At 40.8% G+C, this 72,089-nt stretch overlaps 1 protein-coding gene across 2 annotated transcripts; it reads left to right on the top strand.

Annotated features, from left to right (window-relative positions):
- Positions 1 to 32,165: 32,165 nt before the first annotated feature.
- CBY2 (chibby family member 2) lies at positions 32,166 to 50,100 on the top strand. 2 transcript variants are annotated; one of them, XM_037041817.1, is made up of 3 exons: positions 32,166 to 32,240; positions 32,514 to 32,594; positions 48,886 to 50,100. In XM_037041817.1, exons 1-3 carry the CDS (start codon positions 32,166 to 32,168, stop codon positions 50,098 to 50,100), a joined length of 1,371 nt encoding a protein of 456 aa, XP_036897712.1. The 2 variants fall into 2 exon arrangements, with proteins under 2 accessions (XP_036897712.1, XP_036897722.1); XM_037041827.1 differs by lacking the exon at positions 32,514 to 32,594.
- Positions 50,101 to 72,089: the final 21,989 nt, after the last annotated feature.

Genomic DNA, 72,089 nt, shown 5'->3' with positions numbered 1-72,089 from the left:
TTTGAACAAATAATGAAGGAGAACTTCCCCAATCTGGCAAAGAAAATAAACTGCCAGGAAGTCCATGAAGCTCAGAGAGTCCCAAAGAAGGTGGACCCAAAGAGGAACACACCAAGGCACATCATGATTACATTATCCAAGAGTAAAATGAAGGAGAGAATCCTAGAAGCAGCAAGACACAAGGAGACAGTTACCTACAAAGGAGTTCCCATCAGACTGTCAGCTGATTTCTCAAAAGAGACCTTGCAGTCAAGAAGGGGCTGGAAAGAAGTATTCCAAGTCATGAAAGGCAAGGACCTACATCCAAGATTGCTCTATCCAGCAAAGCTTTCATTTAGAATGGAAGGGCAGATAAAGTGTTTCTCAGATAAGGTCAAGTTCAAGGAGTTCATCATCACCAAGCCCTTACTATATGAAATGTTAAAGGGACTTATCTAAGAAAAAAAACAAAAAATATGAACAGTGAAAGGACAGCAAACTCACAGTTATTAACAACCACACCTGAAAAAGAAAGCAACCTAAGAGGACAGTTAGATCAGGAATGGAACCATAGAAATGGAGATCACATGGAGGGTTAGCAACAGGGGAGTGGGAGGAGGAGAGTGGGGGAGAGGGTACAGAGAATAAGTAGCATAGATGGTGGGGAAAAATAGGGGGCAAGAGTAGTGTGGGAAGAGTAGTGTGGGAAATATAGAAGCTAAAGAGCTTATGACACATGGCACTTTACAGCAGTCAGAATGGCTATCATAAACAAAGAAACAAACAACAAGTGCGGAGAGGTTGTGGGGAAAAGGGGACCCTAGTTAACTTTTGGTGGGATGGCAGACTGGTACAACCACTATGGAAAGCAGTATGGAATTTTCTAAGAAAACTAAAAATGAATGTGCCTTTTGACCCAGCAATTCCACTACTAGGAGTATATCCTAAGAACCCTGAAACATCAATTCAAAAGAACCTATGCATCCTGATGTTCATAGCAGCACAATTTATGATAGCCAAGAGTTGGAAGCAACCTAGATGCCCATCGGTAAATGACTGGATCAAAAAGCTATGTACATTTACACAGTGGAATTCTATGCAGCAGAAAGGAAGAAGGAGCTCCTACCCTTTGCAACATCATGGATGGAACTGGAAAGCATTATGCTGAGTGAATAAGCCAGGTGGTGAAAGACAAATACCATATGATATCATCATTAACAGGAATCTAAATAACAAAACAAACAAGCAAGCAAAATATGACCAATGACACTCAAATATGGAACAGGCTGACAGGGTCCAGAGGGGAGAGGGGAGAGAATCATAGGGGAAAAGGGGATGGACTCACATGAACAAATATAAAGGACACATGGACAATAACTAAGGTGGGAGGTGGAAATGGGAGGGAGGTGGGGAGCACTGGGGGGGCAGGGCTGGGAATATAAGACAGAAAATTGTACTTGAACGAGAATTAAATAAAAATTAAAATAAAAAAACGAACTTATGACACATGGACATGAACTAAAGTGGGGGAAGATGGGTGGGAGGGGGTGTGGAAGGGAATGAAGGGGGGAAATGGGACAACTGTAATGGCATAATCGATAAAATATATTTAAAAATACACTATGAAACAGAGAACAAGTAAAACCAGTAGAGCAATGCAATTAAGCAAACAAGATGAAAAAAACTAAACAGAAAGAAGAGAAAAAATATTAATGAAATAAAAGAAGTAAAAATAATAATATGAATAAACAATAACTTGTGAGTTCTCTGGAATAACAAAGTGAAATTTCTTTCAGTTCCCCAGTTGTTGAGGTGATCCCTCTTTGGGTCTGACTCTGGTCCTTTCACAGCTTCGGGTCTAATCATCTTACTTGTGGAAAAAAGAAGAAAGAGACAAAGAGAAAAGGAAGGAAGGAAGGAAGGAAGGAAGGAAGGAAGGAAGGAAGGAAGGAAGGAAGGAAGGAGGAAGAACCCTCTTGCTGGCTTTATTATTATTATTTTTAATTATTTTATTGTTGTTCAGTTACAGTTGTCTGCATTTCCCCCTCACCACTCCTGCCACCACAGACAAACACACCTCCCTCCCTTGCTTCTACTCTCCCCCTTGATTTTGTCCATGTGTCCTTTATAGTAGTTCCTGAAAACCCTCCCTTCCACTGGCCCCTCCCCTCTCCCCTCTGACTATTGTCAGATTGTTGTTAATTTCCATGTTTCTGGTTGTATTTTGCTTGCTTTTTTCTAAGCATGTTGATTATGTTCCAGTTAAAGGTAAGATCATATGGTATTTGTCCCTCACCACCTGGCTTATTTCACTTAGCATAATGCTCTCCAGCTATTCCAATTAACATAATGCTGCTCCATTGTGCAAATGTACCATTGTGTTTTGATCCACTTATTTACTGATGGGCACTTAGGTTGCTTCCAGCACTTGCCTATTTAAATTGTGCTGCTATGAACATTGGAGTGCATAGGTTCAACATAGTACTGGAAGTTCTAACCACAGCCATCAAACAAGAAAAATAAATAAAAAGCATCCAAGTTGGAAAGGAGGAAGCAAAACTGTCATTGTTTGCAGGTGATATGATAGTGTACATAAAAAATCTTATAGACTCCATCAAAAAACTACTCAACCTAATAAGTGAATTTGGCAAAACAGAGGGATACAAAGTCAGTATTCCAAAATCCAAGGAATCTCTATACACCAACAATGAAATATCAGAAACAGAAATCAGGGAAAAATTTTATTTGATATAGCAACAAGAAAAATAAAGTATCTAGGAATAAATCTAACCAAGGAGTTAAAAGATCTGTACCCAGAAAAGTACACAACACTGAAGAAAGAAATTAAGGAAGACACAAACAAATGGAAGCATTTACTGTGTTGACGGATTGGAAGAATCAACATCATCGAAGTGTCCATACTACTCAAAGCAATTTATATATTCAATGCAGCACCTATTAAAGTACCAATGATATATTTCACAGATATAGAATAAAGATTTCAGAAATTTATATGGAACCATAAATGACCCGGAATTCTTGCTGGCTTTAAACTGGCTGAGTGACTGCTATTGGTTTTCCTGGCTGCAGCAGGCTTAGGGGGAGTTCGGTTTCACTTTTCTTTTCTCTGTGGTTTTGAGTTGGATGGGGGACAGGTCTGGGCTGCACTCTTTATAGTTGCACAGCCTCCAGCCCAGTTTCTCAGTTTGCTGCTGGACCCCCAATACCCTTCTGCACCAGGCCTATGCCCTCAGTCCATCAGTTGCGCTAGCACACCAACTCACACACCACCTTCTAGCTTCTTGCTCTCCTGGGTGCTAGGGACTCTAAAGTCCCCTCAGGGCAGTTTGGCTCCTCCACTGAGTCAAGTGTTTCTGGGCACTGCTGATTCCCGGAGACCCATTGCTCTCCTCTGCAGGGGAGTGCCTCCTCCTTTCTCTTAGTGAGCCAGTCTGGCCCAGCAGAGGAGGAGCACTGCCATGGCTGAGGTGGCAGTGGCAGGGCTGCAGCCACAGGGGCAGCAGGTGTAGGTAGGGGATGTGCTGCTGGGGCTGCAGGTGGGTGTCCTCTGTGGAAATGGCTGAGGGGAGAGTAGGGGCATGACAGTGGTTCTAGCAGCAGGGGCAGGCCTGCTCCAAGGCTGCACCGAGGTTGTGCTGAGTATGTGACAGCTGTGGGGTGAGGCTGGGGTAGGACTGAGGGCCAGGGGGCAGGGAGAGTGTGGCTACTGTGGGAGAATTCCCCAAGCAGCTACCAAGAGCTTTTTTAAAAAAAAAATTCCTCCTCCTTATGGCCAAGATGGAGGTGTAGGTGGAAACATTGTGCCTCCTCACACAACCAAGTTTAAAGACAACAAAGTTTTAGTAACAAAAAAGCAACCAAAACAAAGAAAATGGAACTGTACAGAAGTCCGACAACAACGAACCATTCAGCCAGACAGGTAAGAGGGGTGGAGTCAGTGGCTGGCGGAGCAGGGTCAAGCAGAAAAAAGTGGCCAGACCAACCCAGGCATGCGGGCAATGATTGGCAGATTCCAGGTGTGGGGTGACAACAGGCAGACCCAGTGTGGGTGTAAGGCAGCTGCAGACTGCGGTTACACATTCACACTCAGATAAACCTGGTGAAAAATGGATGGTGAGACAGACAGTTCAACACAGGGCCCCAGCACCGGGCATTAAAGCCTAAAAGCACCGATTAAAAAAACTTTCGAGGTCAAGGTGCCAGGAAAAGATCCCAGTCTCACAGAGAGTTTGTTGGAGAGACCCACAGGGTTCTGGAGGGTGCACAGGCCCATCCATCCAGGAGCTGGCACCAGGGGGTTCCGGTTTGCTGCAGAGGGTACCGAAATCCCAGAGAGCAGAACAAACGCTTTGCCTTTCTCTGACCACGCCTCCTCACACAGAGTCACAACCCAGCAACGTGAGTTGCTACGCCCTGGTGAACACCTAAGGCTTTGCCACCCATGCGTAACAGGCACAACCTGACCAAAAATGACTCAATCAGAAGAACAAATCAAAGCCCCTGAGCCAATACTTCTAAGCAACAAAGAGAAAGCCAACCTATCAGATGCACAGTTCAAAGCACTGGTGATCAGGATGCTCACAGAACTGGTTGATTTTGGTCACAAATTAGATGAACAAATGAAGGCTAAACTAAGGGAAATGAAGGGAAATACACAGGAAACCAATAGTGATGGGAAGGAAACAGGGACTCAAATCAATCCAGTGGACCAGAAGGAAGAAAGAAACATTCAACCAGAACAGAATGAAGAAACAAGAATTCAAACAAATGAGGAGAGGCTTAGGAACCTCCAGGACATCTTTAAACATTCCAACATTCGAATTATAGGGGTACCAGAAGGGGAAGAGGAAGAGTGACAAGTGGAAAAGTTATTTGAACAAATAATGAAGGAGAACTTCCCCTATCTGGCAAAGGAAATAGACTTCCAGGAAACCCAGAAAGCTCAGAGAGTCTCCAAAAGTTGGACCCAAGAAGGAACACACCAAGGCACATCATAATTACATTAGCCAAGGTTAAAATGAAGGAGAGAATCCTAGAAGCAGCAAGAGATAAGGGGACAGTCACCTATAAAGGAGTTCCCATCAGACTGTCAGCTGATTTCTCAAAAGAGACCTTGCAGTCAAGAAGGGGCTGGAAAGAAGTATTCCAAGTCATGAAAGGCAAGGACCTACATCCAAGATTGCTCTATCCAGCAAAGCTTTCATTTAGAATGGAAGGGCAGATAAAGTGCTTCTCAGATAAGGTCAAATTCAAGGAGTTCATCACCACCAAGCCCTTATTATATGAAATGTTAAAGGGACTTATCTGAGAAAAAGAAGATAAAAATATGAACAGTGAAAGGACAGCAAACTCACAGTTATTAACAACCACACCTGAAAAACAAAAGCAAACTAAGAGGACAGCTAGATCAGGAATGGAACCATAGAAATGGAGATCACATGGAGGGTTAGCAACAGGGGAGTGGGAGGAGGAGAAGGAGGGAAAAGGTACAGAGAATAAGTAGCATAGATGGTAGGTAGGAAATAGATGGGGGGAGGGCAAGAATAGTATGGGAAATATAGAATGTAAAGAACTTGTGACACATGGACATAAACTAAAGGGGGTGGGGAATGGTGGGGGAGGGAGTGTGCAGGGTGGAGGGGAATGAAGGGGGGGCGAAATGGGACAACTAATGGCATAATCAATAAAATATATTAAAAAGAAAAAAAACAAAAAAAATCTTTCTGTTCAAGCCTGCTGCTCTAAGTGAGCGCCCTACCTCTCTCGCTGCCCAACCTTCAAACCAGACTGGAGACTATCCAGGTCAGGGTCCATCATGGCCCACCTCTTCTCCCTCTTCTGGGGATCACTCAGCTCCTCAATTTCTCTGATAATGACCCAGCCATCACCTACAGTCTCAGTGGGTGTACACCACCCCTGTGTGCTGCTACTTACTCTTTATTCCCCTCAGTGATTTCAGGCATCCAGGTCCATTGTGGTGCTGGTCAAACCTCTCTGTTTGACAGGGGAGGGAGCCATTGACCTGGCTCTCTTCCCAGAATACTGTGGCAGATCCAGCAGGTGCCAGGCCTGGGGCTGCAGCTGCCCTGGCTCCCATGCTTGTTCCAAGGACCTTATCATCTCAAAGCAGTCTCCTTACCATCTCATTTTTCAATGTCTTTTACAGTGTTGGTCTCCAACCTTCATATATGCTGGTATACTTTTGGCTGTTCACTCTGTTTCTAAGCACATTGGCTAGGTGTTCTACCTGTGTGTAGGGGGAAGGGGACTCTGCTTCTACTTGTCTTGCCACCATCTTAGTAGGAAACCAATTTATTTATTTTAAAAAATTATATATTTACCAAAAATCCCTGTAGATTAACTTATTGCAAAAGTTATATCCAAGTAAGGATGAAAGAACAAAGGCCAAATAACATGTGATGGGCATGAGGTGACAAGCAGTGTGGGGCAGAGGTGAGGTAATGGTGGTGGGAAATATATGCTAAAGCTAGTTACTGCAATTGAACATAGCATTTAACTTTGGGGTACATGACAGCTAAGGTGAAAGGGGAAGCAGGATAATTTAGAAAGGTCTCTATCTAATGAAATAAAATATGCTATGAGGCAAGAGGATTTTAGGTGTGTGAGCTCAAGTAGACAAGTTAGCTTAGGAATAAAAGTTTAATTTTACATCTTTTGAAGGAGAATTCTAAGGCTAAATCACAAAGAGTGGCTGCATGAATGCATGCACACACACATGCACACACCCTTATACCCACATTCCTGTATTTAAAAGTTTAAGGTAAAATGTGGTTGAAATTCATATCAGGGACAGACTTCAAAGGGTCAATGGAAAAGAAAGCTTTAAGTGGCCACTTGGTGACTAACAGGTGTAAGGCAGTGGAGAAAAGCTTGCTTTTTTTTTTTTTTTTTTTTTTGCCAGATATCAGCCTCAATCTCTCTGCAGTGTTACATGATGAACTTTAGATTCCTCTGACATCAGCTATTTCAGTCTCCTTCTCCCTCATTTACAGCATTGCTTAGATGTCTAGCATCTTCAACTGTGGATGACCCTTGAGGTCAGTTATCTTAACATGTACCCCATAAGCTCTATTCTTGAAATGAATACAAAACCCTAGAAAAGGTTCTTTGCTCACTATTGCTGCAAAATTACCAGGTCTCTAAGCTCCCTGTACATTGGGTGCTCTTTAAACCATGTTTGAACAAGAGGCAGTTGAGCATATATGTCATGCTTTTTACAAATTTATTTATTTGTATTTAGAAAGAAGGGGAGGGAAGGAGGAAGAGAGGGACAGACAATTGGTTGCCTCTCGAACATGCCCCAAGAGGGGACCAAACCTGCAACCTAGGCATGTGCCTTGATGGAAATTGAACCTATGACCTTCCACTATATGGGATGATACCCAAGAAACTGAGTTACATTGGTCAGGGCTATGTCTGTTGTTCTTGCTTATGCTCTTTACTGTGAATTGTTGGAGAATAGTCCTTGTGAGGTTATGTTTTTAGAGACTTAGCTTTTTCAGTTCCAGAAAGTAGACGAGGATGTTACCAAGTGCCCTAAATGTAAACATTGCCTGAAAAAAAATGTTGTATTTCAAAAAATATTCAGAAATCTTGAACGTTCTCTCAAACACTATTTTCATGAGCAATGCCCACTTCAGCTAAATACTGCTTAACTATATTTTCCTCCATGATGTGTGTGTAAGAAATTTCAACAGCTAAAAATAGGCTGAAAAGGAGAAGATTAGCAAATGTTGCTCTAGATTAGTATGCTTCTCAACACATGTGCTGCCTTCTTTTTTTTAAGATTTTATTTATTTATCTTTAGAGGGGAAGGGAAGGAGAGAGGGAGAGAAACGTCAATGTATGGTTGCTTCTCGTGCATCCCCTGCTGGGAACTGGCCTGCAACCCAGGCATGTGCCCTGACTGGGAATCGAACCGCCATCCTTTGGTTTGCAGGCCCACTCTCAATCCACTGAGCTATGCTAGCCAGGGCCATGTGCTGCCTTTTTAACCAGTGGTAAAATAACTTAATTTCAGCATTATTGATATTATTTCTGGCTCTTGAAGACCTGGGACATTGTTGCAGAAAACCAGGAGCCTGAGGGACTCAGCAAGGCAGAGAGTAACAAAAGGAGCTTTTTACACCTGCGGGCCCAGAGGAGTAGTCTCCCAAAGTCTTGGGGGCAAACTTCTATTTCATTTCCTTTTTATACAGCAGGACAGGTGGGGGTGAGCACCGAGTGGGGTAACAGTTTTCAGCTCACTCAGCAGCCCTTTTTGCAGAGTTTCCTGCCTAAGGCTGCTGGAGCAGGTGGATGTCTGCAGTTTTGGCGTGCCAAGCAGGCTTACAGAAGTGAAAGTAGAGGTTATTGCTTCAGCTTTAAGAAAATGGCATTTGGCTTTTCCCCTTACATGAAAACTAAGCTTTAGAAGCATTACAGTTAATTGCTGCTGAGTTAGGTATTTTTAAAACACATTTCTGCTGACACAAAATTTAGAGTATCAGTCAGGGAGATGAGGAATAAAAATATGGGTCTAAATGCTCCTGGCTAATTACAAAAGGCTATAGTAAACTGTCAATGGCAGAGTGCCAGAGACAAGGACTGCCAGAAAACTATATGTCACCTAGCAGTGGTCAGAACAGAGGAAGGGAACAGGGGACAAGGAAATGTGCTGTCTACTCTGACAAAGGTATTTCCAATCAGTCAGTCAGTCCTGGTATAATATTTTCTTTAAAGACTGAGCCTGCCAAAATAACATATTATTTAGCTTCCATATCTTCATATGGTTTTCAGTGTTCTTTTCAAGATTCATTTCTAATTTCACAGCATTGTGGTCAGAGAAGATGCTTGATGATTTCAATACTTTTGTATTTATTGAGACTTGTTTTGTGTCCTGATGTGGTCTATCCTAGAAAATGTTCCATGCTATTAAACAATAAATAGGTAAAAAATGAGGTCAAGGGAAAAATCTAAAGAAACCTTGGAACAGGCTTTCTCAATAAAATGAGAACACAACAATCCAAAATCTGTGGGACACAGGGAAAGTAATGCTAAGAGGAAAATTCATAGCATTACTGGCCTATATCAAAAAATAAGAAAAAGCTCAAATAAACCCTCCCACTTTACACTTAAAAGAGCTTGAAAAATAATAACAAACAAAGCCCAAAGTGAATAGAAGGAAGGAAATAATAAAGATTAGAGCAGAAATAAATGAAATAGACTCTTAAAAGAGATACAAAAGATCAATGTACCCAACAGCTGGCTCTTTGAAAATATAAACAAAATTGACAAAGCTTTAACCAGACTCAAAAGAGAGAGAGAGAGAACTCATATAAATAAAATAGAAATGAAAGAGGAGAAATAATAACTGAGACAAATGAAAGCCATTGCAAGAAAATATTATAAACAACTCTATGCCAACAAACTGGACAACCTGGATGAAATGGACAAATTCCTAGGAATATATAATCCAAAAATAAATCAGGAAGAATTAGAAAATCTTAATAGACAGATTACACCTGGTGAAATTGAAGCAGCAATAAAAAAACTCCCAACAAACAAAAGCCCTGGACTGGATGGCTTCCCAGGTGAAGTTTACCAAACATTCTGAGAAGAACTAACACCTCTCCTCATACTATTTCAAAAAATTCAAGAGGAGGGTGGGCTCCCAAACTCACTTTACAAGTCCAGCATTATCCTAATTACAAAACCAGATGCAGACACTAAAAAAAATAAAATTAGAGGCCAATATTCCTGATGAACATAGACACTAAAGTCCTCAACGAAATATTAGCAAATGTAATACAGCAATGCATCAGAAAGATCATACACCATGATCAAGTGGGATTTATTCTGGGAATGCAAGATTGGCACAAATTTGCAAATCAATAAATGTGATTCACCACATAAACAAAATCAAGGATGAAAACCACATGATCGCCCTGGCTGGTGTAGCTCAGTGGATTGAGTGCAGGCCTGCGAACCATACAATCGTGGTTTGATTCCCAGTCAGGGCACATGCCTGGGCTGCAGGCCAGTTCCCAGCAGGGGACAAACCAGGGGCAAACATACATTGACATTTCTCTCCCTCTCTCCTTCCCTTCCCCTCTAAAGATAAGTAAATAAAATCTTTAATAAAAAATGTCTTTCTAAAAAAAAACACCACATGATCATGTCAACAGATGCAGAAAAAACATTTAATAATGTCCAGCACACATTTATGATAAAACCTCAGCAAAGTGGGATTAAATGGAACATACATAAATATAATAAAGGCCATATATGACAAACCCATTGCCAACATCATACTCAGCAGGCAAAAACTACAAGCATTTCCTTTATGATCAGGAAAAAGACAGGAATATTCACATTCACCTCTCTTATTCAACACAGTACTTGAATTCCTAGCCACAGCAATAAGACAAGAAGAAGTAATAAAAGGCATCCAGACTGGAAAGGAAAAAGTAATGCTGTCTTTATAAGCAGATGAAATGATACTGTAAAAGATTCCATCATGAAACTATTAGAACTGATAAATGAATTCAGCAAAATACAGGATACAAAATTAATATACAGAAATCAGGTGCACTTTTATATGCCAATAACAAACAGTCCCATTCACTATTGCTTCAAGAAGAATAAAATACCTAAGAATAAACCTAACCAAGGATGCAAAAGACCTTTTTATTTTTTATATGAAGCTAAAAAATTTTTGCACAGCCAAGGTAAACATCAACAAAATAAAAAGACAACCCACTGAATGAGAAAACATATTCACTGATACATCTGATAAGGGGTTAACATCCAAAATTTATAAAGAACTTACAAAACTCAACACCAAAAAAAAAATCAAACAATCCAATTGAAAAATGGGCAAATGACCTGAATTGACACTTCTCCAAAGAGGACAGGCAGATGGCCAATATACATATGTAAAGATGCTCAAGATCACTTGATCATCAGAGAATGCAAATTAAAACCAAAATAAGATATCACCTCAGACATGTCAAAATGGCTATCATCAATAAATCAACAAGCAACAAGTGCTGGTGAGGACATCGAGAAAGGGGGACTCTTTAGCACTGTTGGTGGGAATGCAGACTAGGGCAGCCACTGTGGAAAGTAGTATGGGGATATCTTAAAAAATTAACATCGGATCTGCCTTTTAACCCAGTGATCCCATTATGGGAATATATACCCTAAACATTAATTCTAAAGAACATAAGCATCCTTATTTTATTTATTTATTTATGAATTTATTTATTTTAAACATGATTTAAAAGAAGATTTTATTTATTTAATTTTAGACAGAGGGGAAGTCATGTGCCCTGACTGAGAATCAAACAAGCAACACTTTGGTTCGCAAGCCAGTGCTCAACCACTGAGTCACACCAGCCAGGGCAGCACCCCTATTTTGATTGCAGCGTTATTTATAATTGCCAAGATATGACAACAGCCATAGTGTTCATCAGTGGATGAGTAAATAAAACAACTATGGGATGTTTTCATAATGGAATATCACTGTGCAGGGGCAACTTTGCCTGCAAAGTCCACCACGGATGAAAGTAAACACTACCAAGACATGATCTGCTTGGGGAGGAAAGGTGGCCAATCCCTCAAAGGGGAAGGGCCAAGAGCCCCCTACTCAAGGGGCTTTTATTGGGTTTATTTGCACAAGAATACAGGTGAGGATCAAACCATGGATATCTTTCAAAGAACTACAAGGGCTTATTCTCAGTCAGGGTCAGATAGCTAACTAGCCATAAAAGTTTGAGGAACAAACTTCTTGCTTGGATCCTTATCATTTAAATGAGAGCATTCTAAACAAAGCAGGTTTCACAGGATTTTTACATATTCTTTCTTATGCCTGATTTACCCCGATACCTACCCTTTCCAGCACAGGGCTGCACCACCTTCCCCATCATAGGTTTTTAGGCTTAAGTGGATTAGAGCTAGGCAGTGCTTCTCCCAGATGGAAATGGGGACTCGGGCTATGTCACAATAGCTGGGGAATGAGGGTCCATTGCTCCCTCTTTGTCGCAGCCCCCCGGGGTCCTTCCATGATGGCCTCCCAAGTGATCGTGTCTGGCCTAGGTTGCCCCTCTCTGAGGGGTTGTACCTGCCATGTACATCAACCATGCTTTGGGGGCAGGGAAAGAAGCAGAAGCAGCACTTGCTGCCAGAGACAAGCTTTGTCTCCTGTGGCCTGCATTCTGGAGGTTGCTCAGCTAGCCATGGCAGGCTGTTACAATTCTTGAAACCAGACAGGGTGGTTCCCAACACCACTGGGCTGTGAAAAGAAAGAAGGTGTTACCCTTTGCGACAGTATGGATGGACCTGGAGAACATTATGCTAAGTGAAATAAACCAATCGGAGAAATACAAATACCATATGATTTCACTCATATGTAGAATCTAATGAACAAACTGAACTAACAAGTGAAAGAATCATCGATAGAGAGCAGGATGACAGCAAAGTATGGGAGGGAGAATAGGGGGTAGAGAGATTGAGCAAAAAGGAAAAAAAGACTCATGGACATGAGTAACAGTGTAGTGATTTGGGAAGAAGGGGTTTACAACGGGACTAAATGGTAACAGAAAAATTACAACAAAAACTTGAAAATAATGTATAACTTATAAAATAATTAAAATCTTTAAAAAAGAAAAAAACTATAATACAGGATATAGTAATCAATACAGCATGGTACTAGCATAAAATGGACACATAGACCAATGGAACAGAACATAAAATCCAGAAATAAAGCCATACCTGTAGGGTTAATTAATCTATGACAAAGGGGCAAGGATATACAATGGGGTAAATAAAGTCTATTTAATAAATGGTATTGGAAAAACTGGACAGACACATGCGAAAAGCTGAATTAGACCACCTTCTTACACCATATCTGAGAATAAACTCAGAATGGATTAAAAACTCAAATATAAGTTTCAAAATCATAAAAGTCATAGAAGAAAACATAAGCAGTAAACTCTCTGGCATTGCTCTTAGTAATATTTTGTCTGATATATCTCATTGGACAAGGGAAATGAAAGAAATGGCAAACAAATGGTACTACATCAAAGGAATAAGTTTTTACACAGCAAAGGAGACCACCAACAAAACAGAAACACAACCTACTGAATAGGAGAAGATATTAATTAATGATACATTCTATAAGGGATTGATATCCTAAATTTATAAAGAATTCATTCAACTTAACACCAAAAAACAAACAATCTAGTTAAAAATGTGAAGAGGACCTGAATGGGTATTTCTCCAAATAGGGCATACAGATAGTCAATAGATATATGAAAAGATGTTCAACATCACTAATCATAAGAGAAGTGCAAATTAAGACCACAATGAGATATCACCTCACTCCTGTCAGAATGGCTATCATAAATAAATGAACAAACAACAAGTGTTGGCAAGGATGTGGAGAAAAGGGAAACCTTGTACACTGTTGTTGATGGGATTGCAAATTGGTACAGCCACTATGGAAAAATTAAATATAGAGCTATATGATGATCCAGTAATTCCACTTCTGTGTATTTATCAGAAAAGAATCTAAAACACTAATTCAAAAAGCTATGTGTATCCCCATGCTCATTAAAGTGTTATTTAAAGTAGCCAAGATACAGATGTAATCTGTGTCCATGGATAGATGCTTGGATAAAAATTATGTGGTATGTATATACAATAAAATATTACTCAGCCTTAAAAAATGAATTCTTACTATTTGTGATTACATGGGTAGATGTAGAGGGCATTATGCTAAGTGAAATAAGTCAGACAGAAAAAGGCAAGTACCATATGACTGTACTTGCATGTTGGATCTAAAGAATAAAGTAAATAAACAAACAAAACAGAAACAGAAACTCATAAATACAGAGAACAGCTGATGGTTGCTAGATGGAGTGGGCTTGTGGGACTGGGTAAAAAAGGTGAAAGAATTATGAAGTACAAATTATTACAAAATTGTCAAGGGGATGTAAAGTACAGCATGAATATTACAGGCAATAATATTGTAATAACTATGTATGGTGCTAGGTGGGTACTAGGCTTATGGGAGGATCACTTTGTAAATTATATAAACTTCTAACCACTATGCTGTATACCTAAAACTAATATAAAATGAAATTGGCTATCAACTGTAACTAAAATATAAAAATAAATAATGAATTAAAATAAGATAAATACTGAAAACATATAAATTTTTCAGAACCGCTCCCCACCAAAAAAAAAAAAAAGCCAAAACAAAACAAACACCCCTCCCCACCCCTGCAAACCCACAGAGTATATATTGGGGGTGGAACCCAAATAAGATTTTCTTTTTAAAATAAAAAAAAAATGATTAGAATGTACAGCCAAGTTTGGAATTCCTGACTTTATAAGACACAAAAATGACCTTGAAGATTTCAAAGCAGGTCACACATCCCTTCTCATCCAAGCCCACCCCCACCAAGTTACTTTAAGAATCTCTATACAGGGACTGTGTTTTATATTATTACAGTGTCCTGTCTAGGGTAGCACTTAACAGTCAAAAAATATTATGCAATTTTTATCCTCACTAGTAATCCCTAGTGTAGCAGAGCTTAAGGGTAAGTTTTGTACACTTGAACATTATTGTGCTTTTACCCACTGAGTGGAAAATATAAGTAATAGTTCTAAAAGAACGATCTGATTCTTTGGAAACTCTTCTATGAATCCAGACTCTCAACTTTAAATGGTAGCAGGCTTGAGTGTCTAAAGGGATTTTATTTCCACAAGGATGATCCATTGGCAAGGCACATTATTCAGAAGGTTCACTTAGAGATGATTTGTTTCCATTAAAATAACTTAAGTGAAGCTAAAAGGGGGAAAAAATGACAGTCTGAACTCTAGAATGTTGGTTTCAGAAATGCCTACTGGTTCCATACAATGAAACTTACAAATTTCCTGTAATCCTCAAAGTGCTCTTAAAACTGAAATTGATTTTGTGAAACTGCTTTCACCCACATCATTCAGAAAAACGCCACTTTAACTCAACTCTCAATAGGGAGGGCATGAAGTATTATGCCCAGGAATACAGAATGTTGGGAACAGCAGGAGTGGAAGAGAAACAGAAGGTGTACCCCCAATTCAGACCTAGCATTTGCCTGCTACTGTAGGTTCTGGGTCTAGCAACTGCTTATTTTCCTAGTGAATTTAATGAAGGAAATAGATACTTCATAATATCCAATCACACAACACAGTTAAATAGCAAGTTGTTTTCCACAAAAGTAGTTTTACAGTAAATGAAACAATAAAAGAACCTTGGACCTGTTCTAGGGGAAGGGGAAGACATTTATTTTCTTACATGGCCAGAATAACAAAAAGACTTCATTTAACTGATGAAATTGGAGATGCAAAGTGTAGTTGGGTTCATCCATATAGTAAAATGGGTCCCAAGGGCCATGGTTGGGATTGCTAGACTCCTGGATCCTATTCCCTGACAGTCTGCCATGCAACCTTGAGCCAAATCTCTGAAAAGTCTTCTATCAATTTCCCAACATAAGAAATGAAATAAAAATAAGCCTACCTTATAAATCCTATCAGGGTCAAAATTCATTTTTCTACAGGTATGTCTTAATATACCCAATAGTTATGTTCCAAACTGCAATGAAATTCTTACAATAAATGAGAAATGAAATGGTTTTCAAGTGGTTTTTAATTACTCTCCGAGAACTGACTTTAAAAGAACTTATTTATGAGAGTGGCTAAAAGGCCATGCAAGGGACAAACAGCTCTGTTTGCCTACTATAGCAAGAACACATTTCTGGTAGATTACCAACGTTTCTTCTTTCCCTCTAATTCCTGTTATTCCACAACCCTTCTCCACATGTCAGGACCTTCAACATTTACTACTTGTGCCAATGACAGCTAATCAATCACCTGTTGAAGCATCGAAAATAAAATGTGCTTCCCGCCCTCCATGGAGCGAAGATGTCACTGGGAAGTGATTGCTCAGCCCTGGACTGTATTTCCTAGCCCTCTTGAGCTTATTTAAGGCCATGTGACTGAGTTCTGCTTAAAAGAATGTAGGTAGAAATAACACACGCTACTTCAGGAACATCTCTGCCTGGTTTCTAGAAAGACGAGGAACAGAATAGGTTGCCCATTCAGTGGGGAGCTTCCTTAAGTTCGTTCAAGAAAACAGATGTACACTGCTTCTCTGTGAGTGATTCAGTGTCACATACTTCCCTGAGAATCAGTGCAGCTGACTCCTTAGCCCAGACCTGCCACATGCTTCTTTAAAAAATCAGACCAAGCACCTATTGAATTCTATGATATGCCAAAAATTTTCACATACAATCATAAAATCTCATTTTCAGAGAAGATGCTTGATATAATTTTAAACTTCTGAAATTTATTTAGACTTGTTTTCTGCCCTGACATGTGGAAGGTTTGTATCTTAGAAAATATTCCATGGACACTTAAAAATATGTATATTCTGCTGTTTGGGGGTGAAATGCTCTGAAGATGTCAATTAAATCTGTTTGATTTAGTGTGTTAAGTCCACTGTCTCTGTTGATTTTCTGCCTGGGAAATATATTCACTGAAGTCAGTGGGGTGTTGAAATCCCCGACTATGAATTCATTAACAGTTCTAATAGTTTTCATTTCGCATCTTTAGGGTTCTTCAAATAATGACAGTTTTATTTATTCCTTTTTAATTTGGATGCCTTTTCTTTTTCTTGTCTGATTGCCGTAACTGGCACTTTCAATACTATATTGAATAAATATGGTGAAAGTGGACATTCTTGTTAGATTTTAGATTTTAGATTTTCCTCATTGCTTTTAGGTTTTCCTCATTGAGTATGATATCAACTTTGGGTTTCTTGTATATTACCTTTATTGTACTGAAGTGTGTTCCCTTTATTCCCACTTTGCTGAGAGTTTTTATCATAAATGGATGCTGGATTTTGCCAGGTGCTTTTTCTGCATCTATTGATATGATCATATAATCTTTAATCCTTCATTTTGTTTATGTGGAATGTCATGTTAATTGACTTGAGAATATTGAATCAACCTTCTATCCCAGTAATAAATCTCACTTGAATGTGGTGTGTGGTCTTTTTAATGTATTGCTGAAAATTATTTGCTAAAACTGTTGAGAATTTTTGCAACTATGAGAAGGGATCCCCCCCAAACCAGAATTATCTTCTGAGGGTAGGTCCCTTGTAGTATCAGCTTCCCCACTAGGTGAGTGTTCTAGGAACCCATCTGGGTGGTGGTGTGAGAAGCTGTGTTCAGTTTCAGTGAATTTTTTTTGAAGACTCTACACGTTTGCTCATTTTTTGATGGGTGATTTACAAGCACACCTGCCCACACTGTGCAGAGTATTCAGCAGTCTTTGAACAAAAATAGCTGAACAACATGCCTTATACTATTTACCTGATCTTGCCCTGAGTGACTTTTCTTTGTTTCCCTTGTGTGAAAAAAGTCCTTAAATGGAAATGTTTTGCTGATGTGGAAGAGGTGAAATAAAAAACAGCAGAAGCACTAAAGGCGTAAAAATTAATGAGTTCAAAACTGTTTTGAGCAGTGAAAAAAGAGCCTTATTAGGTGTATTGCATCACAAGGAGAGTACTTTGAAGGTGACTGAAGCTTAAACATGTAAGAATAGATACACAATTTTTTATACATAAGTCCCATTTTTTTGAATCCCCCCTCATATGTTCACCAATGATATTGTCTTCAAATATTCTTTTTTTCTAATGTCTTTGTCTGGTTTTGGAATCAGGAGTGGTAGACTTATAAAATAATCTTGAGAACCTTCCTCCTCTTCAGTTTTGTGGAATAGTTTGAGAGGAATAGGTACTAATTCTTTGAACATTTGGTAAAATTCACCTGTGAAGTCATTTGGTCCAGAATTTTGTATGTTGGGAGTTGACTACTGATTTGATTTTATTGGTAGTAATCTGTCCAGTCACATTTTCTGTTTCTTCTTGATTTGGTTTTGGAAGATTGTTTCTCAAAATTTATTTCTTCCAGGTTGCTTAATTATTTGGCATATAATTGTTCATAGTATTTTCTTATAATCCTTTATATTTCTGTGGTGTCAGTTTTCACTTCTCCCCTTTTATTTCTAATTTTACTTATTTTGGTCCTCTTTCTTTTTTTAAAATTTTTTGTTTCATTCTCTCTCTCTCCCCTCTTCTCTCCCCCCCCCTCTCTCTCTCTCTCTCTCNTCTCTATATATATATATATATATATATATATATATATTATTGATTACATTATTACAGTTGTCCCATTTCCCCCCTTCATTCCCCTCCACCCTGCACACCCTCTCCCTCCCACATTCCCCCCTTTAGCTCATGTCCATGTGTCTTAAGTTCTTTAGCTTTTACATTTCCCATACTATTCTTGTTCTTCCCCTGTCTATTTTCTGCCTGTCATCTATGCTACTTATTCTCTGTACCTCCCACTCCCCTGTTAATAACCCTCCACATTATCTCCATTTCTATTGTTCTGTAACTGTTCTAGTTGTTTCCTTAGTTTGTTTTTATTCTAGGTGTGGTTGTTAGTAATTGTGAGTTTTCTGTCATTTTAGTACACGTTTTCTATCTTCTTTTTCTTAGATAAGTCCCTTTAACATTTCATATAGTAAGGGCTTGGTGATGATGAACTCCTTCAACTTGACCTTGACAAGCACTTTATCTGTCCTTCCATTCTAAATGAAAGCTTTGCTGGATAGAGCAATCTCGGATGTAGGTCCTTGCCTTTCATGACTTGGAATACTTCTTTCCAGCCCCTTCTTGACTGCAAGGTCTCTTTTGAGAAATCAGCTGACAGTCTGATGGGAACTCCTTTGTAGGTAACTGTCTCCTTATCTCTTGCTGCTTCTAGAATTCTCTCCTTCATTTTAATTTTGGCTAATGTAATTATGATGTGCCTTGGTGTGTTCCTCTTTGGGTCCAACTTTTTGGGACTCTCTGAGCTTTCTGGATTTCCTGGAAGTCTATTTCCTTTGCCAGATAGGGGAAGTTCTCCTTCATTATTTGTTCAAATAACTTTTCCGCTTGTTGCTCTTCATCTTCCCTTTCTGGTACCCCTATAATTCGAATGTTGGAACATTTAAAGATGTCCTGGAGGTTCCTAAGCCTCTCCTCATTTGTTTGAATTCTTGTTTCTTCATTCTGTTCTGGTTGAATGTTTCTTTCTTCCTTCTGGTCCACTGGATTGATTTGAGTCCCTGTTTCCTTCCCATCACTATTGGTTCCCTGTGCATTTCCCTTCATTTCCCTTAGTTTAGCCTTCATTTGTTCATCTAATTTGTGACCAAAATCAACCAGTTCTGTGAGCATCCTGATCACCAGTGCTTTGAACTGTGCATCTGATAGGTTGGCTTTCTCTTTGTTGCTTAGAATTATTGGCTCTGGGGCTTTGAGCTGTTTTTCTGCTTGAGCCATATTTTGGTCTGTTCACACCTGTTACATGTGAGGGGTGGAGCCGTAGGTGTTCACCAGGGTTGGGCAACCTAAGTCACTGGGTTGTAATGCTATATATGGGGGTGGGGTCTGAGAGGGAAAAAAATGGCGCTTTGCTCCAATCTCTGTTGTACCTCAGTCCCTTCCACCACTTCCCAAAAGCAAACTGGACCTTTCTGGTGCTGATTCCTATGTGGGTGGGCTTGTGTGAGTTCTAGGACTCTGTGGGTTTCTCCAATGAATTTTCCTGTGAGGGTGGGAGTCTCTCCCTGCACTTCACCACCCCCCCAACAAGTGCTTTCAGTCAGTGTTTTGAGGCTTTATGTCCCAGCACTAGGACCCTGGGTTGCTCGATCTCACTCCCCAGTTAGCAGCATGTGAATGTGGGACCAGTGCGCAGCCACCTTGCACATGATGCCCCGTTTCTCAATCACTGCCTCGCTGGGTCTCCCAGTTGCTACCTCATGCCCGGGGTCTGCCAGTCACCGCCTGGGTGCCCATGGTCTGTCCAGTGCCACCTTGTGCACCCGGGATGCCTTGCATGCCCGGTGTCACCGCTTCCTGTGCTGTGACCCCTCTCTGCTTGGCAGTCCAACTCCACCCTGCCTACCGGTCTGGATGAATGTGTCTATTTTAACTCCTTGGTTGTCAGACTGCCATACAGTTCAATTTTATTTCAGTTTTGGTTGTTACTTTGTTTCTGAATTGTTGTCCTTATTTTGTTGTCCTAATTGTTCCAGGAGGCACAGTGTGTCTACCTACACCTCCATCTTGGCCAGAAGTTTGTTTCTTGATGTGTCTGGTTAAAGGCTTTTTTCCCCTCAAATTTTATTTATTTTTTTAAAAAACTGGCTTTTAGTTTTATTGACCTTTTGTAATTTTTTAAACTCTATTTTGTATGTTTCCACTCTAATCTTTATTATTTCCTTCCTTCTGTCCACTTTGGGCTTTGATTTTCTTTTCTAATTTCTTTGAGTGTAAGGTTAGGTTGTTTGAGATTTTTCTTGTTTTTTGAGCTGGCCCTGTCTTGCTATGAATTTCCATTTTGGTTACTTTTGCTGTGTCCTTTAAGTTTTTGGGCCATTGTATCTTTATTTTGATTTCTCAATATTATTTATTTATTTAAGTATTTTTATTGATTATGCTATTACAGTTTTCCTAAATTTTCCCTTTTTGTCCCTGCTCTGCCCTGCTCCCCCAACCCTTCTGCATCACCCTCACCCCCAGTTCATGTCCATGGGTTGTACTTATAAGTTCTTTGAGTTCTGTTTTCTATACCATTTTTATCTCTCCCTGTCTATTTTATACCTACTAATTATGTTTCTTCTTCCCTGTACTTTTTTCCCTGGCTATTCCTCCCTTCCCCCTCCCCACTGAAATCCCTCCATTTGATGTCCATTTCTCTGATTCTATTCCTGCTCTGGTCATTTGCTTAGTTTTTCTTTTTTTTTAAGTTCATTTGTTGATAGTTGTGAGTTTGTTGTCATTTTACTGCTCATATTTTTTATCTTCTTTTTCTTAGATACATCCCTTTAACATTTCATATAATAAGGGCTTGGTGATGATGAACTCCTTTAACTTGACTTTATCTAGGAAACACTTTATCTGTCCTTTCATTCTAAATGAAAGCTTTGCTGGATAAAGCAATCTTGGATGTAGGTCCTTGCCTTTCATGACTTCTTTCCAGCCCCTTCTTGACTGCAAGGTCTCTTTTGAGAAATCAGCTGACAGTTTTATGGGCACTCCTCTGTAGACAACTCTCTCCTTTCCTCTCGCTTCTTTTAGGATCCTCTGTTTATATTTAATCTTGGGTAATGTAATTATGATGTGCCTCGGTGTGTTCCTCTTTGGGTTCAATTTCTTTGGGACTCTCTGGGCTTTCTGCACTTCCTAAAAGTCTATTTCCTTCATCAGATTGGGAAAGTTTTCCTTCATTATTTGTTCAAATAAATTTTCAATTTCTTGCTCTTCTTCAAGCATCCCCATGATTTGGATGTTGGAAGGTTTAAAGTTGTCCCAGAGGTTCCTAAGCTTCTTAGTTTTTTGAATTCTTGTCACCTCATTCTGTTTTGGTTGAGTGTTTATTTCTTCCTTCTGGTCCAAATAGTTGATTTGAGTCCCAGTTTTCTTCCCTTCATTGTTGATTCCCTGTATATTTTCTTTTATTTCACTTTTTATAACCTTCATTTCTTCATTTTGTGACTGAGCTCAATCAATTCTGAGAGCATCCTGATTACCAGTGTTTCCAATTCTGCACTAGATTGGTTGTCTATCTCCTCGTCATTTAGCTCTTTTTCTAGAGTTTTGATCTGATTCTGCATTTGGGCCATATTTCTTTGTCTCAGTGCACCTGCTACATTTGTAAGGGGCAGAGCTTTTGGTGTTCATCAGGGCAGCACAACCTTCTTTGCTGCATTGTGGCACTGTCTGTGAAAGAGGGGTCACAGATCAAACAATGCTGTTCTCTCTCTCAGCTCTTGCTGCAATGAACTTTCCAATGAACTGTCCTGTGAGACAGAGTTATTTCCACCTTTGGAACCCCCACAGGATTCCACATCCAGAGATTTTGAATGTTTAGTTTTCCAGTCCCGGCCTCAGCTTCATGGTCCACTGCCTTGCTGTGGGTCCTCTTTGTCCAGCTGCCCATCTCTACCCCTCCTATAGTTCCTGATGAATGTTTCTTTAATTCCCTGGTTGCTGGAGTTCCACAAAGTTTGATATTCTGGCAGTTCTGATTGTTTGTTGTTTTTAAATTGGTTGTTATCCTTTTTTTGGTTGTATGAAGAAGTGAAGTGTTTTCACCTATGCCTCCATCTTGGCCAGAATTCTTGTATATTAGATTTTTGTAAGGTGATACTTGCTTGTAACTTGGGTGTAGGAGACTTCATTGGGCAGTGAGGTATTCCTGAATCGGCTGTTGCTGGCCTACCACTCCCTTCCTCCAAATATGGCATAACAATGTGGAATTGGAGGTCTCTGCCTTGAAAGAGGCTGAAGGTACACAAGAGGGCTCCCACTGACAACCTTTAGAGGTAAACAATTAGACAGAATTGAGGCAACAAGGCAGCCCTTTCATGAAGCCCAGCTGTTGGCATTGTGGTCTTCATGCAGTTTCTACGTATGGTATTGTTACCAAACCTAGCCAGTGTGGGGAGGGTGGGGTCCTACCATTAGCCACACACTAGGCAAATGTCCAAGATGGAGTTTGGTGGAAAAGAAAGGAATCTTTTATTTAACAGCAAGTTTCTGTTTAAAATATCTGGGTCACAAAAGTAAGGGGAAAGGAAGAGTCAGTATGACACCAAAATAGTTATTTAAATATTTGTTATTAAAATTACTACATAGGTTCAAGAACTGAAAATAGCACAAGAACAAAAATCTTTTTACAGTGTCACTATTATCACCAAGGCCTTTAGAAATAATGGCAAGTTTCTGCCTCAAAGCTTGTTCCCTCTAAGACACCCAAGGAAAAATCACCTTGTCACCCTCTGTTAGCTCAGTTCAAGGTTGTGCCAGGAACCTCTTCTCCCACCCAAAAGTATCATGAATGTAGGTAGCTCACCTGGTCTCCAGTTGCGGTTCAGCTTCAGGCATCTTTTGGAGTCTGCGACTCCAGGCCTTTGCTTATGAGCCCACAATGGCCCCTTTTGGCATGTCTGCTGGTGACCATTGACACATCCCCACTGGGGGAGGGGAAAGAACCAACTTTTTTTTGCTTTCTGGTGCCCTCCATTTCATGTGCACTGAAAGCTAGTGGGAGTGTCAATCCTTCCAAACAATGAGGGTCAGTGTTGGCCATGTTTGCCATTGCCTCTCTTCCTACCACCATGTTTAGCAAGGGGGCAAAATCTCCAGCCACATGTTCGCAGCTCAAACCCCTCCCCCATTTCCAGGGAGGTGTCCCCCCTTACAGTATAGTAAAAATGTATATTTGGTCTTTATTCTCAGATCCTGGCACAAAGCTCCTAAAACCCTGAAATTTTCAGGGTGACAGATGTGTCTTTTATTATTTGTAAGAGGACGGTTTGGAGCACATGAGTTTATGCTAATCAGGTGGTTCTTGGTGGGGCCCCTAGATAGCTTTGGGATGGGGTCTGATTGCCAGATGAATCAACCATTTGGTTAGAGGGGACTTTCATCCCCCTCCCATTCCCTCCCTTCCACCTCTGGAAAAGAGGATGGTAGCAGCCTGGAAATTTTCGATTACCAAAGACCAACGATTTAATCAATTGTGCCCATGTATTAAAACCTCAGTAAAAACCCCTAAACAATAGGGGTTGGAGAGCTTCTGGTTTGGTGACCATATGGAGATTCTGTAGGGTGATGCACCACAGTAAGGCATGGGAGCTCTGCATCTCTCTCCCCACATATCTCACTCTAAATAACTCTTCCATTTGGCTGCTCCTGAATGTATCTTTTAAAATAAAGCAGTAAGTGTAAGTAAGTTTTCTTAGCCCTGTGAGCAATTTTATCAAACTATCAAATTTGAGGAGGGGTTTGTAGAAATTTCTGATAAAACCAACTAGAAAGATTGCCAACTCAGACTTACAACTGGTGTCTCAATCAGGAGCAGTCTTGTGGGAATGAACCCTTTGACTTTGGGCCCAATTCCAACTCCAGGCAGATTTATTTATTTATTTATTTATTTATTTATTTATTTATTTATATTGTTTAAAATTTATTTATTTAATTGTTGTTCAAGTATAGTTTTCTGTCTTTACTCCCATCCCAGCCTACCCCCGCAGTGCTCCCCACCTCCCTCCCATTTCCACCCCCCTTAGTTTTTGTCCATGTGTCTCTTATACTAGTTCCCAGAAAACCTTCCCCTTTTCCCCTGAAATTCCCTCCCCTCTCCCCTCTGGTCACTGTCAGCCTGTTCTCTATTTCAGTGTCTTTGGTTATATTTTGCTTGCTCCTTAGTTTTGTTGTTTAGCTTCCTGTTAAAGGTGAGATCATATGGTATTTGTCTTTCACTGCCTGGCTTATTTCACTCTGTGTAATGCTTTCCAGTTCCATCCATGCTGTTGCAAAGGGTAGGAGCTCCTTCTTTCTTTCTGCTGCATAGAATTCCATTGTGTAAATGTAGCACAGTTTTTGTATCCATTCATTACTGAAGGGCACCTAGGTTCCTTCCAGCACTTGGCTATTGTAAACTGTGCTGCTATGAACATGGGGGTGCACAGGTTCTTTTGGATTGGTGTTTCAGGGTTCTTAGGATATAATCTTAGCAGTGGAATTGCTGGGTCAAAAGGCAGGTCCATTTTTAGTTTTCTGAGAAAATTCCATACTGTTTTTCACAGTGGTTGTACCAGTCTGCAATCTCACCAACAATGGATTAGGGTCCCCTCTTTTCCACAACCTCTCCAATACTTGTTTGTTGCTTTGTTTCTTATGGCCATTCTGATCGGTGTAAAGAGGTATCTCATTGTGGTCTTAATTTGCATCTCTCTGATAGATAGCAATATTGAGCATCTTTTCATGTGTCTCTGGATCCTCTGTATGTCCTCCTTGGAGAAATGTCTGTTCAAGTCCTTTGCCCACTTTTTAATTGGGTTGCTCGTCTTCTTAGAGTGGAGTCATGTGAGTTCTTTGTATCTTTTGGAGATCAAACCTTTGTCTGAGGTATCATTGGCAAATATGTTTTTCCATACAGTTGGTTCTCTTTTTATTTTAATACTGTTTTCTTTAGCCCTGCAGAAGCTTTTTATTTTGATGAGATTCCCATTTGTTTATTCTTTCCTCTAAGGTCCCTTGCTTTAGGGGACATATCAGTAAAAATGTTGCTACGTGAATTATCTGAAAATTTTCTCCCAATGTTCTCCTCTAGGACATTAGTGGTGTCGTGGGTTATATTTACTCCCTTTATCCACCTTGAATTTATTTTGGTGTATGGTGTAAGTTGGTGCTTGAGGTTCATTTTTTTGCATGTAGCTGTCCAGTTCTCCCAACACCATTTGTTGAAGAGGCGATTTTTACTCTATTTTATGTTGCTGCCTCCTTTGCTGAATATTAATTGACCATAGAGACTTGGGTTCATTTCTGGGCTCTCTGTTCTGTTCCATTGGTCTATGTGCCTGTTTTTATGCCAGTACCAGGGTGTCTTGATTACAGTGGCCCTGTAATACAGTTTGGTATCAGGTATTGTGATCCCTCCGACTTTGTTCTTCTTTCTCAAAATTGCTATTTGGGGTCTTTTATGGTTCCATATAAATTTTTAAAGTGTTCATTCTATGTATGTGAAATATGCCATTGGTACTTTAATAGATACTGCATTGAATCTGTAAATTGCTCTGGGTAGTACGGACATTTTGATGATGTTAATTCTTTAGATTCATCAACAAGCTATATATTTCCATTTGTTTATGTCTTCCTTGATTTCTTTCTTCAGTGTTGTGTAATTTTCTGCATACAGGTCATTTACCTCCTTGGTTAGTTTTATTCCTAGGTATTTTATTTTTCTTTTTGCTATATCAAATGGGATTTTTTTCTTGATTGCTGCTTCTGCTGTTTCATTGTTGCTATACAAAAATGCCTTTGATTTCTGGATATTGACTTTGTATCCTGCTGTTTTGCCGAATTCATTTCTTAGGTCAAGCAGTTGTTGGTTAGAGTCTATAGCATTTTCCATGCACACTATCATGTCATCTGCAAACAGTGACTGTTTACTTTTCTCCTTTTCTATTTGAATGCCTTTTATTTCTTTTTCTTGTCTGATCACTGTGGCTAGAACTTCCAATACTCTATTGAATAGAAGTGGTGAAAGTGGACAACTTTTTCTTCTTCCTGGTCTTAGTGAAAAAGATTTTAGAGTTGTCCTATTGAGTAAGATGTTGGCTGTAGATCTCTCATATATGGCCTTTATTATATTGAGAAATTCTCCCTCTATTCCCACTTTGCTGAGTGCCTTTATCATAAATGGGTGTTGTACCTTATCAAAAACCATTTCTGCACCTATTGATATGATCATGTAATTTTTGTCTTTGCTTTTGTTTATGTGACGTATTACCTTGACTGATTTGGGAATATTGAACCATCCTTGCATCTCTGGAATGAATCCCACTTGGTCAAGGTGTATGATCTTTTAATGCATTGTTGGATGTAGTTTGCCAATATTTTGTTGAGGATTTTAGCATCTATGTTCATCAGTGATATTGGCCAGAAGTTTTTTTCTTTGTTGTGTCTTTATCTGATTTTGGGATTAGGATGATGTTGGCTTCATAAAAGAATTTGGGAGTCTTCCATCATTTTGGATTTTTTGGAATAGTCTGTGAAGAATAGGGGTTAGCTCATCCTTACATGCTTTGTAGAATTCTCCTGTGAAACCAATGCATTAAAAAGGCTTTTATTAGTTGGGAGCTTTTTAATTACTGCTTCAATTTCATATGCTGCTATTGGTCTGTTCAGGCTTTCTGCTTCTTCACTGAGTTTTGGAAGATTATATTTTTGTAGAAATTTGTCAATTTCACCTAGGTTTTTAAATTTCTTTGCATATAGTTTTTTACAGTGATTTTTTTACAATCCTTTGTATTTCTTGGTGTCAGTTGTAATCTCTCCTCTTTTCTGATTGTGTTTATTTTGGTACTTGCTCTTTTCTTCTTGATGAGCCTGCTTATCAATTTTGTCTGTCTTTTCAGTGAACCAGCTCCTGGATTCATTGATCCTTAGAATTGTGCTTTTCATCTCCATGTGATTTAGTTCGCTCTGATGTTGGTTATTTCTTTCCTTCTACTAGCTCTTGTTGTTCCTCAAGTTCTTATAGGTGTAGCGTTAGGCTGTTTGAAATGTTTCTATCTTTTTTAGGTAGGTCTGTATTGCTATGAACTTCCCTCTCAGGACTGCCTTCACTGTGTCCCATAAGTGTTGGGTTGTCATGAGTTCATTTTCATTTGTTTTCTGAAACTTTTTTATTTCTTCCCTAATTTCATCCTTGACCCATTCCTTGTTTAATAGCATACTATTCAATCTCCATCATTTTGAGTGTTTTAGGTTTTTTCCTTTGGGGTTGGTTTCCAGTTTCAGTTCCTTGGGGTTGGAGAAAATGCATAGTATGATTTTAATTTTCATGAATTTGTTGAGGCTTGTTTTGTGTCCTATCATGTAGTCTATCTTTGAAAGTGTTCCATGTGCATTTGAAAAGAATGTTTAGCTTCTTTGGGACGAAGGGATCTCTATATATTTGTAAAGTCCATTTCATCTAGGGCATTGTTCAATGTCACAGTCTCTTTGTTGATATTTTGTTTGGAAGATCTGTCCATTTTTGACAGTGGGATGTTAAAATCTCCTGGTATAATTGCATTGCTGTCAATATCTTTCTTGAAGTCCTCTAAGATTTTCTTTATATATTTTGGTGCTCCTATGTTGGGTGCATATATATTTACAATGTTTATATCTTCTTGGTAGATTCTTCCCTTGAGTATTATGAAGTGACCTTCTGGACCTCTCTTTATGGCCCCTTTCTTGAAGTCCATTTTGTCTGATGTGAATATTGCAAGCCTGGCTTCTTTTTCCTGTCTGTTTGCTTGGAAAATTGGTTTCCAGACCTTTACTTTTAGTCTGTGTAGAACTTTTGTCCTGAGGTGGGTCTCTTGTAGGCAGCATATGTGTGGGTCATTCTTTCTTATCCATTCAGCTATTCTATGTCTTTTGATTGGAGCATTTAATTCATGTACGTTTAAGGTTATTATTGATAGGTACTTATTGATTACAATTTTTGTACCTGTGTCTGTCTCTTCCCCCTCCCCCCATTCCTTAGAGCAGTCCCTTTAGCATCTCTTGCAGAGCTGGTTTGATGGAGGTGTATTCTTTTTTTAAATATATTTTTATTTATTTATCTTTAGAGGGGAAGGGAAGGAGAGAGGGAGAGAAATATCAATGTATGGTTGCCTCTCCTGTGTATCCTGCTGGGAACTGGCCTACAACCCAGGCATGTGCCCTGACTGGGAATCAAACCGTGATTGTGTGGTTCGCAGGCCCCACACTCAATCCACTGAGCTACACCAGCCAGGGTTTTAGACTTCTTTTGTCTTGGAGACTCTTTATTTGGCCTTCTATCTTGATTGAGAGCTTTGCCAGGTAAAGTAGCCTTAGTTGCAGGCTTCTAGTTCTCATTACTTGGGATATTTTTTGCCATTCTCTTCTGGCTTGGAGCGTTTCCCTTGAGAAGTTAGCAGCTAACCTTTTTGGGGCTCCCTTGTATGTTACTTCCTTTTTCTCCCTTGCTGCCTTTAAGATTCTCTCTTTGTCTTGGAATTTTGCCATTTTAATGATGATATGTCTTGAAGTGCACCTCTTTGGGTTTTCTTGATTGGGACTCTTTGTATTTCCTGGATTTGTGTGACTTTTTCTGTCATCAAATTAGGGAAGTTTTCATCATGACTTTTTCATACAGATTTTCTATCCCTTGCTGTTCTTCTTGTCCTTTGGTATCCCTATTATTCGGATATTATTACATTTCATATTGTTTTGCAGGTCTCTTAATCCTTCTTCATTCTTTCTGAGCCTCTTTTTCTTTTCTTCCTCTATCTGGGTGATCTTTTCTTCTTTGTCCTTTAACTCGCTGATCCAGTCTTCTGCTTCATCGATCCTGCTTTTGATTCCTTCCACTGTGTTCTTCAGTTAAAAAGTTGTATTCTTCATTTTCTCTTGGTCCTTGCTGATAGCTTCTGTTTCCTATTTCATGTTGATATAGTTTACTGTGAGTTCATTGTAGTTCTCCTATAGTTTCTGGTAGCTCATTGCTAGCTTTTGAACTTCCTGATAACCAGTGCTTCAAATTCAATATCTGATAGGTGACTTGCCTCCATTTCATCTAGCATTCCTTCTGAGACTTGCTCCTTTTCTTTCCTTTGGTGATCGTTTCTTTGTCTTCCCATTGCTTGTGAGACCCTTCTTGTTAGCTTCAAGTTCTTAAATTGATTTGTTCTGGCTTCCTGGGTTTATGGCATGAACTTCTGTGGTATAATACCTGTGAGATTCAGTGGTGTAGTCTCCTTGATCTCCCAAGCTGACTTGTCTTAGGCTGTTCTTTAAGTTGGATCTGTGTTTGTTTTGGGGTTTTGATTGTTTTTGTGTCTTTCTTTTGTGGGTCCTTCCCATCAGTTGGTTAACTGAGGGTTCCTCGGTCCACCACCTCTTGTAATTTGTTGTGCTGGTGAAGGCAGGTTGTGTCGAAGCTAGTTCTTCCATGTGTATAAGGTTTTGAGGATTGTCTTTTGCTCTTGTTCAGTTGTTTGTACTGGGTAGTTTCTTCACTATTTAGTTGCATTTCCAAGTAGGTCTTGGATTGAGGTTGGTGTGGTTTCCACTCCCTCCGTCACCTTCTTCTGTTGTTATCTTTTGGTGGTTCCTTTGTTGTTGGGTTTCCTCTTCCAGTGGGTATCCTGGTGTTTACTGCTTCCACCTAGTCTTTTATTATTTGTGATCAGTGGAGGGGAAGGCAAACTGGTTTATGACAGCTGTAGAGTATTCTGTGATATTTACAGTAGCAATCAGTAAGGAAGAAATAGGAGATCTTTTCTTTATGTGTAGTGTTAACCGTGATCTTCCACCCAATTAGCCACTTTTAAGAAAGGATAGACAGAAGATAAGACTCTTGTTGGGGAGGGAAGGCTTGTGAGTTTGAGGTAGAAAGCAGTGAGATTGTAGGAGGTTAGATTCTGAGGTAAGGATAGGATAGTAAAGGATAGTAAAGGATAGTAAATAGGTGTAGTGCGTGAAAGAATAGAGTTAACCATTAGAGTAATGGAGTTCAGGAAACTGTGAAGTGGGCTAAGGTCTGGAACGGGTGTTATGAAGTATTCATAATTGTATGGACCAGCTATCATTTACAATAATATTAGAGCAACAATATGACAAAATCTATGTGATATAGATAACATGAATAGGGGATATAGAACTTTGAGTAGTGTGCTAAAGGGACACAGGTGACATGAAGGATGGTAAATTATCAATGCACTGTGGAAGAGAGAACAGGGGAAACCTGTCAAATGATATAATATAACCAATCAAGCAAAGAAGACTTTACAGAAAGAAGAGGAATATAAAGATACCATTAAAATAAAAGATGTAAAAATAATTTAAAAAACAAATATGCAGTAACTTGTAGTTTCTCTGCTATAGCAAAGTGAAATTTGTCTCTCTGTCTCTACTGTTGGTATGCCCCCTCTCTGGGTCCAACTCTGGTCCTTTCATAGTTCCATTTTTTTGGTCTCATTTGTTGGTAAAAAAAAATGCAGGAGAAGCAAGAAAGAAGATATAAGTTTGGAAAGAAAGAAGGAATGAAACAAAAAAGAAGGAAAGAGAAGAAAAAGGTATTGAAAGATAAAACAATAATAAAGTTAAAAAATAAAAGGTTACTGAAAAAAAAACCACACCTCATGTGGATTTAAACTGGCCAAACCTGTGTTTTCTGGTCTCGTAGGCTGCAGCAGGCTAAGAGGTGATTGTTGTGGCCTTTTTCCCTTCTAGTCTTCGAAGCACTCTTCCAAGAGCTAGTCTGGTGCCTCTCCCCAGTGTCCCATACAGGGGATCCAGTTCTTCTTCAGAGCACTCTTTCCCCAGGGGTCATCGCTATGGGCTGGGGTGCAGTAGCATGCACCTGGCCAGGCTGCCTGGGTCCTGCAGGTTTGGGCAGGAACCCTTCCCAGTACTGTAGGGGAACTCAGGGCCTTTCGTCAGGCTGGATGGGGAGTAGGGTGAGAGGCTGTCACAGGAGAATACCCCAGACAGTTTTACTTTTTGAGAAATTCCTCCTGCCACTCAGTACAGCCCAATTCTCCAACCAGTGACTATCGGGGTTAGAGCCTGACACTGCGGCTCTCGATTCTCCCAGGCTGGCAACCACAGACTCTGGGGGTGACCACAGCCCTTGTGTGTTTACCTCTTTGTCCTTATTGCCCTCTCTGCAACTTCAAGCAACCAAGTCTCTCCTGGTGCTGCACAAACCCTGCTTGGCCGAGGAGGAAGAGAGCAGTTGACCTGGCTCTCTCCCAAGGACTCTGTGGTAGGCCCAGCACCAGGCAAGGGGCTGAGGCTGCTGCTGCCCTGTCTCTGTACTGTTCCCTGGGACCTTATTGTCCTGTAGCCATCTCCTTACCATCTGGTTTTTCAGTGTCTGCTACAATTTCTGCTTATTTTCATATATGCTGGGGTACTGTTGGCTGTTTGCTCTGTTCCTCCATAGATTGGCTTGATTTTTCTCTCATGTGTAGGGGGAAGTGGAGTCTGCTCCGTCCTACTCTGTTGCCATCCTCCTAATCCCATTCTTTTCCCCAGGTAGATTGTTTTAGATTTGAACTCAATTTCAGGATGTCCAGGTGATGTCAGAGAATTGGGAGAACTTGTTGGTGTCAGAAAACATCTCATACTTCATTTCTTCTCTTGATCTGAAAAGAGTTCAATTTGGGGTTTTTTCTTCTTGAGTGATCCGATCAGAAGATGCCACCTCTGGAGATAGGATAGGGATCTCAGCCTAGCCTAGCAGGAGAGATGTGAATCGCAGCCAGAATGACCAAACAGGGGGCTAGTGTTTGGACTATTGTGTGTCATATTGACAATGACCAGCTATGTGGACACACCAGGATGAGCTTTTCTTGACTGCCATGTGCCTCATTCCTGCCTGAGATGTTCAGAGAAAGACCATTAGCCCTGAAAAGCACTATGTTGTTTGAGAGACCATGAGCCCTGGAAAGCACTATATTGTTTTGTGATGTCACCTCTGGAATGTTCTGAGTGTTTTGCTGACCAAATTCTGCATAGGACATATACCTGGCACCTAACATTGGTATGACTTTTTACTTGAGATAAAAAATGCAATCTTAGAAAGGGCTTTTGGAAGGCTTTGACACCAACTACAATACCTATCTTAATTTTTGTTCAGGTGTTGATAAAGCCCCTTATCAGGTATCTTCTTCACATTTTTTTCAAACTCAGTTTTTCATAATGTACATAACTTCAAGAGGAGATAAGGGAATAGAAATTTCTCTGTTTTACAGGTGGGTAATTGAGATCCAGTGATGAACTGGGAAGCAGACATGTTATTTTCTCTTTTCCACAGCACTCAAGGCCACATTTTACAAGGAAAGGAGATGCCAGATCTGAAAGCCTAGAGATTCCAATCAATGTGGTTCTACCTCAGGTAGGGGTAATCACAGAAGGATGTAAATGATCAATTTTAGGCAGAAAAATTCTCCTCTTTCAAAACCGTAGCAAGATTTTATAGAATGGACAGAGTATTTAAGACCTCAATTTTAATTGCGGGTCAGCTTCCAACCAGCTGTGTGCATGGGTGAGGCCACTTAGTAACTATGGATGTTGGGCCCCTTATCCCTCAAATGAAGAGAATGGATTAGGTGATCTGTAAGACCTTCCATCCCTAACACATGATACTTTGAATTAAGCCAATCTTCTCAAAATTATGTCTTTTGGTACTTCTTACTGTTCAACCACTCTGAATTTCTGGAGAAAAATTAGAACTGGGGCTTGGGATCAAATGCACGTAACTGAATCCATGAGAAGAAAACCTAGTACATTATATCAAGGGGTACAGGGTCATTTGGAGATGTCAAGAGAATTAAGACCTGCTATATACCATTGACAAAGTATTGCTAGTATAAGGGGGTGGGCACAGGGATCAGAACAGAGAACAATGAAAGGAGAAAGTTTTGACAGGCTAGAGATTCTCAGGTCTCCTTCTGCTTAGCAGCCACTTTCTTGATGGGATTCTCCTGATTGGATTGTTTCTACTGCTGCTATGTCACAAAGGGGATGACCTTACTTCTCCAGAGTCACCTACAGCCCTGTTGGAAGACCATGGCAATGCCACCAGAGGGGCTGAAATGTAGGGTGGAGGAGTCCAATGCAGAGGTAACTATCTGAAGTTCTGTCCAGGGAAGTGTTAGGGACAGTATTGATCACTTCCCTGTGGGAAGTCAACTTTAATAAAGAGAGGGCTTTAGGAAAGCTCTCTTTACCTTAAGGATTTCTAGAAGAACACTATTAGAAAGAAAACCTTCAGCATTCTTTCTATAGGTGGAGGTAATTGTAACAATCTAGGTAAGTATGTTCAGCAGGAGGAAAAATTATAGGACAAAAACATATTCTGGCTATTTGTTTTCACATTTTCCTATAACTTTGTGGTGAGCAGCTACTTCTCTGTTTCAGCTCATGAAGCTTCTCTGTTTCAGCTCATGGAATACCAGCTCATTTACTCTGGATCATTAGACAAGATGGCTCCCCACAGGGTTCCTATAGCTGTAGGAACCTAGATTTAGGTCTGATTCTTTCTACCTGAAATACATGTGTCACTCTGTTGGTTACTACCCTCTTGATGGAGGGTGTTGTTCCTTTGATTTGTTCACAGCTAAGATAAATCAATGTTTGTTTTGCCAAGGGACAGGTGTAGGGTGCCAACCTAAGAATGAGGTTGGGGAAGGGGGCCCGGAATAGGATTTGAAATAGTGATTATGTGATAGAGTGATAGGGAAGTCTTCAACCTAGCATAACTCCCCCTGCCTACCTCCCAGAAACAACTCAGCATTAAGAAGGAGAGAAGGGGGAGAGTGGTTTAAAAAGGCTCAAGTGCCCTGGCTAGCGTGGTTCAGTTGGTTGTAGTGTTGTCCCATAAACTGAAAGGTTGTGGGTTTGGTCCCAGTTAGGGTGCATATAAGAGGCAACTAATAGATGCTTCTCTTGCATTGCTCTTTCTCTCCCTTTCTCTCCCTCCCTTCACTTGTCTCTAAAGTCAATAAGCATGTCCTCGGTGAGGATTGAAAATAAAAAAAATGCTCAAGCCATCCACTTCCTGTGCTGCATGATCCAATGCTGCTAAGGGGGTCTGGGAGGCCATGGAGTGCAAGGGTGAGGATACCTGCTGCCTGGGCATGTGTACCCCTTGTGGGCAGATGTGGCCTCATTGGTACATCTGCTATGCATAAGTCTTGCACCAGGTTTCAGATACCTGCCAGGATGCTCCAGGATGGTGCACTGGGAGAAGGGTGTGGGCATTTACAAGTTTAAATTATCTGAACTGTGCCACCACCAGGGCTGTGTGAGGGACCGAAGAACTCGTTGGACCTACTCCAATGAGAATGGTGGGTTGGGAGGATTGATGTGGTTCACAAGGGAAGAGAACAATAAACCAAGCATTGATTTAATCAGATATTGGTCACTGGGCCATGCAAGTGTGAGGCAGAGGTTGTATAGGTATGGGAACTGGGAACCCCGTGAGCCATACTAGTAATAAATAGTGGAGTCGGAGTTAGGGGCTTGAACCCAAGTAAAAACCCACTGTTTTTGCTACACTCGCTCTTTCTGCTGGGCATATACCACCTGGCTGAACCAGGTCATGTTTTAGCCCTCTGCTTCTTCTCTTGCTGTAGGAGATTCCACCTCTTCTCCCCACATCTTACTGTTTGCCAGAAGCTCCCTGTATTTATTTGCTCCATGCTGCTTCATTCTGGATCTGAGTCCATTCATTTTAAAAGGGAATTACATCAGCAGCTCTATGTCTCCAGAAAATGTCTCTGGCCTCCCAGATCCCAATCATGCTGGTTGTTTGGTCTTCTCAATTACATTCCTAATAGCTATGATTCACTATCTGTGGTCTTTTCAGGTCTTATTGATTTCCAGTTTTTCTTTCTCACATTAAATATTTGCATTTTCTGATCTATTTCCTTCTAGCACATTAACTTGCAAGCCATCAATGTCATTTCCTGCCCAAGCTAGCTGACCTTGTTCCTTTTGTACATAACATGCATAGTGATTCAGTTCTTACAGGCATTAACATTTCCTTAATTGAGCACTATCTGTGAGTTACATGAAGGTGTTGTTTACTGCTAGATCATTAATGAAGGATCTATACCAGATCAGAAAGCACCCACCAGGCCCCCTTCATTCTAATCCCCAGCCATTTGCCTTTTCTCAACCCATTTGTTTGAGCTTGTTTTCTGGAAGTTGTGGAGTCTGCTGACAATACCCATATCTCTGAATTGACTGTTAGAAGGAACATTTCATGAGATTCCATGCTAAACAATTAGCTGAAACTACCATACATGATGACATATTTATACTCTTTCCTGGTAATGTTATAATTCTTTCAAAACCAGTCATATTCACTTATAAATTATCCTCTTACCTGTTCACAGTTATTAAAGCCCACATTGACTTTATCAGGGTATAGGGAGCTGAGTTAATATAAAAATATGATAATGAACCTCAGCTTTGTCACCTCATCTGAAAATTACTAGCATATCTGTCTCTTCCTTCCAGTATTCTGGGTACCTCAGATTCCCTTGCCTGAAAAGAACCTCAGAGGGCCGAGTGTTCTTTGACTGTAACCCTCAGTACTGGGTTTAAAACCTTGGTCAACACTCTTGGAATCTACGAGGCTTTGGAAATCCCTTCTGGTCTGTGGTAGCCACACTTTTCTGGAGTGGAGAGACACTTTAGAGTATCAGTGAAGCCTGGCTAGTCACTATTCAGTCCTGTCCCCAAACCATTTGATGGGAGGCCATTAACACCAGGACCTCCATTCCAGAAGGCCCCAGTCAGAGTTCTGTTCCTTAGAAATTCTGTAGCATCAGTAGGAGGCTTTGGCCTTATCACCTCTCCTTTGCCCCTTGCCACCCCTCCCACCATTGGACAGTTCTCCTCCGTGTTCTCCACTCATTATGAAGCTGGTGATCTGACAAAGTCACCCAGTCACTGGTGATTTCAAGCATTTTTCTTTCAGGACCACTTGTGTTTAAGGAGATGATAGGGAGAGGGCCAAGCCTGGTACTAAGGAAAAACATCCACCCATAGATGACATTCAGGCATCTGCGATGGATATGTTTGTGCCCAGGAGGCTCTACCTGAATCCCTGGCATTAATACATCTTAGGTCACAACTGTGAGTATATTCACCTGAGGGCAGGGTCTCTTGGCCACTCCCTAAGAAAGTCCTGATGGAAAGGTATCATGAACCTTATAGCCAGTTGTATCTCTTGTATTCACCCTCATATCCCATTCTTGCATGAAGAAGCCAACATTTTCTTCTCTTTCCTACTAGATATGTCCACATATGAGAGCATTTCCTATAGACCAGGGAGGAGATAATCTTTTCTTCATGGGAAACTTGGGCTGTGTTTCTCTGGAGGCTTGCACTGTGCTGCCATAGGCTTTAACTCTGTTCTCAGGCTTAGCAGAACTTTCAGGGCTGTTCTAGGGGCTTTGTTGGCCCATCTCTCTCTTTAAAAAAAGAGAGAATGGAAAACGGAGGGAGAAAAAGAGGGAGAGAAATGTCAATTGAGAGGGAAACATTGATCAATTGCCTCTTGTACACTGCATGACCAGGGACCAAACCCACAACCCAAGCATCTGCCCTGATGAGAAATCGAACCAGCAACTTTTTGGTTTGTGGGACAACACCCAATCACCCGAGCCACATTTGTCAGGGCAGTGCATATCTCTTGTTAGGCCTTGAGGACATCAAGGACTGAATAGTTTCCCTCATGAAACCAAGCCAGTGAAAACACTGGTCAAGGTGACCTACTGAGCAGGCTTTGGCTTCAGTCCCGTAAGGTTGCTATGGAGGTTGCTATAGGCTAAGGAGGCTTGGGATTTTGTACCTCATGTACTTGCTTAGCTCAGATGCTCACTTTTGGGAAAGCCCTTTTGTAAAGAAATATATTCATCATTTGCTATAGGTCAGGAATATTTGTTTAAGCCATACCAGTAGAACTGGCCATCTGGTCTTTATGACAGCTTGCCTACCACTTCCTTGGCATCTCACCACCATCTCAGGAAGTAGTCAGGGCAGCTATATTTAGAGGTGACATTCCGAGAAGTGAAGTGATTTTTGAAGAGCACTCGCAGATATGGGACTTTTGAACCCCAAGTTGCTGAAAATTTGAGTCCTCTACACTCATTAGATTATAGGTTCAAAATGGTGATATGGACAATCAACACACATGAGGCATTTGTAGGCAGGGGCAGCTGCCTTTAAGGACTACACAGATGAACCTACAGTTTTTTGAAATTCACATGAGTAGACCCCCACTGTTGTAGCATTTATATCATGCAGCAATAGCTCTGCAGTTTAAAAACATAAACTGAAATGGCACAGCTTTATTAAGTACACTAAGTATATTAAAACAAACAAAATAATCACTTTTGTAGTCCAAAAATGGTACAATGTTAACAGTTTCACCTATTTCAACCTAATAGCTTCTCTTTACCTTTTAGTTTATTTTGGTTGAGTTGTTCATTAACAAGGAATTGTTACACCTTCTGTATATAAAATGTGCTGGTCTAATTTTTAGAACTAGGGATGTCAAAAATAAGGGACAAGTTACTGTCTTACAGAATTGCAATTTATTCATCTGGGGAGAAGGTGAGACAGAACATAAGAGAAGCACTGCAAAGTAATATTAACAGATGCAAAATAAAGCATCTGGGCATCGTGAAGAGCTAGGATGAGCTTGCAGTTTGGAGTCAGATATCCTGGGTATAAACTCTGGCTTTGACCTTAATGGCTAGGTGATCTGAGGTAGAACCATTGTGGCTCTTTTTGGAAAGACAATATATATGAATAAATCAATTAGCATATTATTATATAATAGTCATTCAGTGATGTTATTTTCTTTTTCTTGTTCTATAAGTTTTTCTCTTAGGAAATGCTAAGAAACTTCTGTTCCAAACCAAAGTACATCCTAGTATATCTGTAGCTCTTTATAAACAAAGAAAATATCACATTTTATTCTATTTTTATTTTTAACTCTACAACAAACTGTGAAATAGGGCAGATGTTAGTAAGGTTGCTATGAATGGTTGTACAGATTGTGCACTGCAACAACGGTTGTAAATATCACCCTCTAAAGTTTGTCATTGTACAACCTGCTCGAACATATGGGGTTGCTCTGAATCATGCTAGTATTCACATATTCTATATATGAAAACGTGATCACAGAAATTAAGTGATCTTAAAAGGTTATACACTCATACGGTGCAGACCCAGGACTCTCCAGATTTTATGATGTCCAGCCCCCAGATCCCCATACCTTACTGCCTACATAATGCTTGTGGTACTTTGATCTCTCTCATTGACACCAAGAAGAAATCACTACTAATAACTGAATATTCTTTCTTTTTTATTGTTCACATGTTCATTTACAAATAGAACACATATACACATACACAGGTATCACTGGGACATTTCAGGAGGCTTAGAGCTGAGAACAAACCTTCCTCTCCTGCCTGAGCATGGGCTCTCTAGAAAAGGGCTTCTGTCGCTGCCTTGCTGGAAAGCTTGTGGGTGTACTTCTTGGGCTCTCACTGCTGATCTCACATCCATGTCAGTTGTCCCAGTGGGTCATGGACAAGGGGCTGTGAGCCTTTGCTCAGTCACTCATGTCCAGGCCAAATTCTGGATACAACTCCGGTGGTAACACCTCAGATCACGGCCAGTTTGCCCTGCAGCATCTGGCTTATATCCTTGATGTCATCGTATTCATGGATCTGGGAGATGTGGTCCTCTAGTTCATCCATTCTGTAGTCTTCAGATATTAATTGGCAAATCTCCCTGTCCAGCATGTTTCTCTTCTTCTTCAGGTTCTAAATGTCAATATGCAGGGAATTCTTGCTGGCCCATCTTACTTGGAAGTTGGCTACTTCTGAGCCCTGGGGTCCAAGGCCCCTTGTTTTGGGGGAGGGGTCTGCAATGCAGAAAGGTCCAGGGCAGGAACAGGAGAGCTGTCTCTCAGGTCTGCTAGTGACCAGGAATAGCCACATAGCAAGCTTCACTTGCACACAATAAGGTCAGGCCCCACCCTTAATAAATGACTTCTCAAATTGACTCAAGTTCCTTGAGAGCAGGGTCTGAGACCAAATGCTAAATTAATGTCAGTTGATTTGTTAACATAAATGTGGAGGAAGAATTGGTACAAGAACATTCAGAGTAGGACTAGATTAGGATAAGGAGTTTTCATAAGGCTAAGAACAAGCTTTCATTTGAGCACTAAGTCCAGCTGGTCTGATTACAATTGGGGAAATACCGCAGGAAAGAAAGAATTTGTCTAGGCATAATGTTGTCCTAAGGTTCAGTCAGGACTCTTGGCATATCTGAAATGCCTAATGTTCAATCAGGACTCTTGACATATTTTTCCTTAAATTTTCTCACTTTCAGAAACAGAAAAGGTACACTGCACTTTAGCTTTAGATTGAATAGATGAGGCTAAAGTGGTTTCTGTGTTCTAAGAAATTAGGCCGTGAGTCAGTACTGAATCTGACCTCTTTCTTCATCCTGTCTGGGGATAGGAGGAAAGATAGTAGGACTCAGTTGAAAGGGGTGGATTTAATTTCCTGGGTAAGGAAGTAAAGGAACCCATTAGCCCTCTGACATTTTCTGAATCAGGAGTGGTGGGTATGAAACAGAAAAGGCTAAAAGATCTTCTTGGGAAGTGTTGACCATTTAAGGAAGGAGACAAGATGTCAACTAGGTTGGAAAAAGAGGTCTGCTAGGGGCATAGTTGTACCCATTTACAAATATGGATCTTTGGGACCAGAGAAAGTTAAATCAAGAGGGCATTTAGAGATAATGCTGCTGACCCTTCATTATACACGAGTAGAAAACAAGTTCAGAAGATGAGAGGATGTGACCAAGGTTGCCTGATGGCATGCATAAGGACAAGGACCAGATAGCCAGATTGTCTATAACTAGGGATCCACCACTACATGTTAAGTTTGTATTTAGTGCAATTTTTTTAAGTAACACTAATTTGTTTTTTAAAAGATTTTATTTATTTATTTTTAGAGAGAGGGTAAGGGAGAGAGAAAGAGAGGGAGAGAAACATCAACGTGTGGTTGCTTATTGCACATCCCCAACCAGAGACCTGGTTGCAACCCAGGCATGTGCCCTGACTGGGAGTTGAACCAGTGACCCTTTGGTTCACAGGCCAGTGCTCAATCCACTGAGCCACACCAGCTAGGGCTATTTAGTGCATCTGTTGAGGGGAGGGTAAAAAATTCACTGAGTACCCAGTTCAGATTGTGAATATAGTGTAATAGCAGCTGAATGGGATGATTCAAAGGTTGCTAAACATTCTCTAAAAAGGTATAAAGCATTATAGATTCCTCTTTAGATGTTTAGTCAGATAAGGAAGAGTATCTCTCTGATTGAAACCAAACAATCCTAAAAAAGAAATAAGACAATCAGGGAAATTTGAACACGGACTTGGTATTTGTTGTTAAGAGATCATTGTTAAATTTTAAAGGATGAATTAACCCAGTCAGAGAAAGACAAATACCATATGGTTTCACTCATATGTGGAATATAACAAACAAACTGAACTAACAAGCAAAATAGAGACAGACTCACAGATAGAGACCAGGATGACAGTTAAGTGGCATGGGGTAGAATTAGGGGGTGGAGGGATTGAGAAAAAAGGCAAAAGGACTTATGAACATGAATAACAGTGTGGTGATTACAGGAGGGTGGGGGGTATGAAAAGTGGTAACGGAAAAAAATACAGTAAAAAATAAGCCACAAAAAATAACAGTATGATAATGGTATTGTGGTTTTGTTTGAAAGATACACATTGGTGTATTTATGGATAAAATAAGAATATTACTGACTGTATTCCCTATACTGTACTTTATGTCCCCATAACTATTCTGTAACACACAATCTGTACTTAATCTGTTCACCTTTTTCACTCATCTACCCAACCCCCTTTCATCTGGCAGCCATCAAAATGTTCTCTGTAGCTATGATTCTGTTTCCTTTCTGCTGTTCATTTATTTTTTATTTAATTATTGTTCAAGTACAGTTTTCTGTCTTTTACTCCCATCCCAGCCCACCTCCCCAGTGCTCCCCACCTCCCTCCCATTTCCACCCCTCCTTTGTTGTTGTCCATGTGTAAATCCTTCCCTCTTTTCCCCTGAAATTCCCTCCCCTCTCCCCTCTGGTCACTGCCCCCCTGTTCTCTATTTCAGTGTCTTTGTTTTTATTTTGCTTGCTTGTTTGTTTTGTTGTTTAGCTTCCTGTTAAAGGTGAGATCATATGGTATTTGTCTTTCAACACTTGGCTTATTCACTCAGCATAATGCTTTCCAGTTCCATCCATGCTGTTGCAGAGGGTAGAAGCTCCTTCTTTCTTTCTGCTGCATAGAATTCCATTATGTAAATGTAGCATAGCTTTTTGATCCATTCATTTACTGATGGGCACCTAGGTTGCTTTCAGCTCTTGGCTATTGTAAATTGTGCTGCTATGAACATTGGGGTGCATAGGTTCTTTTGAATTGGTGTTTTAAGGTCCTTAGGATATAATACAAGCAGTGGAATTGCTGGGTCAAAAGGCAGGTCCATTTTGAGTTTTCTGAGAAAATTCTGTACTGTTTTCTACAGTGGTTGTACCAGTCTGCAATCCCACCAACAATGGATTAGGGTCCCCTCTTCTCCACAACCTCTCCAATACTTGTTTGTTGCTTTGTTTCTTATGGCCATTCTGACTGGTGTAAAGTCGTATCTCACTGTGGTTTTAATTTGCATCTCTCTGATAGCTAGTGATATTAAGCATCTTTTCACATGTCTCTGGATCTTCTGTATGTCCTTCTTGGAGAAATGTCTGTTCAAGTCCTTTGCCCACTTTTAAATTGGGTTGCTCGTCTTCGTAGAGTGGAGTTATGTGAGTTCTTTGTATCTTTTGGAGATTAAACCCTCTTCTGAGGTATCATTGGTAAATGTTTTCCCATACAGTTGGTTGTCTTTTTATTTTAATACTGTTTTCTTTAGCTGTGCAAAAGCTTTTAATTTTGATGAGATCCCATTTCTTTATTCTTTCTTTTATGTCCCTTGCTCTAGGAGACATATCAGTAAAAAAGTTGCTACGTGAAATATCTGAGATTTTCTTGCCAATGTTCTCCTCTGGGACTTTAATAGTGTCACAACTTATATTTAAGTCTTTTACCCACCTTGAATTTATTTTTGTGTACGGTGTAAGTTGGTGCTCGAGTTTCATTTTTTTCCACGTAGCTGTCCAGTTCTTATTTTTTTTTAGATTCAATTGTTGGTAAATGTGTGTTTATTGTTTATCTTTATTCTTTTCTTCTTTTTCTCAAAGAAAATCCTTTACTTAACAGTTCATATAATACTGGCTTGATGGTGATGAATGCTTTTAGCTTTTTCTCACCTAAGAAACTCTTTATCTGTCCTTTGATTGTAACTGGAAGCTTTGCTGGGTACAGTAATCTTGGTTGTAGCTTCTTATTTTTCATCACTTTGAATGGTTCTTGACTAACCTTTCTGGCTTCCAAAGTTTCTTTTGAGAAATTTTATGGGAAATAAAATAAAATTTTATGGGAAATAAAATTTCCCAAATAAAATAAAATTTTATGGGAAATAAAATTTCCCATAAAAATTTCCTGACAGTTTTATGGAAGTAAGTAAGTAACTGCTTTTTTTTTCTTGCTACTTTTAAGATTTTCTCTGTCTTTAACCTTTGCCATTTTAATTATGATGTATCTTGGTTTGGGCCTACTTAGGTTTATCTTGTTTGAGACTCTCTTTGCTTCCTGGACTTGTATGTATATTTCCTTCCACCAGTTAGGGATGTTCTGTTCTGTCATTACTTTTCAAATAGGTTTCCAATTGCTTGCTCTCTGTCATCTCCTTCTTGTACCCCCACAATATAAATGTTGGTATGCTTGTAGTTGTCCCCAAAGCTCCTTAAACCATTCTCAAATTTTTGGATTTTTTTTTTTTTTTGCTTTGCTGTTCTAATTGGGTGTTTTTTGCTTCCTTATATTCCAAATTGCTGATCTGCTTCTTGGCTTTATCTACTATATTGTTGATTCTGTGTAATGTAGTTTTCATTCTATTGCATTCTTCACTTCTGACTGGATCTTTTTTATGCTGTTGAAGTTCTGCCTAAGTTCACTCACCATCCTCAATGAACTCTGCATTCAGCAGATTGCTTGTCTCCATTTTGTATAGTTTTCTGTTTCTGGAGTTATGTTCTGTTCCTTCATTTGGGAAATATTTCTTTGTCTCCTCATTTTGGCAGCCTCCTTATGTTTGTTTCTACGTATTTTGGCAGCCTCCTTATGTTTGTTTCTACATATTAGGTAGAGCTACTGTGTCTCCCAGGCTTGATTAAGTGCCTCAATGTAGTAGGTATAGAGTCCAGTGACATAGCCTCCCTAATTACCCAAGGTAGGCTCTTGAGATGTGCCCCCTGTGTGGGCTGTGTATACCCTCTTCTGTGGTTAAAACTTGATTGTTGTTGGCTCCCCAGTGGGAGGGATTTACCCCCAGGCTGATTGGCAACAATGATTATCTACTGCCACTGACCTCTGACCATCTTGGAGGGTAAGCTGTGCAGGGGACCCGCCCCAAAGAGCAGGACTTACTTCAGTGGAGCTCTAGTGCCTGCTGAATCCACCCCTTGAATGTGTGCATTCAGTTAAATTTTTTGTGTTTGGGTTGCATTTTTGTTACTAAAACTTTGTTGTCTTTAAAGTTGGTTGTGTGAGGAGGCACAGTGTTTCCACCTATGCCTCCATCTTGGCTGAAGGCCCTACCTTTCTTTTTTAAAAGCATATTTTATTGATTATGCTATTATAATTGTGCCATTTTCTTGCCTTCATCCCTCTCTGCCCTGCACCTCCCCTCCCACCAGCATTCCCCACCACCTGAGTTCATGTCCATGGGTTGTATGTATAAGGTCTTTGGCTTCTAAATTTTCTATACTGTTTTAACCTCCCCTGTCAATATTTTACCTACCAATTATGTTTCTTATTCCCTGTACCTTCCCCCACCTTCTCCCCACTCTCCATCCCTGCTGATAACCCTCAATGTGATCTCCATTTCTGTGATTCTGTTCCTATTCTAGTTGTTTGCTTACTTTGTTTTTGTTTTTCATTTCAGTTGTTGATAGCTGTAAGTTTGTTATCATTTTAATATTCACAGGTGTGATCTTCTTTTTCTCAGGTCAGTCCCTTTAACATTTCATATAATAAGGGCTTGGTGATGATGAACACCCTTAACTTGACCTTATCTGGGAAGCACTTTATCTGACCTTCCATTCTAAATGAAAGCTTTGCTGGATAGAGCAATCTTGGATGTAGGACATTGCCTTTCATGACTTGGAATACTTTCTAGCCTCATCTTGCCTGCAAGGTTTCTTTTAAGGAATCAGCTGACAGTCTTATGGGAACTCCTTTGTAGGTAACTGCTTCCTTTTCTCTGGCTGCTTTTAAGATTCTCTCCTTATCATTAATCTTGGGTAATGTAATTATGATGTGCTTCAGTGTATGCGTCCTTGGGTCCAACTTCTTTGGGACTCTCTGAGCTTCCTGGACTTCCTGGAAGTCTATTTCCTTCACCAGATTGGGAGAGTTTTCCTTCATAATTTTTTCAAATAAATTTTCAATTTCTTGCTCTTTCTCTTCTCCTTCTGTCACCACTATGATTTGGATGTTGGAATGTTTAAAGTTGTTCCAGAGGTTTCTAACCCTTTCCTCATTTTTTGAATTCTTGATTCTTCATTCTGTTCTGGTTGAGTGTTTATTTCTTCCTTCTGTTCCAAATCATTGATTTGAGTCCCAGTTTTTTTTTTCACTGTTGGTTTCCTGTATATTTTTCTTTATTTCCCCTTTTATAGCCTTCACCTCTTCCTTTATTTTGCATCTGTACTCAATCATTTCTTTGAACATCCTGATTACCAGTCAACTCTGCATCTGATAGGCTGGCTATGTCCTCATCACCTAGTTCTTTTTCTGGACTTTTGATCTGTTCTTTCATTTGGGTCATATTTACTTCTCTAGGCATTCCTGTTATATTGTAAGGGGCAGAGTCTTAGGTATTCACCAGGGCAGGGCAACCCACTTTGCTGCATTGTGGCACTATATGTGGTGGAGGGGTCAGAGAAGGAACAATGCCGCTTGCTCAGCTCTTGTCCCACAGCCAGTCACTTCTACTGCTATCTGCAAGCAAATTAGGCCCTTTTGGTGCTGATTCCCTAGTGGGTGGGCTTGTGTATGTTCTGGGGCCCTATGGGTCTCTCCTATGAACTAGCCTGTGAGGCTGAGGGTTTCTGCTGCCATTGCAACTCCCACGGGAGTTGGGAGAGTTTGAGCCTTTCTTTTCCCATGCTGGAACATTGGGTTGTGTTATCTGTTTCACTCCCCAGTTGTCCCTCCTGGCTTAGCAACACAGGAGTGTTGGAGCCCCCCTGGTCCACCAGCTGCTGCCTCACCTGGCCCTGTCTGTCACCTTGCTGTGCAACCTCTTCACCCTGGCTGCCTGACTCTGCCCCTCCCTCCAGTCTGGATGAATATTTCATCTTTAACTTCTTGGTTATTGATTTTTCATATAGTTTGATTTTCTGGCAATTTTGGTTGTTTTTGGTTTTTAAATTGGTGGTTGTCTTTCATTTGGTTGTGCAAGGTAGCAAAACATCTCTACCTATACTTCCATGTTAACCTGAAATGCTCTGGTACTTTTCAAGCTGCTTGCCCCAGCACTGGAGCTTAAAGGATGAATCTGAGTAAGAACATGTGTGGGCTCTTTAAGAGAAATTACTTGGCACTCCAGAGGCCCTCTATATCCTCTATCTACCTCAGCTTCAATCCCTGCTGGTCTTTACAGCCAGAAGTTATGGGCACTTCTCTTCCTGGCTGTAGAACCTTGGGCTTGGGGGCCTGGTGTGAGGTGGGTACCTCTCACTCCTCAGGGGGGAACTCCACTGCTGAGATATCCCTCCTGATTTTTACACACCACACTTGGCATGGGACTAGCCGGTTCCACATCTGCATTCCTACCAGTATCAGTGTGGTTTCTTCTTTCATTCCTTAGTTGTAGGATTTTCATTTAGTCAGACTTCAGGAGGTTTTGAATGATGGTTGTTCTGTGATTTAGTTGTAATTTTGATGTGGTTCCAGGAAGAGGTGAGTACTGTATTTACCTATGCTGCCATCTTGACTGGAAGTCTACAGTTTGTTTTAAAATCCCAGTGACAAGGGAGTGCTGTGGAATTGGGTGATGGTATATGTGAAATAATGTGGTTTTAATTTGATAATTGCTGAAGTTAGGTGATGGTTACATGAAATAATTTACCCATCTAATAATTATAATTTTTCTCTTTTTATAGATGTTTTAAAATTTTCATAATAAAAAGTTAAGGAAAAGGTATCTTGAGCCCCAAAAGTACTGCCAATCCTTCGATAAATTCATGGTGATCTCTCATGTGTGCACTTTATACATATAAGTTCAGGGAGCCAGAACTGGGTTTGTGACTTAAAAATTAAATGATACTGGTTATTTAACTTCCTTGAGTCTCAATTTCTCCATCTATAAAATGGAAATAATGATAACACCATATTAATTCAGTGTTGTGAGGTAATTTGGTGGGTAGAATGCTCAGCTTCAGGCCTAGCACAAAATTGAGGCTCAATGTTTGTTTCTGTCTTCCCATTCCTTCTCAAGACTGGGATACATACTATTGACTAAAATCACATTTTCCACAATAATGTCATCTAAGGTAAGATGCTGCTGAGATGAAGGCCTTTATTAGTTCTGATTTGAGGATGGAGAGAACCTCTCCAGTTTTATTCCCTACTGACTTTGGCTAATCTTCTTAGAAATTCAGATCAAGGAGCCTTCAGTTTACAAGGATATGGTGTGGACTATCCACAATGAAGTTCATTCTCACCATAGGTTCAGCCACAAGAGCTGATGTGCTTTCCTAATTAAGAAATATAAAAACTGTAGAGGCTGGATTTATTTAAAACAAATAAGGTTCTAATTGTAGAATGATCTTACACCCTTGCTATCTGGAAGATTAAGCACATACTTACAAAAAGGTAATGACATGTGCTTACTGCAAAGTTAATGGCATAGAACTGTATCTTCTATTTATCTAGCTCTTTGGGTCTTAAAAAATTCTAACCAACTTTATACACTGTGCAAATTATTTCTATATACACACACTTTATATAGTATATGTGTAGAGATATACATTTATATACATATATACATTATATATATACTATATAGTATGTAACCTGACTTGTTTTCTATCTTCTCTACCTGTAAAATTGTGAAAATAACCTCAGAAATAAGAAATTTACATTTGGAGATCATTGGATAAAATGCTTTTGGTATATTCAGAAGTAGCTATCATGATCTTACTTTATTTAAATTTATTTCTGTAGTTGTTGCTTCTTCCACCTGTTCACCACTTTCTGAATACATCTCAGAATTCTTCCCTTACTGAAGCCTACTTTTCTTGATACCAATACCTTACATTTCTATGGCACTTGACAGTTTTAAAATCACTTTTACATTCATTATGTCATTCAATCTTCACACAGTGTTGTGAACTAAGCGGGGCACATATTATTATTTCCATTTTCCAGGCACATTTCACTGACTTTCAGTGTTAGAAGGTGCCTAATTTGAGATCATGCAGTTTGACTCCCTCTTTGTAACTAGCAAAAAATCTCAGTCTCAGAGAGGGTGTGAGAGAGGCTTCATTTTCAAAGCACATAAGTGACAGATCATAATTCTTATTGATGAATTCCATTTTTGTAAATTTCCTTAATTTTTTTTCACAAAAATTTGTTTGTAATCCCCAAATCAATACTCATGACTCTTCCATGGTCAATCACTGACATGCACAGAGTGATGAAACACTTGAGTGACCTGATGCAAACAATCTCTGCTGAGGAACCTTCTTGTTTCAGCTCTCATACTGTAAAACAATGTTTACTTCGCAGTTTGTTTAGTACCAGGTTTTTCACATTTTTGTGCTTTTTTTGTTGGCGATTTTACTGTCTAAAATCACCCTCAAGCATAGTATTGAAATGCTGCCTAATCTTTCTAAGCACAAGAAGGCATGGGAAATACAGAATCTAAAGAACTTGAGACACCTGGACATAAACTAAAGTGGGGGATTGGTGGGGGAGAGGATGTGCAGGATGGAGGGGAATGAAGAGGGGGAAATAGGACAACTGTAATGGCATAATCAATAAAATATATATTTTAAAAAAGAAGGTAGTGATGAACTTTACGGAGAAAACAGTTGTATTACATATATTTTCGGGCATGAGTTTTAGTGCTGTTTGCGCTTATGTATTAGATGGCTGATGAAAATGTGACCAGAGGCTGGCAGGAACCTAATTTTGTATTTCTCCTAGCAGCCATAGTTCAGTATTCACTAATTCGGTGTTCTCCACAATTTTATAGAACGCAACTGCAGGGAATAACGAGGATCAACTGCATTTCCTTGTGAGGACCCCAACAGGCCAAGTGCAAAAGTGCCTACTGATGCCAGGCCAGAGCAGACTATCAGATTGGGTTTATTGCGAGGCGTCCTGGCCTCTTTCTTTGTCAGCTAGCCTCAGGTGTACCAGCTCCTTCACTAACTCTGAGCTTCCCTGTTCTCTCCTGCAGCGGGGCACAACTGAGCCCTTCCTGAGGCTCCACAACCTGTACTCAAGCTCGCGCTGCGCCAGGCAGGCCACCCTGCCCAAGCTGAGCCGCAGGGTGGCCAGCCACCACTCGTACCCACTGAATCGCTTCTCCTCTGTGCCTTTGGATCTGATGGAGCGCCCCACCTCCCAGGCGGACCTAGAGCTAGACTACAACCCTCCTCGAGTGCAGCTCAGCGACGAGATGTTTGTGTTTCAGGACGGGCGGTGGGTCAATGAGAACTGCCGCCTACAGTCGCCCTACTTCTCCCCCTCGTCGTCTTTCCACCACAAGCTGCACCACAAGAGGCTGGCTAAGGAGTACCTGCTGCTGGACGAGAACCGGTCCCTGAGGGAGGAGAACCGAGCCCTGCGAGAGGAGAACAAGACCCTCCGCAAAGAGAATAAGATCCTGCAGGTCTTCTGGGAGGAGCAAAAGCTCCCGCCCGGCCGCGAGGACAGCAGGGCCTCATCACCGCTGCTGCGCAAAGACAGCACAGCTTTAGAGGTGGTGAAGAAGGACCTGGCCCCACACGGGCACCGCAGCAAGGAGAGCAACACACTCCAGCTCCTCCAGGAGGAGAACCGGACCCTGCAGCAACTGCTGGAGCAGAGGAAGGCCTACTGGGCCCCGGCCGAGGAGAAGACAGGTCCCTCGGAGGAAAGGAACCCGGCCCCCTCGCCTCATGAGGAGCCGCGTGGCTCCGGGCTTCTGACTGATCCGGGCCCGGGCCTCCCCTCTGCGTTCGAGGCGTCCAAGGGGTCCTCGAGCCCGCAGGAGGATTCCAAGACGCTCCGTGCCCTGCGCGAGATGGTCAGTAGCCTGGCTGAGCCCTCCCGGGAGGAGAGCCAGGCGGGCCCCAGCATAGTGGACGGCAGCCAGCCCCTGGAGCTGCTGAGGGAGATGAGCCGGGCGCTCCAGGCCCTGCGGGAGGAGAACCAGAGCCTGCAGGCCCTGCGCGAAGAGAACCGGCTCCTGCAAGAGGAGAACAGGGCCCTGCACGCACTGCGCGAAGAGCACAGGCTGTTCCAGGAGGAAAACAAGGCTCTGTGGGAAAACAACAAGCTGAAGCTGCAGCAGAAGCTGGTCATCGACACCGTGACCGAAGTCACCGCCCGCATGGAGATGCTCATCGAGGAGCTCTACGCCTTCATGCCGGCCAGGAACAAGGACCCTAAGAAGCCTCCCAGGGTCTGAGGTCGCCTGAGCGCACAGAGGCACCAAGCTTGAGAAACAGAACGTTTCCTGCCTTTCTTTTGTCTTCCTTGCTTTCACTCACCAGCTTGTGCCTGTGGAAGAGCAGAAAGATCTGCCTTCCTAAATTCAGAGAAGTAATAAAGGCGTGAGGAGGCTGAGGCCAATTAACACAGTGCTGCTCTTTCTTTTTTTCTTTTTCCTTTCCTTTCCCTTTCTTTTCTGCTTTCCTTCCCCCCTCCCCTCCCCTTCCCTCCCCTCCCCTATAGAGCAGTTTTAGGTTTACTCAAAATTGAGCAGAAGGTACAGAGATTTCACATATACTTTCTGCCTCACACATGCACAGCCTCCCTCATTATCAACATCCCCACCAGAGGGTGTAACAAATGTTACATTTGTTAAAATTTCTGAACCTACATTCAGAAATGTAGGTTCACATCAAAATCACCCAAGGTCCATAGGGATTTGGACAAATGTCTAATGACAAGTATTCACTTTTGTATCATACAGAGTATTTTTATTGCTCTAAAAATCCTCTGTGCTCCACAGAAGAACATAAAATTGGAATTATACAGAAGCCTTTTCAGAATTGGCTTCTTTCACTTAGTGTTATGCATTTAAGATTCCTCCATATCTTTTCATGGCCTCATAGCTCATTTCTTTCTAGCCCTGAATAATATTTTCTTGTCAGTATGTACCAGAGTTTATGTTTTAAAAAGCCTTAATAAAAATGACTGACATGGAAAGAGTTTTCAAATTTGACAAAGACCCTTACCATCTGTGTTTATATCTTTACTTTTTGGATGTATCATAGTCCATTCACTCACCTACTGACATTTAAATTGCTTCTAAATCTTGGCAATTATGAATCTGGCTTATTTTTCTTCTCTTTTTTCCCAGTCTGTTCTTTCATTATATTCTGTTTTTCATTTCTGAGGGGAACTTTGGCCCTCAAGGTTCCCAGGGCCACCACAGATGAAAATCAAGAGTCATCCTGGACCCAATCTGTTGCTCTGGTAGGAAAAGGGGTGGCGATTCCGTCTAGTGGAGAATGCCCCCAGCCTTTCTCCAACAGGACTTTTATTGGGGTTGGGAAGTGCAGGGAGATACAGCACACGTGCATAGCTTATCAGTCAATGTTCAAAAGGCTATAGTCATAAAAAACTAACACTATCTATAGATAACAATTGAAGAAACAAAAATCTTTTCAGGTTGGGGTCTGTGAGACATGCAGGTGCCAGATGGCTGTAGACGTATATCATGAAACAGGGAGTTTCACTCCTTGTGTCTTAACTCAAACATCTGGGTTATACCGATGGAGCTTATCACCAAGAAGAGCCGGCTTTAAAGGACAAAAATGTACATTTCGGGCCTGATTCCTATGGGAGCCCTAAGTGTTAGAATCGAGTCGTGCCTGCCACCTGCATTATGACCTGGTTTTCCAGGGAGACTTACCAGCCCTTTCAGAGCTTACTTTCGCAGGACTGCAATCTCTGAAATCACACAGAGCTGTCCCCAACACATTTCCTCCCCCCCTTTTCTTTTTTCCTCCTCTCTTCTCTTCCTTGCTTTCCCATTGCCTTCAATCTTTAAGGCTATGGCGAGGGAGATGATCTGTGGGGGAAGAGGTGACTCTAGACAAGGGCTTTTTAACTGTGCTGCTGTTGACATTTGGGTTGGGTAACTTTGTTGCATGGGCTCTCCAGCACATTATAGTATATCTGTCAGCTCCCTTTTTCCTTTGCTCATTGGATGCCAGTGACAGACACCCAGCCCCAAGTGCTGACAACCAAATATGTCTCCAGACATCACCAAATGTCCCCCAGAGGACAAAATCCCCATACCCTACTTCCAGCATTTCTCTAGGTTAAAGTGTATGCCTTGAAACACTAGTCCTTAAAATGCTCTGAAAAAACAATGAAGGTTTCTAGGAAGGGGGGTGGTAGAAATGCTGGTACAACCCTCTCTGGAAGATTCATGATTATACTCCACCTTAAAGGGTCTGACAAGTCCTACAATGAAGAAACCTGCTAGTTGTGGTGAACCTAGAATAGCCTACTTTTATTTGATTGTGATATCTCTTTTTATGTTATTCTGCTGATCATCCAGTTTGGGAAGTGGTGCTCTGTGTTCACCTGGACCCTAGGCTCATGTCCCTACTCCTATGTACCCTCTGCTTGCTCATGAGTCTCACTTTCCAGCTGGATAGCAGATGTGGGGTGGGTGGCTGCCAGGTTTAGTGGAGGGAGATTTAGAGGTTCAATTTTGTCGCTCTGGGCTTGGATTCCCACTTCAAAGTTGAACATACTTTAGAACAAAAAAGTTGAGTGGTACCCTCAGGTGCCTATTGAAGGTAGTTAGACAGGGGATCCCAAACTTTGCTACATGGTAGAGTCATTTCAAGGTGTTTGAAAAATATTGATGCCTGGATTCTACCCCCAGACATTCTGATTTAATTGGCATTGGGCACAACTGGATATTGGGAGGGTTAAAAATTCCCCAGGTGGTTGCAATGTGCAGCAAGTTTACGAATCACTGTGGTGGGGTGAGTTAAGCCACCTGGTTCTCAATATAATGCTATATTCACTAGTAATGAATATAAGTGAGTAGATACACATAAGGGAAAAGAGTACCCATTTTACTGATGGAAAAACTGATCGTTATGACAGACATGAGTTTGAGACTGGAATATCCTCACTCCTAATCCATTGTTCATGCTTGCTAGATTTCTTAGTCTTGAGCAAGTTGCAGAAAGTGAGCCAAAGGCAATAGCCCACACCTGCAGAACTCCCTATCTACTGCTTTTCACTTGATGTGACTCTGTAATCTTCGCCCTTTCAGGTAGGAATTATTATTTATCCTATAGCTCTTAAATTCCAAGGATTTAAGATAGCTCTTATAGCACTGAAATGCCAAGGATTTGCTCTTAAATGCCAATATAGCTCTTATAGCACTGAAATGCCAAGGATTTGCCAGAGGTTAGCCAGCTAGTCAGAGCAAAACTGGGACTTCAACACAGACTTCATAATGGCAGATCTCAAACTCTATTAGATTGCATTGCCATGTGAACCTAGTCTCCAAAAATTGAGTTAAACATAGTTTTGGTACACATTTCCTAGATTTAGGAAGTTGTTGAGTCTAATACAAGAGTGTCAAACTCATTTTCACCAGGAGCCACATCAGCCTCATGGTTGCCTTCAAAGGGCTGAATGTAATTTCAAATCCTTAACAGTTGAGGAGTAGATACATTTATACAGCCCTAAAATTATTTTAGCCCCCTCAAGGCAACCATGGGGCTGCTGTAGCCCCCAGTGAAAAGGAGTTTGACACCTCTGGATTAATCCAAATTAGCACCAGAAATTTCAAATGAGGGAGAACAATGACAGAAGTATTTCCTTTCTCCAGCCAATGACTACACATGTAATCTGTGCAAAAGGGTGGAAGAGGAATGATGTGAAGGTAGAAGCTGAGTGATTTATTCCCCTATTGCCACCAAAATCTGATAAATAGAAAATGGTTAATGTTGCATTCACCAACCGCGAGAACAAATGTCAGAGACTTTCAGGGTTCCAAAGATGTTACTTTATTGGCCAAGTTTAACCTGCGCAGGGGCAAACTCTCCAAAGTGTCCGGAGACACGGTGCCCGCAAGGGCTGCAAATGAGAGTCGCGCCAAACACTTACAGGCTTAGGGTTTTATGGAGGTGCGCAAGCAAGCTGGATACAGAAGCAGATGTGACGGTTAGCGGTTGGCTCAGGGGCACAATAGGGTTACTGATTATTGGTGAGTTAACTTGTGCACTGGCTCGTGCTCCTTTACTTGATTGGTCAGTTGAGCTTGTGCACAGGGGCTGCACTGGCTCGTGCTCCTTTACCTGATTGGTCAGTTGAGCTCATGCACAGGGGCAAAATTTCCCTCCCTAGTGACTGTCCAGATGGCTATCTGCCTGACTAACCTTTGCTCTTAAACCACATCCTGGAACACACCCTGCTCTTCGGGCGTGTCCCGGAGCCTCTTTGCGTTAGTTAGTAAAACACCTTTTGCTTCCTTACAGCTATGTTCTGGCTAGTTCCCCTTTGCCCTCAACAGTTACTAATGGGTCTCTGGCCCTTTGAAATTTTCCCATCCTGAATTTGGTAAATGAATGCATCATGCATCATGAAATACCCAATCTAATAGGCCCATGGTGTAGGAGGGTTTTTAAACATTTTTAAATAAACAAAATCAAATTGAACTCTGTGATTCCAGACAACTAGAATGCAAAAGGCACACTCCGTACTTCTGTTACAAATATTTAACTTAGATTAAACTAAATAAAAGCAGTTGGAGGCTTTCTTGAAAGCTGTTGGAGATCAGAGAACTTAATGCTATTTAACAATGTCAACTTTATCGGGCAGAATCTAAATTGGTGAAAAATTAGCAAGATGAGCCATAAAATACAATTTTTATGGCAAAGGGGATGTTTACTTCAAAACAAGATTTCATTGGGAACGTTTAAGATATGCCTTTAGAGAGCTAAGCCTTCTACCTTCCCTTTTCTCGCATTTGATCCTCAGCTTGGTTGGCTGGCACTCTTGATGCTGGGGTCAGCTACAAACCTCCAACTGAATTGCCTGAATCCTGTCCGTAGGTCTATCTAGTGACCATAAGTAGAAAAGAACACCTACAACCTGAAACAACTAGTTACTTAATGGAAAATAAAGCTCCCTGAAATCAGCTCAGAGAGTGGATTCCAATAGGAAAACCACTTATGCAAAGACAGTCATCCTGAGTTTGGCAGAGTGGAAACAATAGGACCAGAAACAAAACAATTCTAAAAAAAATTTTGTGGGTATTTGTATGCTTAGATTCTATTATTGAACCTTTCTAAAGCCTTTTCTTAAAATGGAATGACCTCCATCTGCATGCAGTGAGTGTTTGTTGGAATCCTAGCAGGGAACAAGGTGATTTGGCACAAGGTGTCTGATAGAGGAAGTCAGAAAGCCCCCTTAGTCCTCAATAACCACCAGTTTATTGTTCTTGGAGTTGAATGTCTGATTCATCAGATGGGAAATGTCTTTTACTGAGATGCTAGATAATTTTTAGAATATTCTGGATATACCAAGAACAGCTGCTGGAAACTCTATTCTTTCCTTTTCTAAATGGGAGCCTCTGACTGGTTTGCAGCAGGCAGAATGTTCTTGACCTTGGAAGACAAAAGGCACACTCTCCGTAGTTTGTGTTCCTTTCCTCATTCACATGGAAGCCTTCTCCGGCCTCAGCTCTTATCAGTTTCTTTGGGTAAACAGTTCTTTCCAGATTCTTTACCCTCTTTGTTCACTCAAAAAATGGCCTTTGTAACCAAGAACAAAGTTAGGAGGTGGTGAAATTATTGCCAATACTGTCAAGACAAGTGGCTTTTAAATTCACGACATTTTCTAAGCCTGCTTTTACTCTTTGCAGGTAGAGTGATTCTGAGATCTCCATCAGACATTGCTTGTGGGAACACCAAACCCAGACCTTTTCAGAAACTGATCAGTTGTTACTCAGGAACACAGTGTGGGATGGAATAGAATTACTTGGCTGTCATTTACTTTTTGTGAAGCTGTGGAAGCTGTCCTCAATTCTTCCCTCTCCTTTACTCATTCATAGGATCACTAGGTCTTGTTGATTCTATCCCCTAATAACCCTTGAACCCCTCTACTTCTCTCTAGTCCCATGAGTGTTATCCCAGTCCTGGCCACCACCATATATCTGAGTGACTGCTCTAACTCTGAATTGATCTCCTTAGCGCCAAGATTAATATCCAGCATTCTCCACATTGCAGCCAGACTGATTTTCTTTCTTTTTAAAATTGTTGTTCAAGTACAGTTGTCTCTATTTCCCCCTCTCCACTCCCTCCCACACCATCTGCACCTCCCACTCTTGATCCTACCCACTTTGGCTTTGTCCATGTGTCCTTTATACAAGTTCCTGATGACCCTTCCCCTATTTTCCTCCATTATCCCTCTCCCCACTTACCTCTGGTTACTGTATTTCAATATCTTCAGTTATATTTTGCTTGCTTGTTTATTTTGTTGATTACATTCTGCTTATAGGTAAGATCATATGGTATTTGTCTTTTACTCCAGGAAGACAAACTACCCAATTAAAAAATGGGCGAAACTACGGCCATACCAACCTGAACGCGCCCAATCTCATCTAAAAAATGGGCGAAGGACCTGGACAGACACTTCTCCAAGGAGGACATACAGAGAGCCCAGGGACATATGAAAGGAAGGTCAGCATTACTACCCATCAGGGAGATGCAAATTAAAACCACAATGAGATACCACACCAGTCAGAATGGCCATCATAACCAAATCAAAACAAGTGCTCGTGAGGTTGCGGAGAAAAGGGAACCCTAGTACACAATAGGTGGGAGTGCAGACTGGTGCAGCCACTGTGGAAAACAGTATGGAATTTCCTCAGGAAACTAAAAATGGAACTGCCTTTTGAGCTAGCAATTTCACTGATGGGATTATACCCTAAGAACTCTGAAACCCTACTCCAAAAGAATCTATGCACTCCAATGTTCACAGCAGCACAATTTACAATAGCCAAGTGTTGGAAGCAACCTAGGTGCCCATCAGTAAATGAATGGATCAAAAAAAACTATGGTACATTTACACAGTGACGTAATCCAGGCAGTGAAAGACAGACTGATTTTCTTAACTGTGTGAATATTATCACCTTTTTTCCTTATTAAAAATTTATCACTAGCTTTCTATGGCCTTCAGATAAAACAAAATTTACTATGGTTCTCAGGCTTAAGTGTGGGTGCTACTTTATGCTTTTCTGACCTTCTAAATTTAGTTAACGCATCACTCCTTCTCAGGATCATCACTGGGATCCTTCAGAATCCAGCATAATTTAACCAAATTTCTGCCTTGTCTCTTTTTTTCCTTTTTATTTAATTATTTTTCATGTACAGTTTTCTGTCTTTTACTCCCATCCCAACCCACTCCCTTCCCCCCGGGCTCCCCACCTCCCTCCCATTTCCAACCCCCCTTTGTTGTTGTCCATGTGTAAATCCTTCCCTCTTTTCCCCTGAAATTCCCTCCCCTCTTCCCTCTGGTCACTGTCCCCCTGTTCTCTATTTCAGTGTATTAGTTTTTTTTTTTGCTTGCTTCTTTGTTTTGTTGTTTAGCTTCCTGTTAAAAGCGAGATCATATGGTATTTGTCTTTCAATACCCAGTATATTTCACTCAGCATAATGCTTTCCAGTTCCATCCATGCTGTTGCAGAGGGTAGAAGCTCCTTCTTTCTTTCTGCTGCATAGAATTCCATTGTGTAAATGTAGCATAGTTTTTTGATCCATTCATTTAATGATGAGCACCTAGGTTATTTCCAACTCTTGGCTATTGTAAATTGTGCTGCTATGAACATTGGAGTGCATAGATTCTTTTGGATTGGTGTTTTAGGGTTCTTAGGATACAATTCCAGCAGAGAAATTGCTGCATCAAAAGGCAGGTTCATTTACAGTTTTCTGAGAAAATTCCATGCTATTTTCCATAATGGTTGTACCAGTCTGCAATCCCACCAAGAGTGAACTAGGGTCCCCTTTTCCCCACATCCTCTCCAACACTTGTTGTTTACTGCTTTGTTTATGATAGCCATTCTGACTGGTGTAAAGTGGTATCTCATTGTGGTTGTAATTTGCATCTCTCTGATAGCTAGCAATATGGAGCATCTTTTCATGTGTCTCTGGATCCTCTGTATGTCCTCCTTGGAGAAGTGTCTGTTCAAGTCCTTTTTCCATATTTTAATTGGGTTAGTTGTCTTCTTAGAGTGAAGGCCTGTGAGTTCTTTGTATATTTTGGAGATTAAACCTTTGTCTGAGATATCATTGGCAAATATGTTTTCCCATACAGTTGGTTGTCTTTTTATTTTAATACTGTTTTCTTTAGCCACGCAGAAGCTTTTAATTTTAATGAGATCACATTTGTTTATTCTTTCCTTTATATTCCTTGCTCTAGGAAACATCTCAGTAAAAATGTTGCTGTGTGAAATATCTGAGATTTTCCTGCCAGTGTTCTCATTTAGGACTTTAATGGTTTCATGGCTTATATTTAAGTCTTTTATCCAACTCGAATTTATTTTTGTGTATGGTGTAAGTCGGTGCTCGTTTCATTTTTTTGCACATAGCTGTCCAGTTCTCCTAATACCATTTGTTGAAGAGACTATCTTGGCTCCATTTTATGTTACTGCCATCTTTGTTGAGTATTAATTGACTGTAGAGAGTTGGGTTTATTTCTGGGCTCTCTGTTCTATTCCATTGGTCTATGTGCCTCCTGTTTTTATGCCACTACCAGGCTGTTTTGATTACAGTGGCCCTGTAATACAGTTTGATATCAGGTATTGTGATCCCTCCTACTTTGTCCTTCTTTCTCAAACTTGCAGCTACTATTTGGGGTCATTATTGGTTCCATATAAATTTTTGAAGTGTGTGTTCTATGCCTGTGAAATATGCCATTGGCACTTTAATAGGTATTGCATTAAATCTGTAAATTGCTTTGGGTAGTATGGACATTTTGATGATGTTAATTCTTCCAATCCATGAACATGGTATATGTTTCCATTTGTTTGTGTCTTCCTGGATTTCTTTCTTCAGTGTTGTGTAGTTTTCTGCATATAGGTCTTTTACCTCTTTGGTTAGGTTTATTCCCAGATATTTTATTTTTGTTTTTACTATATCGAATGGGATTTCTTTCTTGATTTCTGCTTCTGCTGATTCATTGTTAATATAGAAAAATGCCTTTGATTTCTGGATATTGACTTTGTATCCTGCTGTTTTGCCAAATTCATTTATTAGTTCAAGTAGTTTTTTGGTAGAGGCTGTAGGATTTTCCATGTACACTATCATGTCATTTGCAAACAATGACAGGTTTCCTCCTTTCCAATTTAAATGCCATTTATTTCCTTTTCTTGTCTGATCACTGTGGCTAGAACTTCCGACACTATATTAAATAGAAGTGGTGAAAGTGGAAAACCTTGTCTTGTTCCTGGTCTTAGTGGAAAAGATTTTAGTTTTTGCCCATTGAGTATGATGTTGGCTATAGGTCTCTCATATACGGCCTTAATTATATTGAGGAATGCTCCCTCTATTCCCACCTTGCTGAGTGCCTTTATCATAAATGGGTGTTGTACCTTATCGAAAGCTTTTTCTGCATCTATTGATATGATCATGTGGTTTTTGTCTTTGCTTTTGTTTATGTGATGTATTACATTTACTGATTTGTGAATATTGAACCATCCCTGCATGGGTAGGATGAATCCCACTTGGTCATGGTGTATGATCTTTTTGATGTAGTGTTGGATGCGATTTGCCAATATTTTGTTGAGGCTTTTAGTGTCTATGTTCATCAGCAATATTGGCCTGAAGTTTTCTTTCTTTGTTGTGTCTCTGTCTGGTTTTGAAATTAGGATGATGCTGGCTTCATAAAAAGAGTTTGTGAATCTTCCATCATTTTGGATTTTTTGGAATAGTCTGTGAAGAATAGGGGTTAACTCTTCCTTAAACGTTTTGTAGAATTCTCCCGTGAAACCATCTGGTCCAGGGCTTTTGTGTGATGGGAGTTTTTTGATTACTGCTTCAATTTCATCTGCTGTTATTGGTCTGTTCAGGCTTTCTGCTTCTTCTTCATTGAGTTTTGGAAGATTATATTTTTCTAGAGATTTGTCCATTTCACCTAGGTTTTCAAACTTGTTGGCCTACAGTTCTTCATAGTAATTTCTTACAATCCCTTCTATTTCTGTGGTATCAGTTGTAATCTCTCCCCTTTCATTTCTGATTGTGTTCATTTGGGTCCTCTCTCTTCTTTTCCTAATGAGCCTACTTAAAGGTTTGTCTGTTTCGTTTATCTTTTCAAAAAACCGACTCCTGGATTCATTGATCCTTAGAATTGTGCTTTTAGTCTCTATGTCATTTAATTCTGCTCTGATCTTGCTTATTTCCTTCCTTCTACTCGCTCTGGGCTGTCTTTGTTGTTGTTCTTTGAGTTCTTGCAGGCATCAGGTTAGGTTGTGTGTTTGAAATGTTTCAATCCTCTTTAGGTAAGCCTGTATTGCTATGAACTTCCCTCTCAGGACTGCCTTCACTGTGTCCCATAAATTTTGTGCTGTTGTGAGTTAATTTTCATTTGTTTCCAGAAACATTTTAATTTCTTCCCTAATTTCAATCTTGACCCATTCATTGTTTAATAGCATACCATTCAGTCTCTGTGATTTTGGGTATTTTGTGTTTCTTCTTCCTCTGGTGTTAGTTTCCAGTTTCAGTCCCTTGTGATCAGAGAAAATGCTTGGGATAATTTCTATTTTCCTGAATTTGTTGAGACTCGTTTTGTGTCCTATCATCTGGTCTATCTTTGAAAATGTTTCATGTGCATTTGAAAAGAATGTGTATTTAGCTTCTTTGGAATGAAGGGCTCTATATAAATCAATTAGGTCCATTTCATCTAGGGTATCATTTAATGCTGCAATATTTTTGTTGATATTTTGTTTGGAAGATCTGTCCATTTTTGTTAGTGGGTGTTAAAATCCCGTAGTATAATTGTGTTGCTGTCAATATTTCTTGAGGTCCTCTAGGATTTTCTTTATATGTTTGGGTGCTCCTATGTTGGGTGCATATATATTTATGATAATAGTGTCTTCCTGGTGGATTCTTCCCTTGAGCAATATGAAGTGACCTTCTGGGTCTCTCTTTATGGCCCGCTTTTTGAAGTCTATTTTGTCTGATATGAGAATTGTTACCCTAGCTTTCTTTTCTTGCTCATTTTCTTGGAAAATTTGTTTCCATCCTTTCACTTCTAATCTGTGGTGGTCATTTGACCTGAGTTGTTTCTCTTTTAGGCAGCATATGTGTGGGTCATGCTTTTTTATCCATTCAGCTATTCTATGTCTTTTAATTGGTGCATTTAGTCCATGTACATTTAAGGTTATTATTGAAAGATACTTATTCATTGCCATTTATGTACCTGTGTTCCTCTCCATGTCTCTCTTTTCCTTCCTATCCTTAAAGCAGCCCTTTTAGTAATTCTTGTAGAGCCAGTTTGGTGGAGGCATACTCTTTTAGATGTCTTGGAAGCTCTTTAGTTGGCCTTCTATCTTGATTGAGAGCCTTGCTGTGCAAAATGGCCATGGTTGTAGGTCTCTTCTTCTCATTACTTGGAATATTTCTTGCCATTCTCTTCTTCCTTGGAGTGTTTCCATTGAGAAGTCAGTAGCCAACTTTATTGGGACTCCCTTGTATGTTACTTCCTTTTTCTCCCTTGCTGCCTTTAGGATTCTCTCTTTGTCTTGGAGTTTTGCCATTTTAATGGTGATGTGTCTTGCAGTAGGCCTCTTTGGGTTCCACCTGATTGGGACTCTCTGTGATTCCTGAATCCGTGTGACTTTCTCTCTCCTCAACTTAGGAAAATTTTCTGTTATTACTCTTTCAAGTAGGTTTTCTATCCCTTGTTCTTCTTCCTCTCCTTCTGGTATTCCTATTATTCGGATATTATTACGTTTCATGTTGTCTTGCATTTCTCTTAAGTTCTCCTCATTTTTTTTCTGATTCTCTTTTCCATTATTTGGTCTGTCTGGGAGATTCTTTCTACTCTGTCCTCTAACTCAGTGATGTGGTCTTCTGCCTCATTGATCCTGCTTTTCATACTTTCTACTGTGTTCTTCAGTTCAGAAATTGTATTCTTCATTTCCTCTTGGCCTTTGCTGATGGTTTCTATTTCCTTTTCCACGTTGATATAGTTTGCGGAAAGTTCACTGTAGCTCCCCTGTAGTTTCTGGTAGCTCATTGTAAGCTCTTTGAATTTCCTGATAACCAGTTCTTTGAATTCAATATCTGAAGGTTGACTTGCCTCTATTTCATCTAACATTCTTTCTGAGACTTCCTGCTTTTCTTTCATTTGGGGATTGTTTCTTTGTCTTCCCATTGTTTGTGGGACTCTTCTTGTTGGCCTCAGCTTCTTAAATTGATCTGTTCTGGTTCCCTGGGTTTATGTTGTGAACTTCTGTGGTAGGATACCTGTGAAATTCAGTGGTGCAGTCTCCAGCAGGTATCGTGGTATTCTCCGCTTCCACCTACTCCTTTTTTTACTGTGTGTGTGATCAGTTGGGGGGGAAGCAAAATGGTTTATGATAGCGGAAGAGTATTTTATGTTATTTACAGTGACAGTTGGTAGAGAAGAAATAGACAATCTTTAGGCTATGTAAAGAGTTAACCATGCTCTTCGCCCCAGCTTGCTACTTTTAAGAAAGAATGGACAGAAGATAAGTCTCTTGTTGGGAAGGGGAGGCTTATGAGTTGTATCTAGAAAGCAGTGTGGTTGCGGGTGGTGAGATTTTTGAGGTAAGGTGAGAGTACAGGTTAGTAACTAAGTGTAGCATGTGAGCAAATAGAGTTAATCACTACAGTAATAGAATTCAGGAACCTGTAAGGTGGTCTAAGTTTTGAGAGATATGTTATGAAGTATTTACTGTTGTATAGAGCAGCTATTATTTACAATAATATTAGAGCAACATTCACGTGATAGACTCTGTGTGATCTGTCTAAATGGGGGTTATAGAGCTTGGGTAGTATGCCAAAGGAAAGCAAGTGGCGTGAAGTGTAGAAAATTAGCAATACACTGTAGAGGAAAGAGCAGTGGGAACCTGTCAGGTTGTACAATATAACCAGCCAGGACGAAGAAACCTGTACAGAAAGAGGAGGAATACAAAGATATTATTAAAATAAAAAAGAAGTGAGAATAATGCAAAGAAATAATAATACACCTAAAAAAGAACCCTAAGCAGCAAACAAACATACAATCCAACACACACACACATGCACACACACAAGTCAGGAGAAAGGAGGAATAAGCGGAAAATTTGGGAAGAAAGGAAGAAGGAGTAAAACCGGACAAAAAGAAAAAAATTAGGGACAAAGTATTGAAATGTAGAGGAACAATACAGTTTAAAAAAATATAATATTACTTAGAAAAGAAGTTGAAGAAAAAACAAAATAAAAAACCAAAAACAACAACAACAAAAAACCCTTCCTTAGTCAATTTTAAACTGTCCAAACAGGTTTTTCTGGTTGCAGCAGGACCTCTCTGTAGGCTGGTATGCAGGCTCGAGCCAGGCTACTGGATTGGGACGTGGGTGCCTGCACCCCTGGCAGGCTGCCTGGGTCCCGCTGTATCTGGCACTGTCCTTCTCAGTCCCCTGGCGGGACCCAGGTGTTCCCGCCCCTCCCCTGGATGGCTGCTGGGCGGTTGGGCCATGAGGCAAGTTGCTGTCGCAGAACACCTCAGTTCACTTTCCAATAGAGACTTCTCCACAATGCCTGCCTCTCAGCCCAGCCCAATCCCCAAAGACAGGCAACGACAGTGTCCTTCTCAAATCCCCCAGGCTGGCCGGCTGGTGGGCTGGGGGGGCTGGCGACCACAGAGTCTGCAGTTGAACAGGGCCCTCCGCCCCTGCCACCCTTTACGTAAACTTAAGCCCACAGGTTTCTACCCGGTATTACCCGGCCTTGCCTAGACAGGGAGGGAGGGAGTTAGTTCTCTCCCATGGACCCTGTAGCAGGCCCATGGCTCCCACAGAGTCTGTTGTAGACCCACTGGGTGCCAGGCTTCTGGAGTTCCCTCTGTACTGGACTGAGACAGGGCCTCTGTTTCCCACTGACGCCACTAGGCGCCAGCCCAGATCGCCCGCCACTTCTTGTCCATCCTCACACACTGGCTGAGGTCACCCACCGTAGGTTTATGACAGCAGAAGAGTATTTTATGATATTTACAGTCACAGCCAGTAGAGAAGAGATAGAAGGCCTTTAGGCTCTATATAGTGTTAAGTGTAATCTTCAACCCAACTTGTCACTTTTGAGAAAGGATGGACAAAAGATAAGTCTCTTGTTGGGGAGGGAAGGCTTGTGAGCTGGATCTAGAAAGCAGTGAGGTTGTGGGGGGTCAGATTTTGAGGTAAGGTGAGAATAAAGAATAGTAAATAGTTGTAGCGTGTGAGCAAATAGAGTTATTCACTACAGTAATAGAATTCAGGAACCTGTAAAGTGGGCTAAGATCTGGGAGATGTGTAGTGAAGTATTTACAGTTGTACAGGACAGTTATTATTTATAATAATATTAGAGCAACAATCATATGACAGACTCTGTGTTATCTGTCTGAATAGGGGGTATAAAACTTCGGGTAGTGTGGTAAAGGAAAACAAGTGGTGTGAAGTATAGAACATTAGCAATACACTCTGGAAGAAAGAACAGGGGAAATCTGTCAAGTAATACAATATAACCAGCCAAGACTAAGAAACCTATACAGAAACAGGAGGACTACAAAGATACTATTAAAATATAAAAGAAGTGAGAATAATGAAAAAAATACAAATATGCAGCAACTTGTGGCTTCTCTGCTATAGCAAAGTGAAATTTGTCTCTGTGTCTCTATTGTTGAGATGCCCCCTCTTTGGGTCCCACTCCTGTCTTTTCGCAGTTCCCAGTTGTTTGTGTCTTTTGTGGGTAAAAGAAAACAAAGCAACAAACAAACAAACAAACAAAAAAGGCAGGAGAAGGGAAGAAAAAGCGATACGTTTGGGAAGAAAGGAAGAAGGATTAAAACAGAAAAAAAAAGGAGAGGAACAAAGTATTGAAAGATAAATCAATAATAAGAATTAAAAAATATAAGATTACTAAAAAAAGTTACTTAAAAAAAAAACAAACAACAACAAAAAAACCCTTTCCCTTGTTGGTTTCAAACTGTCCAAACAGGTTTTTCTGGTTGCAGCAGGACGTCTCTGTAGGCTGGGGTGCAGGCACATGCATGCGCACCAGGCTGCCTGGGTCCTTCAGGATCTTGTAGGACTGGTCCTTCCCAGTCCTGTGGTGGGACTCAAATGCTTCCGCCCCTCCTCTGGATGTCTGCCAGGCTGGGTGGGAAGCAAGCCAAGCTGCCATCGCAGGAGAACACCTCAGTCCACTTTCCAAAAAAAAAAAAATTTCTCCAGAAAGCCTGCCTCTCAGGCCAGCCCAATCCCCAGCCAGACCAGTGAGACAGTGCACCTCTCAATTCTCCCGGGTTGGTGACCACAGAGTCCACAGTTGAACACAGCCCATTGTCCTTGTTACTCTCTCTGTAAACTCAAGCAGACAGGTCTCTGCCTGGTGTTGCCCAGCCTTGCTTAGATGGGGAGGGAGGGAGCTGATGACCGGTGCTGGTCATCTACCGAGGCCACTGGGCAACCAGGCTCCTGTGGCAGATGCCTCTGGCGCTGCTCCCCGACTGATGCCTCTGGACCCTGATTGTGCTGGTAGCATGGAGGCCCTCTGGCCATGGGCACCGGCCCCCACTGTGGGCACCCCTTCTGTCTCCACTCCAGTCTCCACTGGATGTCAGGGAGGCCCCACTGATCCGCTGCTGTCTGGTCCCTCAGTGTTCATCACAATCTCTGGTCTCCCAGTTTCACAAATGCTGGGAATTGTTGGTTGATTGCGCTGTTCCTCAGTAGATCTACCAGGATTTTCTCCCATGTGTACAGAAGCTGGAATCTGCTCCATCCTACTTTGTCGCCATCTTCCTGGCCTCTTCCAGGAAGAAACAACATGTGTTTGTTTCTCTGTATTAGGTTGAGCTGTTTTGACTCCTTGTCTTGATAGTGTGAGCTAACACATTAGGTGTCCTGTAGGGTCTAGTGGCACAACTTCCCCTATTACCCAAGCTGAGTGCTCTAGGAGCATACTTCGTATGGAGTCTGTACATCCTCCTCTTGTAGTTGAGCCTTCATTGCTTTTGGCAAGTCAATGTCAGGGATTTACTCGGGCAGTCAGCTGCAAGGACCAGTTGTGACCACTGGCCGCCAACCTCTGCCTTCTGTGGAGGGTCATTTGTGTAGGAGCAGGGTAGTGGTGCTCCAATGTGGTCTATAGCTGTCCACTGGGTTCACAAACTCTGGGGTTTCCCAGGTGGTGCAGACTAAGGTCAGCCCCCACCTGTATTCTGCCTGCGGCCACCCTGTATGAACTATAAAGCAACCTGAGATGGCTGCTACTTGTGCTGGGCTTGGAGATTCCCAGGCAAAGCCAAGCTGTGAATCTAAGCTGACTGCTGCTAGTGCCAGGACTGAGGACACTTAGCAAGAGATACAGAGGCTGAGGACTTACTGAGCCTTCCTGTTGCTTGTTTGATAGGTTTGAGGAAGTTGTGAAACATGAGCCAAGAGCAACTATTCATATCTTTTGTGGGCCCATATGTTGGGTGGGTTGGAATCTCAGGGAATCTCCCAGCTGAGCCAAACAGTGTAAGCCAGGTTGATGAAGTCTCAGATATGGCCCCTGCTGTTGATTCTGTGACTCTGTGGGAGGAGGGTTCAGAAAAGGCTCAATGGCTTCTGTCTACCTTTCTTTCTGGGAGAGACTGTCCCCCAGCTCCTGCCTTGATGTCAGACAATTCAGTGCCTCCTTGTATGCCACTGGGGTTTTTCAAGCTGCTAACCTGGTGCTAGAGCTCAGAGGGAGTGGATCTGAGTAAATCTATGTATGGGTTTTTAAGAGGAAATGCCTGGGACTCCAGAATTTTCTTCCTCTGACTCAATTTCCACTAGTTTTTGCAGCCAGAAGTTTGAGGACCCTATCTTCCTGGCACTAGAACCCTGGGCTAGGGGACCTGGTGAGAGGGTGGGACTTCTCACTCTCATGATATCATTCCTGAATCTTTATCGACTACACATGGATGTGAAACCAGTCAATTCCACATCTCTGCCACTCCTACCAATCTGGATGGATGTAGTTTCTTTAATTTGTAGTTGTCAGACTTCCATTCAACTCTGTTTCTGACAGTTCTGAGTGATGGTTGTTCTATATTTTAGTTGTAATTTTGATGCAGTGAGCAAGGAGGTGAGCCATGTTTTTCTATGCCACCATCTTGACCAGAGGCCTGATGTATGCTTTTAATTTCAATTAAAAAAGCAGGAAGAAATGCCTGGGGGAACTCTAAGCCCTCATCTAGCTCCAATAATAGGGCTATTAAGAGGAAAATAGGGCTATTTTCCTTCCCTCAATCTCACCCAACTGGTCTTTCTCCAGAAATATTTTAAGTTCTAACAGGATTTGCTATTTCAATGCAACTCAATAGCATTTATTATTAGCATTATTATTTTTTATCCTCACCTGGGGACTTTTTTCATTGCTTTTTAGAGAGAGAAGGAGGGAGAGAGACACTGAGGGAAATATCACATGAGAGAAACATCAACATGAGAAAGAAACATTGATTGTCTACCTTCTTGTACGTGCTCCAACCAGAAATAGAACCCACAACCTGGGTATGTGTCCTGATCAGGAATTGGACCCATAACCTTTTGTTCTACAGGATGATGCTCCAACCAACTGAGCCACACTGACCATGGCTCAATAGCATTTTTAAAATTGCAATTGACAACTTGTAGTGATTAGGCATAGTGATTAGACATTTATATAACTTACAAAGTGATCATCCTAAATGGGTTTAGAACTCATCTGACACCATCAATAAATACTTCTTAAGCATATACTATGTCAAAGTGCTAGGTACTCAGGGGCCTACAACTGGGGAAGTCTTTGCTCAGGGGACACATGCATAAGGGAAGAGATATGTAAACAACTAAATGATGATGTAAGGAGGAGTGAACTGGCTGCTATAATGGAGTTTCTAAAAAATGGGAGATCTGGGGAAAGGAAAGGCTTTGCTGAAGGATGACCCATGTACTGAAGCTTGAAGCTCTGATAGATGGGGAAGGTAATTCAATAGGAGAGAACAGCATAAGCAAAGGTCTATAGGAATAAACACACCCTAGTCACTACAGTATAGAATCTGTAGTGAGATATGTGAAGGACACATTCAAAAGGGAGCAGGAGTGATCTCATGGTCATGGCTCTACATGTCACACTCAAGAGTTAGAATTGCCTTTCAAGACAGTGGGGAATCACTGAAGACTTGAAAGGATGAGAATAAAACTATTTTTACTAAAAGGATGAGATGAGTATGAAGGATGACAACTGCAAATTCAACACTATATAGTGGAGAGAATTTTATGTGGCAATTTAAATACATTGAGTGATTCTGCCAGTTGTGATGTGATTTTCTGAAATCTGCACAAGTCTTGGAGAACCAGTGATATGGGGTAAGAATAGAGGATGCAAAAATTGATTGGAAAAGCTAGTGAGGAAAAGGGAAGGGCTTAGACACCTCTGCAATTTCTAGTCCAGGTGACAGAGAGGAGAATACTGCTTCATCAAAGGCAGGGAACTTGAGAAGGATGGAAGTTTGGTGGAGATAATTCCATTCAGGTACAGGATTCAGTTTAATGTTGACTTTGGGTAAACTGAGTTTGAGGTGCCTAGTGGACCTTTCCATATAGTGTTCAGGAATTTCCCAAAATCCATGACCACACACAGCATCAAATGTGGCAGAGAGTTTGAGTAAAACAAAGAGTGAGAAGAGGCCACTGGATTTGGCAATATGTGACTTGAGAGGGCCGAGGTAGTAGAGTTGTGAGGGATGAAGTAGAACACAGAAAAGGAAGACATGAGAAATTAATGAAGTAGGAGCAGCATATTTTAAGCAGTTGGATTGTTGCAAGGAGTGGGAAATGAGTGTGGATACAGAAGGGATGTGTGTGTGTGTGTGTGTGTGTGTGTGTGTAGAGGTAGATGGGGAAATAGAGGTAGGGATAGTGAATTACAACTTATTTGATATGAGTTCTGTTTTAGAACTTAGAGAGTTACAACCTAGTTCAACACATTATAAATTTGTTGAATTAATAAAAACAATATTAAGAATTTTCTACTTGAGAAATTTAAAAGGCATCTAGCCAAGTATACTATGTACACATATTTGACATTTTATCATAATCAGTTGAATCTAAGCATTGGTTGGCCTTCCAGTAAAACAAAGGTAACCTAGTTAAAAGAGGCACTGGAAATTTAATTATTGTTTTCCAATGATGAGACCAAAGGATCTGAATCAGAGGAGGTGGCTGTTGGGCTAAACCTCCTTGAGGAAGCAGTAGACAGTGTCAGGGCAGGGTAGGACAAAATGGTGGCTGAACTACAACCTGGAAAAGATGGCTGATGTCAAACCAGGGAGCTGAAGCAAGGAGCTTTGCCAAAACAGGTATATTGCTGCTTTGTTCAAAGGGGACCAATCCCCAGCTCCCATGAAGAGAGCCAACAAAAATAAAACCAAGCCACATTCCCTGCTTGCACGCAGCTTCTTCGACCCCCACTTTGCAGACTGGAGAACCTCGCCCTGGTGCACAAACACCAATAAAGCTCTATACCGACTGACTTTGTGGCTGATTGACATTTCTTCCCTAGCGGAGCCTAAGAAAACCTTTCAGACAGATTGGAGATATCATCCCTTCATTTAGACATGGGCAAAGAAAAATGCGATTTTTTTTAAAGATCATCTGCATGGCACCAGGATGGAAACACATGTAGGGTTGAGTTGTAAGATTAAAATACATAAAGGTTGATGTCAAAGCTCATTCAAAGGCACCACAATCCCTAAGGCCCTCCCTCTGAGCTTGCTAGGGAAAAATTCATCTAATTCTATTTTACATCTCTGACCTGCTGGGTTTATTACCTTGATTTTCTCTCATTTACCCAATTGTTTAGTACAACTGAATCAAGCTGACATTTTGATAATAGACTCCAGGATGGGGTCAGTTTTCAAATTTGGTATGGTTTTCCCTAATCTGGTTTTCATTGATTCCTAGAGTTGGTGGAACAGCAGAGGCTCTTTTTACAATTTCCAGGCAGGGACTGAGAACATTCTTTTCATACAGAGGCAGCTTAGATTGTTCACAGCTTCCTCTCTTGAAATAGCTCAGGAAGTGTAAATGGGTTGGGGGATGGGAGGTGTTGAATGAAAATGTTTAGTAATTTCAAAGCATTCAAACAAAATCAATCCTTCAGAATGGTTTTATTTTCTGTGGTGACCCAGTCATGGGCACACAACCTCCTCCTCTTCCTTAACCTGTGTCTGTAGCCTTTTGCACTAGCTAATCACTAGCAGAAAATAGGGTTTCTCACCTACAGATGGTGAAGAGAGAAGAGGCTAGGCTGAATATTAGGTAGAAATTACTTGTCAAGATTGATCAATTCAGAGACAATCCAAATCCCCTTTGAAAAGGCACAGTTGATATTTGAAGATTAGCAGGGATGTCCTTATAGATCCATTGTTTGGTTAAATTGTCTGCATATGCAGCATGTATGCTAAATGAAGGACGCATTTGCAGTTAAACAGTCCATAAATAATTGGATTCTGCTCCAGAGATGGTAATAAACAAGTCCCTTCCCCACAGTTGGACTTGTGAGATGTGTGTTTGTGTCGACCCCCTTTCCTATTGCTTTGACTGTGCTATTATTTGACAAGGCACTGGGGAAGGAGTGTACGGATCTATTAACAGGAACCAACCTTCATTATAAGCTGAGATTTGAGTGAGTTGGCAGAAAAATCTTTCATAATGTGAAGCTTTTGGCTTCCAATCCTCAGGAAAAAAAAATTTTAAAAGAAACCAAATGTCAGTGTTGCTGCCACCATAGCAAATCTGCTTTGTACCTTGGGGACAGTGTGAGGCATTAATTGCCATCTGCTTGCTGATTTTCATGACAGCATTAAGTACCTATGCTTGCCATCCAGCACCTTGTTGAGTATATATTTATAGCACACATTGGACGTGGAGCCCACAATCCACATTCGAGTTCATACTCTGAGAATTTTAGCTAATAAGTAGACATATCCAATATTAGGATCACACAGATCTTTCCCTCCATGTCCAAGACGATGAGTTCCAGCTCTTAATTTGGCAGAAAGCTTGACACTGACAGTTGCTACTTTCCACTTACAGTTATGTAATGCTTGTTATGTAAAAACTGTGACTTTTTACGGCCTCCTTTCATGAGATTTGTGATGTTCTGTTCTTTTAAAAGCTCCAAGGGGATAGTATACCTTGAATTAAGGGGAAGAAAGAAAGAAAGAAAGAAAGAAAGAAAGAAAGCAAGCTCAATCTATTAAATCCAGCTTTATGTGAAAGAAATATAGAAGGAAAATTATTCACCTTACAAAAAGATTTACAAAAAGGTTCTTAAAGTAATAAGTGTGAGATTTGGCATGTGATTTAGTTCATTTTTTCAGGAAAGGGTCTATGGGCAAATGCAGTCTACTTAAAGGGTATCGGTGCTTCTTCAGAATATTCACCCCTTATTCCCCAGAACATACCAGCATGGGTATAATCCAGAACTCAGATGATAACCTCAGTGGTACCTGCTTCTTATCCCTAGTGTTGTTCCTGGAACTCTAAACCTCTTATTCTTTACTGGGACAGTAGCATAACTTGGCTTGCTTAGCTCTGACTCTGATCTCCTTTCAGTTTGCCTTCCTGAACAAAGAGCCTGAAAGCTAAGGCCTATATTTTCATTTTCCCTGGCATTCAGGACTCTTCATATGATTTAGGGATTTGATCTTCTGGAAAGCACAGTGAAGGGAGCAAAAATACTGTTCCTTCTACCCTTGTGAATTCTTAGCTAAAACCTCTGTAATAAAAGACCCATTAACAAGAGAAAAGCGAACAGAAGCTTATTAACTTATATACTTCATGCATACATGGGAAATATCCAGGAAAAGTGAGTAATTCTCTAAGGTGGCTTAGAATTCAGGGTTAAATAAAAGAGGACAGGGGACATAGGCCTCTTAGGGGAGAATAAATGATTTTAAGGAAAAACTGATGGGTCCTTAGGAGAAAAGATAAGAGATAGAGTAGTTTGTGACAAAGTTTGTCTGAGTGTGGTGTTGACTTGTAGTATGCTCTCCTGTGACAGGTCAATCTCCCCTGGTTGATGAAATGCCAGGGAGGGGATCCATAACAGTTGACTTTGTTTTGGAAGATCAATCCTTGGGTAGATAAGAGGAGTTCAGAGAAAGCCGCTGTCTGCTTTTGCTATTTTTTTAAGTGCC

This window comes from Sturnira hondurensis, unplaced genomic scaffold (genome assembly GCF_014824575.4).
Source record: "Sturnira hondurensis isolate 20B ecotype Veracruz unplaced genomic scaffold, ASM1482457v3 Scaffold0000549, whole genome shotgun sequence".
NCBI lineage: Eukaryota > Metazoa > Chordata > Mammalia > Chiroptera > Phyllostomidae > Sturnira > Sturnira hondurensis.
Note: the sequence above shows the minus strand (reverse complement) of the source record. Positions and strands in the feature narration are given on the sequence as shown.

Coding starts and splice junctions, on each gene's coding strand:
- CBY2 (XM_037041817.1), top strand. CDS start 32,166: ATGTCACCTCTGGAATGTTCTGAGTGTTTTGCTGACCAAATTCTGCAT. Junction 32,241..32,513: donor ATACCTGGCACCTAACATTG/GTATGACTTTTT, acceptor TCTTTTCCACAG/CACTCAAGGCCACATTTTAC. Junction 32,595..48,885: donor TCAATGTGGTTCTACCTCAG/GTAGGGGTAATC, acceptor TCTCTCCTGCAG/CGGGGCACAACTGAGCCCTT.